At 42.8% G+C, this 72,089-nt stretch overlaps 1 protein-coding gene and 1 long non-coding RNA gene across 15 annotated transcripts; both read right to left on the minus strand.

Moving 5' to 3' along the window:
- Window positions 1-12,871: 12,871 nt before the first annotated feature.
- LOC108262719 (myotubularin) lies at window positions 12,872-31,262 on the minus strand. 14 transcript variants are annotated; one of them, XR_008394871.1, is made up of 10 exons: window positions 31,164-31,261; window positions 30,934-31,068; window positions 29,950-30,003; window positions 29,731-29,846; window positions 26,688-26,766; window positions 26,475-26,575; window positions 26,226-26,369; window positions 25,646-25,974; window positions 25,203-25,362; window positions 15,090-16,315 (listed from the first exon to the last, which is right to left on the minus strand). XR_008394871.1 is itself a non-coding variant. In XM_053679020.1 (5 exons), exons 1-4 carry the CDS (start codon window positions 16,700-16,702, stop codon window positions 13,748-13,750), a joined length of 342 nt encoding a protein of 113 aa, XP_053534995.1. In that variant the 5' UTR covers window positions 16,703-17,810; the 3' UTR covers window positions 12,872-13,444; window positions 13,746-13,747. The 14 variants fall into 14 exon arrangements, 3 of the variants coding, with proteins under 3 accessions (XP_053534995.1, XP_053534997.1, XP_053534996.1); XR_008394870.1 differs by having other exon boundaries at window positions 26,196-26,369; XR_008394874.1 differs by having other exon boundaries at window positions 26,196-26,369; window positions 26,681-26,766.
- An 800-nt stretch (window positions 31,263-32,062) lies between these two features.
- LOC128630625 (uncharacterized) lies at window positions 32,063-35,865 on the minus strand. Its single transcript, XR_008394887.1, has 2 exons — window positions 33,893-35,865; window positions 32,063-33,769 (listed from the first exon to the last, which is right to left on the minus strand). It is a non-coding gene; the product is annotated as an uncharacterized LOC128630625 (long non-coding RNA).
- Between the last annotated feature and the right edge of the window lie 36,224 nt (window positions 35,866-72,089).

Consider the following 72,089-nt stretch of genomic DNA (forward strand, 5'->3'; position numbering starts at 1 on the left):
AAAGAGACATGGTCAATCGTATAACTGTACACAAGCAGTTTGTGCTTGGTTCCCGATAATCACCGCTTGCGGTGATTTTTGTGATATTTGTATGTTGTCTTTCTTATAAGGTATCCTTGAGTGTTATGAAAGGCGGCGACAAATAAAATGTATTATTGCATAGTTCTCCCATCTGACCATGCAGAGTCCATCGGTGGTGTTGTCCCAGGAATAGCAGCTGGCTGTGTGTAGTGCCGTGTCACTCTTCTGCATTATAGCCCAACTACCAATGTACTTAATACTTAATGCTTTTCCATGTCTGTTTTTTTTAAATGAGAGTACGCGCTGTGATACTCTCTGTCCACTGGTTCAGTTTGTTCCGACTTTAGTCCAACCCTGACACCTTCACATTCATCAGGCACTTACGTAAAGAGACGTTTTAGGCTGAGCTGGTGCTTTGGGAAATAGTATACTGGCCTGTGTGCTGTTTCTGTGAGCAAGGGGTCTCACTATTTGGAATGCTATTGTGCAGCTGTGCCTTTCCCATTTTGACTCCTGTCCTGGAGTCAGGATCACACTGCTGGTACTGGCAGTGTCCGGCTCTTTTAAGAACTCACTTACACATGATGTGTCACTCACTGTAGGCCAATCAGCTACCCATTACCATTCTGTTTCTTTCCAGCAAAAAGGGCTTTTTAATGCATTAAAACTTGTGTTGTGTTTCACTAAAAGAAAATGCTGCATCCATGGAATTGTCATTGCCATATCATGGCACATAGGATTAAAACAAATGCTTCATTTCTCCATATGTTGCTTGTAGCATTTTAAGACGTATTAAGGCACAAGTGAGGTGTAAGAGGCTGTGCTACACCTCGCACAGTCAGCAGAAGACAGCAGCAGTGCACCGCAAGAGTTGCCGTGTGGGAGAACTCAGTTACCCAGAACACTCCAGGCTGATTAACTGGGATTGCCTGCACTTGCCAGGCCGGATGCTTAAACCCAGACTTTGAGGCCACTCTTTGTCATACCTTTGTAGAGGGGAGAAAAATTGCCTGAAGTGGGAACTACTGGGGAAGGGAAGTTGGGTCAGAGCCACTCAAATGGCTCAATGCCAGGTGCCCCCTCAGGAAATTCTTTGAGGAGGGGGCTCACAACCTAGGTAAAATCATCTCCCACCCTCCCTGCTCCACTTTGGTTGCTCTGCTTCCTTACTCAGCTGAAGTCATTACTCCACTGCGTGGTTGCACTGAGGACATCCCCTACTCCTCTGCTCTGCAGAAGATACCATTACAGCTCATGGCCTCACCACTCTGTCTCTCTGCTCTGCCTCCAATGTCACTACACCACCGTGTAAGGCCTGACATTCAGTGTATTCTACGTTACACCCATACGGTTCCTCATTATCTCAATATCATTAAAAAATGGACTGTTCTGTCTCAGATGAGTGATGAAGTTGATTTTGAAGCTGTGTTTCCTGATGTTGGTGTTGCACTTCCACCAAAAAGTGTTAGTGAACCTAGTAATCATTTCTACATTTGAATATGATCATGAGGCACATGGCACTCACTTCACTTATTCTACAGGGTTCGGCAGTGATTTGGTTCAACCTACTAAAGAGTGGAGAAGCGGATACCAGAACTTTGCATGCTGCATGCCCAGTTTTTGTAGGCAGTACGTGGGGTAAGTTTCCAGTAAGCACCTCTGCAGAAAATGCTTGGCGTATTTGGTTATTTTTACTAATGTACTCAATTTTACTGAAAATTGGAAACAAAATCAGTGCTCACTGATATCCAAGCAACTTCATAAATCTTTTGTAAATATTTCTTTTAGTCTTTGATTTAGTTGCCAATAAGTGGCTCTGCTGTCGGGGACAAGAGTTCAGGAGAAGGTGCACTCTGTCCAGGTCCGACTGAGACTGAAAATTGAAACTCTACCTAAAGCAAGCTGAAAAGATTTTCAGAACTAAGATATTTGGCATAGATCAAAGGGGCTGATTAGATTTGTACTATTTTTTGTAATGTGTATATGAAGAATAAAATACAGAATTGATATGAAAGATAAATATATCAGTTTACTATTTTACAATATTGTGTAATCTCTAGATAAAGGTGATTACTGCACTTCCCTGTTTATTGTTTTATCAAAGGCTTGACACAGTGGATCATGAAATATTGCTGCAGAGATTAAACAATGTTGGTCTATTAAATCATTGAAAAATTACTGAAGTAATCTCAGAGAGGCTATTCGGGTTAAATAAAGGTTAAATAAATAAAGAGAGAAATAAAATGGCTCTTTCCACAGGTGATGGCTAATTCCCTGCTTTTCTTGTAATACTTGATTTAATCTCCCATCCCTTCAGTTCTCTCATCTTCGTGTAATCTCTAATCAAATATCATTTGTTGGAATACCCCCTCTCATAAAGGGGTCTTCTACTCTCATGTTTAGTTAATCTGTCAAAGAGTTCTAGTCTGTTGTCTGCAAAAATACAACAAAATACAACAAAGATTAATTCTTCTCCCTTCCTTAATTCCTTTCTTAATATCCTTCTGGTGAATGAAAAAACTAAATGCTTTAGTCTAGGACTATTTGTGATGTACATTAATCTAACATGTTAATATCCCATCTGTGCTAACGAGTGATAATCCCAATAATACAGAACGAAAAAAATAGAGTAAATGAGGTTGAGATCTAGACATGTATTTACAGTTCTCTAGTCTCTTTTATCCCACTCATTTTTATTCAAAACATCCTACTGAATTTGTTTTTACTGTGTATAACAATAGTGTTTAGTTTAAAGGGTAGACGTGCATGCACCCCTTTGTCCCTTATTAACTTACAACTGTACCACACTCATAATATCACTCAGACCCTTCATACATGACATTTAAACTTCCTTCACTTTCTGTAAATCTCTCTAATCAGGAGTAATGCGTATGTGTATTTAACTAGTCTAACAAAATTTATCATCTATGAGCTTGGTTTCAATTTAATACAAATTTGTTTCCTTCGCTGAGCGCCATTTGTGAAAGGCGTAAAAAAGTTCCATTATAAATGTATCCATTTCATTTAAACTGTATTTGATCCTATTAAGTTGGTGTTAAGTCTACTCATGTCACGAACTACATTTCCCATCCTGCACTGCGGGCCCACAAACATCTCTGCCATGTACTGCAAATCCCAGATCACACACCTGCATTAAATTCACAGCACAATCACAGCTACAGTATAAAGACTTTCAATTCACTCACAGATTGTGCAGTATACGCTCCATTCCTCGTGTTTGTGACCATTGCACTGTATTATTTAAATATTGAGACTTGTGTTTCGTATATATTGTATTGCATGTCCATAGCACACCACATATAATATATATTTGTATATTCACACATTACTTTATTCTATTCAACAGTCTACGGTTCAGTAAAGAAACAAGTCTCTCAAACTACACTGCTGCAAAGAGACTGTAACTGAACTAAACTAACAAACATGTCACTGCAGTGAGACCCACATCAGCACAACAACAGGTCACATCAACAGCAAAAGAAACCACCACGTAACATGCAACACTGTCCGATCCAGACACGTCATCCATGCAAATCCTAATTCAACATTAACTATTCATCTTATTCTAATGTGAAGGACTCAACACATCTGGAATAGACAGAAAACATGTTACAAAAAGTTTGAAAATAAGTGTAGACTAATATTACCATCAAATCTTACTAATTATTCATCACTGGACATAGGCAATGTTTAAAGAGATATATATAGCAAATTATATTATTATATATATAATAATAATATATTATATTATATTATTCATCATTGTGCAACACAAATACCTCACGCCAAAAGAACTCACACTTACACTGCTCAACTTAGTAAAACAGCAGTTACATTATTATTATTATTATTATTATTATTATTATTATTATTATGTATTTATTTATTTTTTGCTTTGAGTTCATTGCACTCGTGACGTGAGTGACCAGTTGGCATGGCAACATCAGGGCACGTAAAGATTTATAGACACATACAGGAATCAAAGATACACAAATTAGTGATGGTTATTCCAGCTCTTTTCAGTGAGTCAGTTCATTTGGCTCAGCAATAAACTCCCAAACGACTCTTCATTCAGTACGACTAATGGCTTTTATAATTCAGCTAAATTTAGCAATATTTGGACCCATGATTAGTATGTGTGCACATATATCACTTAACTTGTTCAGTGTAGGCTAATTATACTAACCTTTAATTGTACATCATTTTGGATTATGTTTCGCATAAAACCTCAAATAATATAAAAACTGACATTATTACCCATGTGTATTAAGTGTTTTATTTAGCTTGATCTATCCAAAACTCAAACCATTCCAAACAAACCACACTCACTACACTGCTGGACTACAGGTAACAGCAGCGCACCCCTCACTCACGTACTCCAGTTTTAATCGAAGGTTCACATTTCAAATTCCTGTTGGAATCTTTCTGACCATGTTCATGTACAGTTTGTATAAGATTTAGTTCCACTTATTCCTACTGATTATTGTGAAATGTTTAACAGAGGTACAGTATATTTTCAATTCAATTAAATTTTATTTGTATAGCACTTTTTACAATAGACATTGTCTCAAAGCAGCTTTACAGAAATATCAACACGGTATACAGATATTAAAGGTGTGAATTTATCCCAACTGAGCAAGCCACTGAGTGGCGACGGTGGCAAGGAAAAACTCCCTAAGATGTTTTAAGAGGAAGAAACCTTGAGAGGAACCCGACTCAGAAGGAACCCGTCCTCATCTGGGTAACAACAGATATTGTGAAAAAGTTCATTATGGATTTATATGAAGTCTGTATGGCGTTAGGAGCAGCCGTAGTCCCAGCAGTCTGGAATTAGAGAAGATTTGAGCTCCATCCAGAGGCAGAAAGGATCTGGATCTCTAGTATCTCCATAAATTCGTGTGGGGCTCGGTGAAAGGAGAGAGGGAGAAAAAAGATCATTATGACTGCGAAGTAGTAGAACAGAATCTAGTCAGGGTAGGCTTGAGTAAACAAATACGTTTTAAGCCTAGACTTAAACACTGTGACTGAGATTTTGAGATGTTTACATAACCTTTGAAAAGAAATTGTTGGTTTTAACTTTGCTTTCTGTTTCCATTGTAGAGTTTTAGCTTATTTATTAAATGATCTGGCAGACAGAAAATGGGAGTGAGAAATTTTTGGTAGGTTTAGTATTGAGCCATAAGTTTAAAAAAAATAATGTTGCAGTGGCACGAAGCTCAGTAGAATTTTCTGGCATAAGTTTAATTTCCCCAAAGTTCTATGATTTTGCTGTAGCAGTGACATTGATTTGGGACATCCATCCATCCATTTTCTGTACTGCGTATCCTACACAGGGTCGTGGGGGGAGCGTGGAGCCTATCCCAAGGGACTTGGGGCACAAGACAGGGGACAGCCCTGGATAGGGTGCCAACCTGTTGCAGGGCACAATTGCACACACACTCTCACACACTACGGATCGTTTGGAAATGCCAATCATCCTACAACACATGTCTTTGAATTGGGGAGGAAACCAGATCACCTGAAGGAAACCCCCGAAGCATGGGGAGAGCATGCAAACTCCATGCATATGATAGTTGTTGTTGTTGTTATTATTATTATTATTATAATTATTATTATTATTATGAGGATCCCGTTGTGTGCTGGAGACACTTTTCCAGCCTGTCTCTCTACCACACCTTAAAGCATCTTAACATCACAGGACAACAAATGAAAAGAACTATCAGGAACACCACAGAGGCTGCTGAGAGAGCTTCAAGAAGGCTCTGGAGGGTTATCAGCAATTTGGACACAGGCCAGGTCCAGGGAGTCTTAGGATTAAAGACCCGAAACACCCAGTGGCTCCAGGTCCCATCACTAATGTGTCCAAAAGCACATTGCAAGATGTTTGAAAAAAACATAATATTAATAATAAAATTAATTAATTAATTCCATAAAAATCAGAAAAGTTGACTGGACTAGAAAAAACATGCACAATGACCATCCAAGCTGTTTTTTTATTTTATTTTTATTTTATTAATTACATTATTTTTGCAGACCCAGCAGATACAGTCAGGTTCATAAATATTTGGCAAAGTTATTGTTTTTAAAAATATATATTTTTACCACAGTATATTGGAGTGGAAATAAAATATCAATATTCATTCTTTCATTCCAACTCCAGTATACTGTGTTCGACAGCTAAAATAATAACTTTGTCAAGTAACGAAGAGGAAACATTAGCATTGTCTGTACACCAAAAAAAGAGAACCTCTATGTTATGTTAGTATCAGGGTACTGGTATTGCACCTCCCCATAGTCCACCTCCTCTGTATTAAAGGTCATTTTAGATAGCAACTATAGAAAATATAGTAGTTTTAAAAAACAACACCCTACTACACACACGTCTCCTCATGCTGCAAGTGCACACTGGTTTTGGCCTAGTAGGGCGAGTAAGGGAAATTGAACACAGGTTATTGGGAAAAAATAAAATGTAAAGCAAGGCAATGCTCCTAAGCATACCTCCAAAGTTGTAACGAGTTGTAAAGACAACAAGGTAAATCTACTCGAGTGGCCATCAAAAACACCCTGACCTGATTCCCAAAGAAAATTTGTGGACTGAAGTGAAAAAGCATGTCTGAGCAATGAGGCCCTCAAAACAGTTCTGTCCAGAGGAATGAGCACAAATTACAGCAAATCATGAGAAGCTTGTGGAAGGCTACCCCAAGTTCAATCAGTGAACAGGCAATACCACTAAACACTAACAAAGTGTATGTAATTACTGTAATCATTAAGCATAACTTTTAATAATCTGTCATGTACATATGTTTATAGTTGAATCATTTTCAGACATGGTTTGGTAATTCTAGACAACATGGTTCAGGTTAATTGGGAAAGACTAGAAATACAGTAAATGAAGAAGGGAAAAGTGAAGGGATTTACAGGAAGAGATGCATGAAACACCTCACACCTATGGTTAAATGATGGGTTGGTGGTTAAATGATGGACTGATGGATTTTATGTGTATTAAATGGTGTTTTTATGAAACATCATAAGCAGGGAAATGAGGTAGACTGGGAAATATAGAAGTAGCCTACTACTTATTTGTGGAGGCGGGGTTTGGTTGAACACCAGTTTGTGAATGGAGGGCGGAGCCAGGGAAGAGTGAGTGGTAAGGATCTACACCTGTGCAGGATTTTGTAACAGGTGTTCTGTGTTTCAATGAGCAGGATAAAAGGGGGAGAGAGGGGACAGACACCACAGGAGACCCACGTGTCTAGATCTGTGCATAGTGAAATAAAATTCCTGAAAAGAGACAGAAATATTGAAGGAAAATAAAGAACTGATTTTTGAGCCTGCTTCCCATCTCCTCATTTTCAGTCCACCCGTATGCAGAGATTTTTACTTAGTGTACTGTGTTCATGTAACCATAGAGATTAAAGCTGTTTATTTTTAAATCCACATTCATACCCAATCTTTTATAGAATTCACTGTAAACAGATTATGTTAAAACACACACACAGAGTTAGAAAACGCCATTAAAATGTAAGTAGCATTTATAATTTATTTCTTGCCATACCAGCATACCATAGAATAAAAAAGTAAAATAAATTAGAAAATAAAACCAGCATGAATTCTTAAAATGTATGTACACTAAATAAAACTCCTTGTATATTCAGTATTAGGCCTATTAAGTAATGTTCTATATTTCTCAGTCCACCTTATTCCACTGCTTCTTACAATGTTTCATAAAAACACACACTGTAATGCACAGAAAAATCCATCAGTGCATCATTTAAGCATGCAGCCATTATATCCTTTTACTTTTCCTCTCTCCACTTATTGTATTTTATGACTGACAATTAACCTGAGCCATGCTGTCTAGAATGATCAAACCCTCTGGTAATTTCCAAACCAAACTAATGTTCTGCCTCTTTTGTTACAGTAGCACACCTTATACAGTGGCTTGTACTGATATTATAACTAGAACACCACCATGAGATAATTACTATTAACTTTATGACTTTAGCAACACTACAGTTCAAAAGTTTGGAGTCACTCAGAAATTGCCTTGCTTTTGAATAAAATCTGAATTTTTAAAATAACATTGATCAGAAATACAGTCATTATTATAGCTGGATTTTTAAGGGAATATCTACATAGGCATGGAAAGGCCCATTTTCACCAACCAGCAACTCCTGTGTTCCTGTGGCACATTGTGTTAGCTAATCTGACATTATCATGGTAAAAAGTTCATTCATCATTAGAAAACCCTTGTGCAATGATGTTAGCACAGCTGAAAACCGTTGTGCTGTTTAAGAAAGCCTTACAACTGGCCTTCTTTGGGCTACTTGAGAACCTGGAGCATCAGCATTTGTGGGTTTGATTACAGTCACAAAATGGCCAGAAAGAAACAGCTTTCTTCAGAAACTCATCAGTCTATTGTTGTTTTGAGAAATGAAGGCTGTTCCATGTCAGAAATAGACAAGAAACTGAATATATCTTACAAAGGTGTGTAGTAATCTCTTCACAGAACATGACATGAATGAAGTTGTTACTTCTATCATGCAGTTCCACTGCAGTGGCTTAGTAGGTGGCTTTGTACTCTACCTATTTGCATTAAAGGAATTAGATATCATTTTATATTAACAATATTTTCCCCTTCACATATTGAAGCCATGGATTTCTAATAATCTGACAATTATATGAGTGTACGATATTGACCCATAGAGTAGATACAAGTAAAAAGCAGATGCAGTTTGTCAACTTTGCTCATTTATTTATCATCAGTAACCACTTCATCCTGCTCAGGATTGAGGAGGATCCAGAGTTTATCCAGGATTAATGGGCAGGAGGCAAGAATATATCTTACATCAGTCCATCACAGGAGACCACGGACACACACAGACACAGAATCACAGACTCATTCACACCCTGGGGCAAGATAGCATAGGAGATCCACCAACCAGTAGGTCTGTGTGGTGGGAGAAAACCTGGAGGAATCCTGCACAGACGCAGGGAGAAACTGCAGTTCCACATAAACAGTATCCTGAGCTCAGGATCGAATCAGGGAACATGGAGCTGTGAGGTAAACTGGTCTACATGAACCATACTCATACACAATATATGGTAAATCCACTTGGAGGAAGGAGTGGGGATGATTCATTCATTAATAATTATTAGGGCTGCAACTAACCATTATTTTCATAATCGATTAGTTGGCCGATTATTTTTTCGATTAATAGGATGGGGCGGGGCAAACTTTCAGTACCATTTCATCTTATTTGAAATAAAATCCACAAACTGAGTGTTACTTCAGACTAAAACTTTACACAAGTGTTTGTCCAAAACAGAAAAGAACCCAATACACACACACACACACACACACACACACACACACACACACACACCAGAATGTATATTATTAATTAGGACTGTAGTTTAATTCAGTGCTTTTTGTGCAGCCATGAAAATAATGGATAAATACTATAAAATAAATATAAAATTTTGTGTTTGAATTAGACATTACAGATCTTACTCGCGCTACACATCTGTATCAGCGTGTCTACACCGCGCGTGATCGCAACGCGGCCTCGTTACTAACACATCACTTCCGTTATAATAAACAACAGAATTTACACTGCAAGTGTGCCGATACAGTAATGAATGACAACAGTAAGCATTTTTGTTGGGAGGTCACACCTCAATAATTTTGCGATCGTCAGTGTGCTGCAGCCCCCTGATAGGCATTTTACAATTTCTGACCTTTTTTTTTTGGCCCATTTTCCTGAATTGGAGAAGCTAATAATTATGCAAACCTTATATAGGATGTTAATCACTTTAAGGTGTAGTGTTTATATGTGGTGTTCTCCCAACAGGTTATTTTGTAGAACTTGAATTTGTTTGATAACGAGCTTTGCTTTCATTGGTTGGCTTAAAGGAGGGCGGGATCATGAGTATTCTACTTTTTTCCCCTTCTTCGCACTCTTTTTGATTATACTGTTCTATCTGCTTTTCATGCACAAGTATGTCCCTGTACTATTAAGGGGAAAAAGTGCATGTGCAAGGAGATGTACTACAAATATAATCTAGAATATAAACTTACACACATTTTTAACCAGACAACACCAGAGACTGTCAAAATGGCTGACGTGGCCAGTTTTATCCATGTTGGGCAGAAGGATAGACTGTTATCGTAACCATAGTGCAAAGTGTGAATGAGCGAGCAAAAAAACACTGATAAGACCGATTTGAAAACTTTCCACGCTTGACCTTTGTTGATGTGAGTATCTCAGCCTGCTATGGTACTATTTGATGATATCTTTTCATGTGACAACACTGAAGAAATGACACTGTGATACAATGTAAAGTGTACAGCTTGTGGAACAGTGTAAATTTGCTGTCCCCTCAAAATAACTCGACACACAGCCATTAATGTCTAAACCGTTGGCAACAAAAGTGAGTACACCCCTAAGTGAAAATGTCATTTTACAGTTCAACAAACTCTCCTCCAGCCCCCCAGTGATGAGCCGCCCACAGAAGACAACGTGGTGTAACCTGTGATACATCTCCCAGCCTGAAGAGGGAGCACTGCTCAACGCATACATGCTCTCAGTGGGGGGAGGGGAGGGACATCTGCTTTGTGACTAAGTCAAACTTTCTGTGAATATTTAACTGTTTGTCCTCATTCTCACTAATACGACTGTTTACAATATTATTCATATGAAGTTGGAAACTGTGCAGAGGTTTAATGTGTTTCTAACTGAAAGTACAAACTCTGAGACAAACTATTCATGCATTAGTGCTGCTCCAGCTTTTTAGTGTCCATCACACTTTTGTGTGAAAGCATCGCTGTGTGCACTATTAATCCAGAGTCTGTGATTAGATTATCCACATCATGTTCAAATAAATATTTCTATAGGAAACGCTTTAGAGCAGGGAAGCCTTACTGTAGTCCTGTAAGACTACAGTCCAGTACAGTTTGGGAATTTTCCTGAATCACACCCGATTTAAGTCCTCGGGTCATTAGGTAGGAGTGTTAGATGAGAAATCATCACACTGTGCATGATCACAGGAATTCAGGACCAGAGCCAGGCTCCCCTGATTTATAAATTAATTGTTGATGACCTTAAAGTAATTCCCAGTGAAGATTTATCATCTTTTTACAAGCATCCTTTTCACATTTAAGAAAAATATAAATGTGATTTGTACATTTGTGCTCTGCATTTCTTTCAGAGACGTGGGACTGAATTGTTGTGTATATAGGCAGTTTTTTTGTGCTCTGAAATTGACCGGACTTTTGAGAAGATAGCTGCTCATGGTTTAATTCACTTTTAAAAAGGGACTGACAATATGAAGTGAGCGTACGTGTATCAAAAGGTGGTTGTGTTGAAGAAACCTTGTTGACCGATCTTTGCTAACTTGCTCTGTGTGTGTGTGTTTACTGGTACAACAGTGGTAGTAGATTTTCAGAGCCGAGCTTACAGTAATGAAGACGCTCAAGTGTACTTGTTTGGAAGATGTAGAAACTCGAGTCTTACATGTTAGCACAAACGTCTTTTTCCTTTATTAGGGAATTTGTGATTTGTGAAATGTGCTTTGCGTGTTATTCATGTTCAACTGGTTGTATCGGTGTATCTTTATGTACACTTGTAGCAGTGTAGCTAGAGTACAATAGATTTCGTTAGCAGTCATATCAATGGTCATATGAAGTGTTTGGGCTTAGATTTGGGTCTTTTTGAATCATTTACACTCTATGGCACCTTTTTACGGTTTTGCTGTATGGGCTGTGTTCCAATTGATCCGTGTTTGATCATTTCCTCCCTTCGCTCAAACATTGTGTTTGAGAAGGCCTTCATAGTTGAACGGTTGTTTTCCTCAGCTCTGGATTTAGCTGTAGGGCCCAGAGGTTTTTGGAGTTTGAAGAGGAGGCAATAAAAGATTTGGAACACAGCCCTGTTTTCCTTTCCGGGGTTCCCCGGCTTTTTCCGTCACCAGTCACCTCCTAGCCGAGCTCAATTCTGCTGCAGTTTTTTAGCCACAAGCTGCTGGTGCTTGACTTCTGAGGCCTTATCCTGTTAAGCGGCCGCACTATGGCAAAAAGGAGAGTTCAGTATGCTGACTGTATGAGCTTCAGTTGAATGTGTATGTGGTCGAACTCTTGGTAGGACAGTCCAGTATATTACAGACGAACACAGACAAAAACATCCACAAGGCTTCTACTAAATATTGTTGAATGTCCGCTCGTATGCAACTCTCCAACAATGTCCTATCGAGAGTTTCAGTCGATGTTTATAATCTAACCCAATGGGATTTTTTTACTCTGGTGTAATTTTCTTGACCATTTTAACGCAGCATCTCTGGTGTTACTTTTGTCAAAAATGTAGAACACCAGAGACGAGGCAATGACGACGTGATCTCGTTCCTTCGTGTGTTTTTGCCTCAGATTCTGGCGACTGTTCAGACTCTGTTTGTAGCGAAATTTCAAATTCACAAATGCCTTGAACAACGTACATTTTCAACAATCCGTTTAAATCGACTGGTCCATTTCCGCTGCACGGTGGATTTGAAGGATGCACTGTGATCAGTGTGGCGACGTCTGGGAATCGAGTTACTGAAAAGGCCACGAGTTGGAGGGTACATTTAGTTTCTAAGGACATCTGGGCTCTTGGTGTCTTTTGGATAGGAACTGCAAAACTTTTTCTATAAGGGTGAAAACAGATGCATGCTTAGATTCTTCAGCTATAGACAGTTTATCTTGCTTACTGCATTGACGTATGAAGTTTGGACGGGTTCTGTAGAAAGAGATTAACATTAAGGGGGAAAAAAACAAAACAAAAAACAAGACTGAAAGTGAATTTGTCTTGAATTGTTTTATTAATTTTTTTCCATTCGGCTGTCAAAAGCTTCTTCAACTTGGCCACAAATCTAACAAAGTCAGGTACATTGTCAAGTATTGCCCCAAAATACCTCTATGGTAGATGGATGTGCTCACTGATCACTTGTACATGTGCTCATTCATACAATTATCCAATCAGCCAATCATATGGCAACACCACAATGTACAACATCAAGCAGGATCAGATGAAGAGCTTCAGTCAATATTCACATCAAACACCAGAATGCAATCCAGTGATTTTATCCGCGGCATGGTTGTAGATTCTAAATGGTCTGGTTTGAGTATTCCAGAAACTGCGGCTCTCCTAGGATTTACACACACACACACACACACACACACACACCCACACACACACTTGTGTGAAAAACATCCGGTAAGTGGCAGTTCTCGGGGTGGAAACACGTTGTTGGCGAAAGGAGAATGGCCAGACTGGGTCAAGTTAATAGGACGGCCATGGTAACATCAAATAACCTCTCTTTACATACATGGTGAGCAGAAAAGCATCTCAGGATGCACAGCATGCCAAACCTTGAGAACAGTAGAAAACCTCATTGATCCAAGATCCATTTTTAAGTATTAAGGATTTATAAAATGTGACACTAGGTTACTTCTCTATAGTTAAAAAAATTGCAAACAGGAATGTGTGTGTGTGTGTGTGTGTGTGTGTGTGTGTGTGTGTGTGTGTGTGTGTGTGCCCGCTTCATACTCATCCACTCCCTACTTGTGCCCGAGTGTATTCATTGAGTAAAGACAGTGTGTGCTCTTAAATGTATGTATGTGTGTGTGTGCGCGCATGTGTGTATTTAGACGGCAGTGTGAAGTGGTGTACCACTATGTGAGGAGGGAGAAGTATGCTCTGAGGATGAGGAGATGAAGCAGGATGACGTGGCCTCTCTCTGGAGCTCCTCCACGTTCTTCACGCAAAAACAGTAACTCTCTCAGATTCTGATGGAGCGGCATCTACATAATCAACAAAGCACACAAACATCAGTTTCGTTCTGGGACACAGATTTTCTAAATCATTCCATTCGCTTTCTATTTATTTATGTATCATTATTAAAAGATCAGTCATCAAGCCGGTGTAACCTTAATCTTTATCGCTAGCTGCTCCTGAAGTGTTTTGGAAATCGTTTCAGCCACGTCATGTTCACTCACCGTCCACTTTATTAGGAACACCTGTACGTTCATGTAGTTTTCTAACCAGCCAATCATGAAATATACAGGAATATAGAGGAATCACAAGAAAACTCCATTTCAACACACTTAAAAAAAAAATAATCTCACAATGTTGGATTTGAGTTTGTAATGCAGTGAGCACAACCAAGGAGTGCATTTTAAAAAGAAAACTACAATGTTGTTGAAGACTGAAACCTGTACCTACAAACTAGAACTGAAAATGGAACCACTGAAGAGTCAACAGTGTCAGAGATCCTCGTGTGTCCAGTTCCACTGTGTACGGCACTTTTTATGCTTACCGACCCATTACTCCAGCTTTTGTGTTTGTTTTAGCTTTGTGCTGATAGAAATGGTTTTGTTTTTTTAAAGCAAACTTGGTGTTAAAACCCAGAAACATCTAGTAATAAAAAGTGACATTCATCATGTGTCTGAAGTGACACTGTTCAGTTATACAAGTAACTGGGTATTTTGGTATATATTGGAAACACTATTTTTGAGCATTTCCCCAGAATTTCACAGAGTGTGGTTTGCAGTATAAGCACCTGAGGTCTCATGCGTGGGTTCCAGCGCACATAATAACCCACCCAGAGCTCCAGATGTGCGAGACTGGCCAGTGGATACAGCACCTGGTTTTTACAGTCCACATAGAACGGGTTAGTGAAGTCCTCCGGCTGACTTAATGTAGGACCACAGTGACCGTTTTACCCTGTACTTCCTAAAAACAAAAGAGGGGACACAGAGAGAGAGAGAGAGAGAGAGAGAGAGAGAGAGAGAGAGAGAGAGAGAGAGAGAGAGAGAGAGCGAGCAAGAGAGAGAGAGAGACAAGTCATAATACACTTAGACAAATTCATTTCCATTCAGAAAAATCAAACAGGCTGGAAAGCCTCCGTCCATTAGTGGAGAAATGTGGAGCGTATCTTTTCCATTCTCTCCTGCTCACTGCTGTAGAGGAATGTACCAAACAGGCAGCTGTAGGGGCGATCCAGGATGGGGATGAGAAAAAGGTCTTTGAACTCAGAAGCAGAAGGAAACTGAAAGAAAGAACACAAACACTGGGTTTAACAGTGTATAGTAAGATGCTTAAATGTGGATCTGCACAATAACGCCTGAACAGATAATCAGTCTTTGTTCAGTACGGAAATTATATTTAATTCTTACAATTAGAGTCCTCTTCAAAAGTATTGGAACATCAAGGCCAATTCACTTGCTTTTGCTGTATACTGAAGACATTTGGGTTTGAGATAAAAGACGAATATGAGACGATAGATCAGAATTTCAGCTTTCATTTCCTCATATTTACATCTAGACGTGTTACACAGCTTAAAATATGGCAGCTTTTTTGAAGCCATCCTATTCATTAACTGTTCAAAAATACTGGAACGAGTGACTGATGTTTTTTTCTTGCTGGCCAGGTGTACCTCGTTAAATGGACTTTAAAGAATGAATAGCTCTGAATGTCTTCTCTTGGTTTGAGCCCTGGGTTTCACCTGTGGAGACAGCATTTGTTGTTAAAAAGAATAAACCGACATGAAGACCAGAGACCTGTCTATGGGAGAAAAGCAAGCCATTTTGAAGCTGCGAAAAGAGGAAAAACCGGTCTGAACCATTGCACAAACATGGGGCATAGCCATAGAACAATTTGGAATGTCCTGGAAAAGAGAGTTAGTTCTCATTATGATCTCTTACTTTATAACATTAAAATAAAACAATAGTTCCCTCACAAGCCTCTCTTTTTTCCCCCTAACTCTTGAAATTAATAAGACTTGCAATGTTACTGAGAAACTGGAAAGTGCAATGTCCTCTCTGCCGTGACACTGGAGACTACTTCCATAAAACTTCCATAAATAGATAACTTATAAATCTTAACTAGATCACAATGATCATACGTCTTTTTCTTTAAGTGACATGTTTATAATATGTTTACGATTAAGCTTAGAATATGTATTGCGTACGCCATACTAGACCCTGTCAATGAGCTGTTACTATAGGAACGAGCACATCACTATAAAGCTGTAATTTCCCTTGCAGCTGGAATCAGAATCTTGCTGTTCCAGAAATGTCTCCAACGCCTTCTGACCAATCAGATTGGAGAATTCAACAGTGTTGTGGTGTAAAGCATCAGTAGCTGACCTGTCTCATCATCTGCCACACACAGTCGATGAACTGCACAAAGAGAGGGGATCGTTCCGAGTTGGCGTGATTCTCATCTCCAAGGCCGACACGCTGAGAAACACACAGAGAGAGAAAGATGGGGTTAAATATACATGCGTTCACGCGCCCACACACAACCACGCCCTCACTGCTTATACGCACCGAGGTCAGCTTGTGTCCGAAGCTGATCCACTCCTTCTCGATCAGTACCTGGAACTTGTGTCCGAAGCTGAATCTAACTGATATCAAATTATTGTGAATTATCTATATTTTACACTTTATTACCCCATATCTATCAAATTTTATATATATATATATATATATATATATATATATATATATATATATATATATATATATATATATATATATATATGGTAAATCGTGCACATTGGAGCAACTTCATCCCGACCTTTGTCTGCATTCAGGGGTGCTAAGGAGCTCCTCGACCATGCCCATGCCCAATGTAAGTTACATTTTCACTGGTGCTGGCGCGTCTACCGAGTTTTGGGAGTTTTCAGCCATGTTTAGGTCCTTAAAAACGACAAGAATGCATGAAATAAACAATAAACACCAGAAAATCAATAGGGCCCTGCACCTCCGGTGGTCACCGGAAGCGCTGCACCTTCGGTGCTCTGCCCCAATAATAAACAGCAGATCCAATAGGGCTTTGCAGCAGCGGTGCTCGGGCCCTAAAAAGCAGAATAAAGCACCAATAGAAGACACAGAAGCACAAAAGCGCAAAGGCAAGTAAGGATAATTACAGAAACGGTTACATTACAGAGATCCCCACAATGTGATCCATGACCACAGTAACATGACAAGAAGCTTCACCTCAGACCAGTCACCAATTGTTGTAGGAAGGTGAAAGTGGCTGCCTTAAAATATTTTTACCTCAAAGTGATTTGTAGCGCGCGCGCGCACACACACACACACACACGGTGGAAAGGGTGTAGCATAAATCATGCAACTATTGTGGGGAAAGAGGGGGGAAAAACCCTGATACTTTGTACCTGATGCATCATCTTTTATAATTGTGATTAATGGTCCATTAGAGAAGAAAAAATCCATTCCATTCTTTGATTACTTATTTGGCATACAGTGAATATTCACAGTTTAAGGCCATGTGGAACAATTTCCAAAATGCATTTAAATGGGGTAAATTGTGTACATTGAACCGAGAGTACTAGACATGTTTGCTAAAAGCAACACAAAGGCTTTATTCACACTGCAGGAATTTTATATTGTGTGTTTAGATTTTTTCATTTAGACAGAGTGTTCAACTGCAAATTTGTTCTGGTGAATGACAGGCATTCAAAATCTTTCTGCAGAACTCTGTTGAAGATTCTGTACATCAGAGATTCATCTGAACTTCAACAAAACATTTCACATTTATAGAGTTCTGTCTACGTTCATCAAGTAATCACATTTATAAGTTTATTTATTACCTCTCCCCTCTGTTGGCTCAAATTTAGCCTATTACCCAAAAACACTTAAAATTCAACATAGAAACCAACACTCACATCTACCTCTGAGCCCAGTTGGAGATAGAAAAAAAGACACCAGCCATGAGTGAGAAGAAGCAAGGGTCTAGATTTATTGTTCCGTTCCACCACACGAGATCCACACCGATGAGAATTCTCAGAAGTGATGAGCTTAAGCTCCTGCATATCCTCCATACTGTCCTGCATATCCTACTATTCTGTTTTTTTATAGAGAGTTTCTCTATTACAATAAGATTATTAAAGTTATTCATGTGTGTGTATGTTGTGTCTACTTGCCCGCCCTTGACTGTACGAGCGTGTGTGTGTGTGTATTAGCACTCCTCAGCTCAGCTCGTATACCTCTTTTTGACTTTTTTGACTACTACTGCTCTTAAAGATCTTTAAAGTGTAATTCCAATTTGTCAATGTCCGCCTAATCCCGCTTCTATGTGTCTAGGTGCCCGTCTTTTCTTCTTCTCCCCTTTGCTGGATGCTAGGTCTCCCTTATGTTTATTTTATGACATTTTTTATCCACAACACCTCCCTGATGGATATTTACACCCCCCGTTGCCTCAGCAGAGGAAAAACCATCATTGAGGACAGCTCTCACCCTGGCTCTGATCTGTTGCCCTCAGGGAGACGTTACAGGTGCATCAGAACAAGGACTAATAGATTCAAGCATAGTTTTTTCCCCAAAAGCTATAATCATTCTAAACACACATGTACTGATTTCACAGTATAGGTATATAGTGTCTCAGAACTGTGCATTTTATAGTACCCCCCACTTAACCATAGTTAAGAGCCAAATCTCCACCATTCTGAAAGCATAAAGTACGTATTCATGTGTAAACAAACGTGTTTTATCTATGGAAAATAAATGAACATTAGAACAGATTTACTTGTCTCTGACTGAACAAAGCAGGCCATATTAAACTGGGTTAAATATACAAATCCACACAGTTCACCAGTCCAATAGAATCTGTACATCACATTAGCAATACTTCTGCTCTGTTTAGACCCAGAAAATATAAAATACTTACTTTAGTATGAAATTTCTGTCGAGTGTCTACCATGGGGTCGGGATTTACGGTCTGTGAACACGTGCTGATTACACGTGCAGGAAAAGCAACCCACACGTGCAACCCTGACCGAGTGAGAACGACTCAAACGATTCAAGAAGAGGATTCTGAATCGGTTCATTTAAAGAATCATTACCAAAGCCGCTTATCTTACTTCGATGGTTTGATAACAACAGCCCGTCTTACAGAGTGCTGCAGGAATGAGTCGTGAAACCCAGAAACGATTCAGCGTATTAGCACTTCCGTCAATGGGGTTTTGGGTTAAATGCCGGAAATAAGGTCTGTGGTGAACACAAACTCAAGATGTTTTTACGTTTATCTCGACACACAGCCTAGCGAGAGACTTTTTATTATTTTAAAGGTACATTTCCTGAAGAAAATGTGAGTGGTGCTTGCCGTGGCAAAATTCAGATCGGGTGCCAATACTTTTGAGAACTGCCCGTGAAGGGCGCCAATAGTTTTGAGAGCTGGACGCATAGGGCGCCAATAGATTTGACAGCCGGACGCATAGGGCGCCAACAGATTTGAGAGCTGGCTGCGTAGGGCGCCAAAAGATTTGAGAGGCGGACGCGCAGGGCGCCAATACTTTTGAGAGGCGGAGATCTAAAAATAGTAGTGATACACAAGCTTGGTTGCAGTCGTGTTGATTAAGAAAAGCTACAAGGTTACAGATGTGAGGTTCTGACCTTTACGGTACAGTGAGGATGAGCAGAACATCTACACAGCATGGAACTGTGAATAGACTCAGTGTCTGTGGACTCGTGTACACACAGTTTGGTGAGATTATGCTACAGGAACAGTCAAAATACACCATGGCCTTGAATGTTTTGGCCCTGTCGTAAACACTAAACAATCACAACTACTCTGTTGAGAGCGAGAAATGACCTCACAGAGTGGTGCGTGTTGACGTCCATTTTATATAGTTACTGTTTCTGATAGAAAATCGATCTCCCTCGCGCGCTCTCAATACTGCACTGTAGCAGTGTGGGACAGAGACCCAAACAGCAAGGTGAAAATGATCTCTCTGCAAAACATGCGTAAAAGTCGTTTAAACAGATTACACAGGGTCTCTTTCTCCTGCAAGGGGTATGTCAACTTCAGACCAGAACTATATACCCACCCAGCTACCAACACGCACACACACACGCGTGCACACACACTAATTCAGCCACTTAAAAACAGCAAGGACTTCAATAAACAATTAAAAATAGACTATAATATGAACATTTTAACAAATTAATAAATAGCGCAAAAAACACAGCAGTTAAAACCCTGTAAATACCCTCCTTTATCAAAAGTCTGCTCTTGCGCCCACACTCTCGCTCTGATGCCAGCTGGAGCCGCCTCTTCATGGACCCCTCGACCTCCATCTCTGCAGCTTTAGCCGTGAGGAGGTTTCTATGAACTGCAGCTTTGGAATAAAGCAACACATATCGTACAGTCATTATGAATCTTAAGCATTAATTACACTTATACCACGGTCAGTGTGAATACTGGATTCTGATTGGCTGGAAGGTGTGCATTATACAGTGAGGGAAAAAAGTATTTGTTCCCCTGCTGATTTTGTACGTTTGCCCACTGACAAAGAAATGATCAGTCTATAATTTTAATGGCAGTTGTATTTGAACAGTGAGAGACAGAATAACAACAAAAAAAATCCAGAAAAACGCATGTCAAAAATTAAAAAATAAAAGACACCTGGGAGCCAGAAATCTTTCTGATTGAGAGGGGGTCAAATACTTTTACCTCATTAAAATGCAAATTAATTTATAACATTTTTGACATGCGTTTTTCTGGATTTTTTTGTTGTTATTCTGTCTCTCACTGTTCAAATAAATCTACCATTAAAGTTATAGACGGATCATTTCTTTGTCAGTGGGCAAACGTACAAAATCAGCAGGGGATCAAATACTTTTTTCCCCTCACTGTAACTGTTTATTGCACAGGTAGTTCCAGCCAGTTTGATCACCGTGATCATTCCTAAATCTTATCACACTACTTTATCTCTGTGTCTGATTTACTTCAGACAAAATTCCAGATCTAACCACCTAACTTATGGAAATTAAAGTTTATTTTAAACTACTTTTTTCTTTCCAGTTTCATTTTTATTGAACATTTCTCCTGAACACGTCTACATGTCAGCTGAACATCACCTTTTCTCTTCTCTCCTCCCCTCCCTTTCCCAAGGAAAACAAATTGAGCAACACACAGCAGTAAACATTCACAGGTTTTTCTTCTTTTTTCACTAACAAAGGAAAACAAAATTAAAAATGCAGAAAACCCGCCCCCCGCCTCATCATGGATACCCAATAACTGTCGCTGGTTATAAAGATATTGTAAAATCCAACAACAGGCACAAAAATTTAAGTGGGAAGTGTCTAACTCCATAAAGTATACAATAAAGGGATGCCCTTTATAAAAAAACTTGTCCGTACAACCATTCATCCTATATGTTATTTTCTCGAGTTTCAGAAAAAACATCACGCCCTTTAGCCGCTGGGAGATAGATGGGTATTTAGCAGACTTCCACTGCAACAGTAGGGAACGTCTTGCTATAAGGGATGTGAAAGCAAAAACATCCTTTTGTATCAAGCTCAATGGAACTGAGGCATCAGGAATCCCAAATACAGCAATCAATGGACAAGGATTTAAATCTACCCTGAGAATAGTGGACATGATGGTAAAAAAACAGTCCAAAAACCATGGAGATCAGGGCAGAAGAAAAACCTATGGCCAAGATGACAGGGAGAGCCATGGCATTTATCACACTTGTCCTCTACGTCCGGATACATCACAGAAAGTCTCGACTTGGACAGATGGACTCTGTGTAAAACTTTGAACTGGATGAGTCCAAGACGAGCACAGGAAGTGGTAGACTGTACCCTCCCTATAGCACGTTCCCAACACCCCTCACTTATCTGTACTCCTAACTCCGTTTCCCACGCATTCCTAACTTTGTTACACGACTCACTACCTAACGCCAGAATGAAATCATAAATCCTAGAAATCATTCCTCTCTGATGTGGATTGTTTGAAAACAAGCTTTCCCAAGCCTGTTCAGGAGGCACAGAGGGGAAATCAGGAAAACATCTAGAAACGAAATTCCGAATTTGAAAATACCGAAAAAAAATGAGTCACAGGGAGGTCATAAGAGTATGCCAGATTGGCAAAGCTATCGAACACACCTTCGTGATACAGATTTCTAACTTGTTCAATACCCTTGTCATCCCACACTGAGAATGTGGAGTCCAAACACGATGGAGGAAATAGATGGTTGTTGACTAAAGGACACAAAGAGGATGCACCTACAAATTTAAAGCGCCGTCTAAACTGATACCAAGTCATAAGTGTTGAGGACAACTATATTATCAGTATATAGGGAGAGTTTTGTAGGTAAAGAGGAGTAAAGTAAAGCAGGTAAAGAGGATTCCCTACACGACAATAGTGCCAATTTAGACCAAGAAGATCCAGGAGATTTAACCCAGTAGCAGAGTTTATGGATGTGCGCAGCCCAGTAATAGAATTGAAAATTGGGTAATGCAAGTCCTCCACTAAGTCTACAAAGTCTATAAAAGTACTAATTATCTTAGCCAATGAATCGAAGAATGATTTTGGCAGAGAAAGAGGCACTTGCTGGAACAAGAAAAGAAACTTCGGTAATATATTCATTTTGACGACAGTGATCCTGACAATTAGAGAAAGGGGTAAGTTACCCCAATCTGAATGTTAGATTTAACCTTTGAGATAAGGGGAGTGAAGTTAGCTGATGAAAGACTAGATAGAGAACGTGTCACGTTGATACCTAGGTATTTAAACCCTTACTGACTAAATCGAAACGGTAAATCTGACTGTTGGAGAGAAAATGCTGCAGTATTGACAGGAAAACAGTCGCTTTTATCCAAATTTAATTTATAACCAGAGACAACACCGAAGGACTCCAGAACAGCCAAGACAGCTGGCATAGAGGCAACAGGATCGGTTACATACAATAACAAATCATCAGCATATAGCGACAATTTGTATTCTACACCGTATAGAACTATTCCTTTAAACAAGGGAGAAGATCTTAATGCGATAGACAGAGGTTCGATAGCGACAGCAAAAAGCAGAGGGGATAAAGGACAACCTTGACGAGATCGTTTGTCTGAACCCTGGCATTAGGGGTTGAGTAAAGGAGGCTAATCCAAGAAATAAACTCATCCCCAAATCCGAACTTCCTCAAGACTGCAAACAAATACTCCCACTCAACCCTATCAAATGCTTTTTTCAGCATCTAATGAAATCACAATCTCAGGAAGCACTGCCGAATGCTTTGAATAAATTATATTAAAGAGCGTACGGGTATTGAAAAACATCTGACGTCCCTTTATAAAACCCTTCGGCTCTTCACATATAATATAAGGGATAATGTCCTCTAAACGAGATGCCATTACTTTCACCAACACCTTTACATCTGCATTAAGCAGAGACAGCGGCCTATAAGAACCACAGGAGGTTGGATCCTTACCCTCCTTAAGAAGCAGAGCTATCGTGGCTTGTGTCAGAGTCAGAGGCAAAGACACATTCCAAGGATTCGTTGAACACAGATAAAAGCAATGGAGCTAATTTTCCAATAAACATTTTAAACAATTCAACTGGAAACCCGTCCGGGCCAGGAGCTTTGTTAGATTGCATAGTTTTAACTGAATTCAAATTTCTTGAAGAGAGTGGGGAGTCCAGTTGCATGGCAGTATTCGAATCAATAACAGCGTTAAAAAGGTCTTGAAGAAATGCATTCACTTTAGTATCGTCTGCAGGAAATTCAGATTTATAAGGTGAAGAGTAAAACCATTTAAAAGTAGCATTAATTTCCATGGGCTCTGTTGTGACGATATTATGAGTGTTTTTAACACTAGGTATGAGACGGGAAGCGGCCTGTCGCCGTAGCTGACGTGCCAGTAAACGACTCGGCTCGTCGCCATGTTCATAATATGAACCAGGAGTACGTAACAACAAGCGCTCCGCCTCTTTAGTCGAAATAAGATTGAATTCTGCCTGTAAGTCGATTCGCTGTTTAAGAAGTTCTGGAGAGGGGTTCAACGCACATCTTTGATCGAGACTACTGATCGCAGATGTAAGTTCATTAACCCTAGCAGTGCGCTTTTATTTACAGAGAGTGGAGTAAGAAATAATCTGCCCTCTGATATAGGATTTAAGTGTCTCCCATAACAATGAATAAGAGGTGGAGTCATTCTGACTGAAGAAAAGAAAGTCATCCATAGAAGTAGAAATGAACTCACAGAATTCACTGTCTGCTAAAAGAAGAGAATTAAATCTCCAAGGCGGTGGGCTACGTTTATAAATAGAAAGATGAATATCTAATTCATGATCGCATGGTCAGAAATTACAATACCCAAATAGTCAGAAGAAACTACACAAGAATCAAGAGTGCTGTCTATAAAAAATAATCAATCCTCGAATAGGATTTCAATAGGATAGCACCTGGGAGAAGAAAGAAAACTTTTTAAGAGCAGAGTTACGGGATCTCCAGGGATCAACGAGACCGTTCTGACCCATAAAATCTGAAAATGTTTTAGACATAGCAGATTGATTCAGAGTACGGGGATTAGACCGATCAAAGTTTTGGTGAATTACACAGTTTAAATCTCCACCGAAAATCTACAGGTGAGTATTTAAAAAGGGAGATTGCTCAACAATCTATTAGCAAATTCCACATCATCAAAGTTTGGAGCGTGTACATTTACCAACAACACCTGTCTTTGCATCAGAGTACCAGCAACTATAATATATCTACCGTTCACATCAGCAACAACGTTAGTGGAGGAAAACTGTGACCTTTTGTCAATTAAAATAGCGACCCCTCTTGCTTTCGAATTAAAGTTCGAGTGGAAGACTTGACTCACTTTAATACTTTAAGACGTAGGTGCGTCTCCTGTAAAAATACTATATTGAAGTTTAAATGTTTCAAATGTATAAAATCCTTAGATGTCTTGACAGGATTACCCATACCTCTGACGTTCCAACTAATAAATCTTAAAGGCGTGCCTGTCCCAGCTATGCTGGGATCCATATGACTACTAACCATTTAAATAAAGTAAACCAGAGAAATATAAATAGCCAATTAGAGCCGAAGTGGGACCTCCCAAAGTTTATTTTAAACTTCTAATCAAAGTTTGCGCTTCTAAACCAATGACAGCTTTAACGTTATTAATTGTGGAAAGACCATGGTATAGGCGGGGTAATCCATGGCTAGGTGTGCATTAAACGATTTGAACGAGTGGTTCTTTTCCTCCACATCATGCATTAAAATCGTTTAATGCACATCTAGCCGTGGATTACCCCTTACATATCATCTGAGAGAGACAGCTAATTCTGTATGTAAACAGATATACTTACCAATCACGACCTCTCCGAGTTGGAGAGCGGACAGTGAAGTCTTTCCATTGACTCCCCTCCAATTGAGATTCTTTGCCAGGGAGTTAGCAATCACCCTCTTCAATATGCGCCAGGTGCAGTCACGCACATACACCCCGTCAATAAGCGCCAACCAGTTTACCTGAAACCGATTTAAAAAATAATATACACTAGTATAAAAACAAATAATTAATAAGCATGTATTGCCTCGTCAACTGTGTCAGTGCTTCTCACTACTCCTGCAGTTACCCTGCCCTGTGTGTTTTCCATCTCTACTAAAGAGTAGGTCATAACTGTTCCCTCATATCAAAGTGGTGTTCAGTGTTGTGCTTTGAGTACGAGTGTGTCACCTTGAGAAAACAGAAATGCTCTCAGTAGCTGTGTAATTGTGCAAGTAGTTGTTAACAAAAAGGAAAAAAACTCACCAGATTTTGCTTGTAATCTGGGCTCTGTTGCATCCTTTGCTCCAGACTACGCAGTTGAGGAAGGTCTTGCAGGGGCAGTAAATCTTCATCAATATCCAAAGGCTGCACCTGGACCTCCTGTTAGTGCACACACACACACACACACACACACACACACACAGGAGCCACAGCTTCTTTTTTATTTGTGCACTGAAAGTGAAAGAGGCGGAACAGACACCTCGGTGATATTGACGATAAAGACAGGGTTAGACGGAAGATTCTCCAACTCAATGGAGCTGCTCAGAACCCCGACAGGGCTCACTGACTGATTCTGAAAATCCACATTCACCCTGAGAGAGACACACACACACACACACACACACACACACACACACACACAGTGAGTGAGAGAGACACAGAGAGAGACCTGTAACAGAACAGCACTAATGTACAGAACATCATCTAAACATCACACTGTCTAGGGGATGTGGTCACATGACTACTCTCACTTAAAATGTAACCATGACTCATCTGATGATGCTCGCTGCAGTGTGTGTGTGTGTGTGTGTACCGTGTATATCTGAGGTGTGAGATACACTACCCCCCTGCCCAAGTCTCCACCTCTCCAGCAGGTTAAACGTTGACATGGAGAGGAAGTCTCTGCTGCGTGAGGAGGAGAGACAGAGAGACCTCTGGGAGAACGCCAGAACCTCTCATTGACGAGCGGTAGAACTCTACATAGGCCCTGATACACACAGACCCACAATACATGTTTACAGAAAATCACAATTAAACACACACACACACACACACACACACACACACACACACACAGTGGTGTCACACACACCTGGAGCTGTCAAAGGAGATGGATTTGATTTAACCACAGTGTCTGAAGAGAGACTGGAGCTGTTTATAGTAGAGGAATGCAAATGGAGGGAGATTACACACCTGAGAGAGAGAGAGAGAGAGAGAGGGAGGGAGAGAGAGAAATATTATTAATAATAATAATAATAATAATAATAATAATAATCCCCTAGTTAAATGGAAGCTGACTGAATACCACTATGGTGGTCCTGGGGTCGTTTCCATAGAGTTCCCTGGAGGAAGCAGTTCGGATAAAATGTGCCTGCAATTGCCACCTGAACAACGGAAACATCACTGATACTTAATAATAATTATTATTTATTTTCTGCAGGAGTAAGTTACACTTCTTGGACTTTGTCGTCATGGTGACAATTTTAAACTCTGCATTTGCAATTTTACTTTGGATGCTTGTGCTTCTAAGGCTGTGAATTATGACTAATATTTATATTTACTGTACATCAGGGGTGCCCACACTTTTTTGACTTGCGAGCTACTTTTAACATGACCAGTCAAAGAGATCTACCTACACTAAAAATGCTAAACATATTTATTTATATACTGCGTATACTTATATATATATATATATACACACACACACACATACACACACACACACACACACATACATACAATATATGTTCATGTATCTTGCATAACTGCATGAACCCTTATGGCGCGATACAATTCAGTACATTTTTGGTCATTACCTTACTCTGATGACTTGCACTGAATAGAATCAGCCAGGGTTGCATAGTCCGGACAGTAGCTGCTGGTAGCCAGCCTCAAGCAGGCCTCCAAATGATGATCAGTCATTGTGGAACGGTATTTGGACATAATGATCTTCATGAGGGAAAAGGCTGACTCACATAAATAAGTAGAGCCAAATAATGCAGTCAAGGAGGTGGCACATTTCCTCATGTTTGGGTACTTTTCCCCTGTGAGTAAGTTCCAGAACTGTCCATGAGCCCTGGACTTCAGCTGAATGTCAGTCTGTAGTTTCAAAATCTCATCCTCCACTTCAGACGAGTTCAGGTGAAACAGCGCTGCAATTTTCGATGCGAGTGAATCAACCTCAACATTGTCCCTAAACGGGTAGCACATGAATGTGGCGAATGCCTCCAATAAAGCAAAGTCTTGAAAGCATCTGTCAAACTCTGACCGACAGCTGTCAATCTGCTCCGTGTAGCGTGCAATGTTAAACTGCGCACAAGCCTTCCGCTGGGTCTCCAGATCTGACGCGAGGTTTTGGAAGTTCCCAAAAACATGGTGCTGCAGCTTTGAAAACAGAAGTTGCATTTTCCGTTTAAAGGCATTGACTGCCTTTAATTTTTGTCTTTTCCTTGCAGCTCCAAATTAAGTTGGTCAGATCGGTTAAAAATGCTCGGTTAAAAAAAGTCCAGCAACCACTGATCATCATTGACCTGGGTGTATTCTGCATGTTTAACAGCAAAAAGAAACTCGCTTATCTCCGGACAGAGCTCTCGAAATCTCTGCAGGAATTTACCCCTACTAAGCCGTCTCACGTCAGTGTGTAGCAGGAGCTGATTGGTCGTAGTCTGCCTTCTCCAGATGCGCACGGAACAGCCGTCTTTGAAGTGAACTAGCACGTATAGAACAGGCGATCTTTGTTTCAACATCCATGATCTCTTTCACGTTTAGCATTCTTGTGCATAAGGCTTGTTGGTGTATTATGCAGTTGTTGGCTCAAATTTAGCCTATTACCCAAAAACATTTAAAACTCAACTTAAAAGCCAATAAATACTCACATCTACCTCTGAGACCAGTTGGAGATGGAAAAAATACACCAGCCGTGAGTGAGAAGAAGCAAGGGTCCAGCTTTATTGTTCCATTCCACCACACGAGATCCACACCGATGAGAATTCTCAGAAGTGATCCCCCTACCCTGAGCTTAAGCTCCAGTATTTATACTGTATTTACACACTAGATAACCCATATGTTTCCAGAAAAGGCCTATTTCACTTACACATAGAATCAGAACCCAGGCATTTCTAATAACCCAGAAAATAAAAACCCAGCGTTTTGAATTACATAGAGAATCAGAAACCAGGATTCTCATTTACCTAGGTGGTCAGAAACCAGGATTCTCAATTACCTAGGTAAATAAAATGACGTAGACAAGACGACTAAACAACCGGGAGGGACCTTGGTCTTATCGTTATCTCGGGGGGGGCCGGTTTGACCCAGCCACCCTTATAACTGGCTCCTCATGGTTCTTTCTTAAAATTAAGGCCTTCCTTGCGAGCCAAGAACCCTCACCATTTGAGTCATGAGTAAGTTTACATTTTCCTGTATTTCTAGTTTATAATTTATTTTCATATTTGCACTATATTTCTTATTTTATATATATTTATACTACTTGAAAAGCGGTTTACTGTACTTCCAACTTCTTAATATCATTACAGTTCTACTGTCCTGCATATCCTACTATTCTGTCTTTTTATAGTTTCTCTATTACTATAAGATATTATTAAAGTTATTCATGTGTGTGTATGAGAGCGAGAGAGTGTGTGTGTATGTTGTGTCTACTTGCCCGCCCTTGACTGTACGAGCGTGTGTGTGTGTGTGTATTAGCACTCCTCAGCTCAGCTCGTATACCTCTTTTTGGCTTTTTTTGACTACTACTGCTCTTAAAGATCTTTAAAGTGTAATTCCATTCCGTCAATGTCCGCCTAATCCCGCTTCTATGTGTCTAGGTGCCCGTTTTTTTCTTCTTCTCCCTTTTGCTGGATGCTAGGTCTCCCTTATGTTTATTTTATGACATTTTTTATCCACAACACAGTGGTAGTTAAAGAAGTCAGGGAAAGCATCGTCTTCCCTGCACTTGGCAATGAATCCATTTGCACTGCTCAACCATTGACTGATATCAATTTGCACACTGGAGCTGGGTTTTGTCAATGAAGTCTTTAAAAGACTGAAAAATGTCCTCTCCCCACGATTTCGCTTGCTAGCCTTTAGCACTGGCGCACTTGATAGCACACGTGTGGTGAGAGAAAAGACGAGATCTCAGACTGGCTGCCCTGTACGTCAACTAACTACGTCAACTAGCGATCTACCTGCACTTCCTTTGCGATCGACCAGTCGATCGCGATTGACATATTGGGCACCCCTGCTGTATATATTTTGACCTGAAGAAAAAAGCCTCTTTATACACATATGCTGTTAAACTACACCTGCTCTACTCGTGTGTGTGTGTGTGTGTGTGTGTGTGTGTGTGTTACCTGCACTATGAATTTCTGTGCGTGCGTGCTGGTGTAGTCAGAGGGAAAAGTTTCGCTGATGTGCATGTTGAATTGTGACACTCAATTCTTTAGATCCTCAAACAACTCGGCCACCTCTAATACACACACACCAGAAATGATAGTTAGGGATCTGTGTCGAGAAGTGTGTGTATAGATGTGTGCGAGTGAGTGAGTGAGTGAGAGAGTGAGAGTCATAACCTCTTGTATCCGTTTGATCTGAATGCAGTTCTCTTTGCCCCACTCCAGCTCATCCTAAAACACACACACACATCAGTACCACTTTATTTATTTCTATAATCCAACACGTTATAATTCAACATAACTGTCACGATCTCCTGCCTCCCATACGCCGTGTACCGGTTTAATCTATTTCCTTATTTGGTCAGTGCTTTCTGTTCTTATTTCGATGTCCTCTCTCTGACTGGTTCCTATTTCTTAAATTGTGCACTCTATCTGTACTCTACACACTTGACCATCTAACACCTGGATATTTGAAGAGCGCACACACACACACACACACACACACACACACACACACACACACACACACACACACACACACACAACCTGCGTGAAGTTGCCCCCCCCCCACCAACACAAAACATCGGCAGGATAGTTTGTGCTGGTTTGTGCCGTAAAAATTTTCGTTTGTGCTGCTTCAGTTCTGGAGATATTAAAAGAATATTTATAGGTCATTCTGGGGTCACTCAAACCCCCACATGCTCCAAATTCACCCCAAATGGTCTCAATAATAATAATAATAATAATAATAATAATAATAATAATAATAATAATAATAATTCAAAAGAAGAGAACTATAGCGCCTTAACCCACACTGCGCATGCGCGAAGCCGGATGACTCAGCCATTAAACTAGTAAAAGAGCTTTAATTAGCCAGTGAAGCTAAATGTCGTTCTGCCACGTCCACTTATAAAAGTAAATCATGCAATATTCTCAGACGGGGCAGTTATTGACAGAGTGAATTCATCGTTTTAAATAGAATCAAAAATAACATCGACCTATTTGCTAATCACATTTCGAATAGCTTGCTCATTAATTACACTGCGCATGCGTGGACTGGACTGCCTCCTCAAAAGCTAGCACCGCTAGTATATTTGTATAATATTAACATTAATACTGAACCAGAGTGAATAAAAACAGTTTTAAAATGTTATTTCTCACTTCTCCTCCTCTTGTTCTTCTTCTCCGTGCGGGTGTGAGTTATATTTGGTCGGTTCCTCGGTGATTCGGTCATTAGTGAACCGAGCTCCGAGAGTGAATCAGTGCGCCGTCACCGCCTGCTTCATACTGATACACCTGAAACACAGGTGTTAACACTGTTAACTACACACACACACACAATACAGCAAAAAACAGAACGGGTTCGGTTACACAGAACCAAATAAACTCACTTTAGTTTGGGTCCAAACGGGCCAGAACTAACACTAACACCGCTTTCTGCTCCTACCTTCGACTTCTCGCGCTCGTGGTGACGTCACCAACGTAACGGACGTTGACGTAAATTTGAATCTTTGAGGAGAAAATAAAATAAAATAAACCCAAATATTATTTCATAAAAAGCTTCATTATTCTCTTCTTCTTAAACACGATAGAGGATAAGATATACAAATACATAAAAAAAAACAGCTTTATCATTATTTTAAATCAAATCCACTTTAAAAGTGCTCCTAATTACATTTTAATTAAAAATATACTTCATCTTACTCTTATTTAATTAAATTTTTTAAATTAATATTTAATTCATCGATGATTGTAGACGATTTGAGGTTTCACGTTCTTTGTGCTTTATTATCATAAATATACACTTTGTTTAAACTTTTGAGTTTGGACACAAAATGTAAACATTCCTCATGAATCCAGAACATTCATTTGTTTATTATTTAGAAAGTAATAATTAAACAGCTGAATAAAATGATCAGATTAATCACTTGCAACATTTAGGATATGAATTTCTTGTATTGAGAGAGGTTTTTAATTATACACAGATATAAATAGATGTTGTTTATTTGTAGTTTTCATATTTGACTCAGTACATTACACCACATTTATTTAATCAACTATTTATCAAGTTTTTTCAATATTGAACTGAATGATTGTTCAATATCAATAAAAATCTTCAAATAATCTATCAACACCATCAATACATCTCATCAGTAAATAAAAATCTACATTTATCCAGCTGATCTATTGACTGGTTTATTGAAAGTTTTACAGCTTCGGCAGGTAAAGAAGCCATGGCTTTAATCTGATCTTCTGATTTCTAATGATAATTAAATGACAAAATACAGAATTAAAGAATATCTTTATTTAAATTCAAAATCACGAATCATTTAAAAATATGGACTACAAGTCATTTCTACAAGTGTTCATACAGACAGAAAGACCAGAGATGAAACGGATTTAACAGATACAGGACAATTAGGACAAGGAAAGTGAGAGAACTAGAATTATCATTTTTTTATTATTTTTTTTAAAAAATTACAACTGTGTTCAAGATCACAGCAAAAAGACAGTAGAGGAAACAAAGGGAAAAAATATTTCACATTTCCTGTTTAAATTCAACAGTAAAATCTCATGAACTGAAGACATCGTGACTTTTTGAAACCGGTCGTTACATTTTTGAGTCAAACGGAGCAGGTAGTGATGAAGAAGCTGCCTCGAAAGATCATTTCTGTTCCTCGAAGAGTAAAAAAAAAAAAAAAAACATTAATTCCTAAATGCATGAAAAATAAACTATGTACATTTTATGTCTAATTACAGTGAACCCTACGGAGAGTGAAGCTCACAGAGGCGAAGTGTTCACGCTACAGCAAATTTCACCGGTTGACGCTAAACTCGCTCACTTAGAAGGTGCGTTTCTCTGTCCCGGGATATTCCTAGCACTGTGTGAAAGCTCCTGAGATGTCCAGCATGGAGACGTGTGTGTATGTTGATGTGTACACAGTACCAATGGTCAGGATGTACTGTTGTGTCCGAGTTTCTCGTTCTCCTGAAAAACACACGTGCGCGCGCACGCACACACATACACACACACACACACACAATGGAATTGTAAAGCAAAACATTGGAATATATATCTTAATCACATCTCATAGTCCTTTTATAGAGTCTGAATCAGTTTGACTGATTCATTTCGAGTTTATTCAGAGTCGAATCACTTTCTAGTGAGAATCAAATACTCATCTCAGTCTAGTTCGTTTGGAAGTGTGCGACTCTCACTAGAAAATTATTCGACTCCGAATCGTCTCGAAACGAATCAAAACCGATTCAGACTGGACAAATGGACTAATAGAAGAGAAAGAGCAACAGGAAAGAGGACAGCCTTCCTGCTGAAAGCAAACCGGATCAGAATCTTACATTAGATTATTTTCTATATTTTTATTTTAAATCAGTTGTGTTGTTTTTCTTCTTTCTGCACTCGATTGAGGAAACACAGCAATGATAAATAAATAAATAAATTTATCTGTCCAGCTTCCTCCTCTTCGTCCCTCAGAATGACGTGTGGGTGACGGATTGACGGATTTAAAAAAAGATGTCTGGGCAAACTGTGACCTCCTAGAGTTAAAAGTGAGCATCCAAGGAAATTTAATGTGTTAACTGCACTACATTCTGCAGTCACAGCACCAGAAAAAATATGTCCATCTACTGTACATGTTAACACACAAAAAAAGCTTTTGAGTATTAGTTACCCTGTCTTACTGTACAAGGCACCTGCAAATAATAAAGCAAGTAAATAAAAGTTCATCTATCATTTCACTTCCACTAATCAGTCTTTTGACCAGTCTAAAAATAAAAAGACTAAAAAGAAACAGACTTAGCAAGAAGAACTAAAGATCTGTGGATGATGAAGTCTCAGTTCCACCGCAGCTTCAACAGCCCTGGATCTTCTCCTTTAAAGCTTGGAGAAGGGCACGTCTTTCGGACTCTTCTTTTCCAGGGCTGCCTGCGCTGACTTCATAAGATCCTGTGTCTGCAACATGTTCATGTTCCAAGTAGCCTGGAGACGCAGAGGAGAAATCTCAGATTTCGACCGCTCTACTTTGTGTTTGTGGCCATACTGTGTGTGCATGGGTCTACCTTGAGGCTAAAAATGCTTTTCATGTCTTAAGCAGGTTCTTACCATGTAGTCTAGGCTCTCAGTCACACTGTGGTCTCAGGAGTAGAGGAGGTTGATTTTGGTTCCTTGGACAGCGACGCGACTCCGGCCTGCAATCTCACCTGCTATTTCCAGAGCTCCAGCAATCATGGACTATCAGGGAACACACGACTGCAGAGATGAAGAACAGAACACACACTTGCCTTCATTTATACTAAATAATAAAGCTACATGAAAAAAATACATGGTACAACCCAAAGTCACATTCTTCTGTTATCATTCCATATCTTCCATGTGTCAGTCCAGAATTTCACCTTTTTGTGATCACAGAAATTAACGCAAAATCAAGAAACTCCACAATATTCAGAGGAGCTTCCACTTTTTCAAAGTCACTGCAAATTTGGGCCAAAACATGTCATGACACGTCATCACCACAACAGGCCTTCAGCACAGGTTACTCTACTTCCTGAAAAAGTGCAGACCCGGATACAAGTTACGTTCACATTCATGGGACAATTCACATTCACAGTTCCATTGTAACTGAACTCGGACCACCTTCTACAGGTAGTCTCGGGTTCGGTACCGCAGTGCACTTCCCAGTCCACATTACGACGGTCACATTACCAACTTTTCATGCAAACTGCTCTGTGTTGGACTAAACATCCAGTGGGAAAGCCCACTAGAAGAGCTACACTGCAGAATTTTTCTGTCTAAAAATGAACAAATTTCAGGTTTTGTAGCTCTTCTTTGATAAATGACAAGATGGTAATATCATAAAATAGTTCATCATAAAACTTTGTATTAAAACCAGACATCTGATGCTCACAGTGGTTTATTTAATCTTCAACAAACTGCAAATGTAAATAATTGTTCAGAGTGTGCCCCCTTGTGGTCAACTCTTTCATAGGGGCTTGTACGAGTCAGAACAATCAGCCCATTCTTATCTTCTCATCACTTACTATCTCTATATATGATCATATGGACAAAAATAGCTTGTTTACAGATCTTGGTGTAAACATGTAAGCAAGCAATGTATGGCAAGTTAATGTTCCTCATACCTTCACCTGAAACCAGGCATCCTGTGTGCACAGACGAATATCACAGGCTGTGATTAGATCCACTCCTGCGAAAGAAGAAATCAGATCCACAAAAAAAAAAACTTAGTAATTCAGTCTCCTGCAGCTAAAAGCCCCAGTAAAAGATAACTCTCTGATGGTTAAAGCGTTGCAGGAAAAGTGACAGCAAACAATATGGATGGAACTTCCCAGAGTTGTGGTGAGTGTATGAGATGATGGTACTTAACACTCCCAACAGACCTGCTTCCACACAAACGCCATGCACTGCCACCACCACGGGCTTTGGGCACTGCAGACACATCAAACACAAAGTTCAGTTTATATACCACAATGTATTACTCTAATAGGTTATTGATTGTACAAATACTACATGCATGTAGAACCCCTACATGCTTTGTGTTTAATTTATGTAAGGAATAAACATACGGTTATAGGAAAACAGTCAACGATCCAATGAAGTGGAGTGACCGTTATCACCCTAAGGTAGAACTGCACATTCTGAAGTGTTTTATTCCCCTTACACCACAGCAAGTTGTCAACAAGCGCATTTCGTTATTAATTAAAGAAGATCATGTCATACACATTAATCTATTTTAAAGGCTGATCGACAGTGGATCTTACAGATGCCGATAACCAAGTCGGGTAGCACCTACTAATAACCGATTACTACTGAATGAAAATATAACACTCAGTGGAAAAATTAAGTTCACTTTATTACAAAAATAAACAGTACTGACCGTACCATGAAAATGTACTGCACTTTTTCTAATGAAATATATATATATATATATATATATATATATATATATATATATATATATATAGCATCAGACTTTTAATCTGAGGGTCCAGGGTTCAAGTCCTTGTTTGGGTGTTGTAGTACCCTCCATATCTTCTGAGAGGACCAGTGAAACCATCTAAGGTGCCTCTTTCCAGCATGTTTTGTTCAGCAAGCAAAATGGGCAAACTAAGGGTAAACATTCAGCAGGTTGTCAAGTTACTAATGGTTACTAGCTGAGAGTGTTGCTACCTAAGCTTTGTTACCTTTTAGCATGAAGTTGACAAAGACATGGGTGGTCATCATAGAGATTGGAGTCCATATAACAGCATCCTTATTAGACTGCGCAGAAAATCATGGGTCTGTGTGAAAAAGAGCACATTGAATGACCCCGACATGATTTGAACCTTCTGATCTGGAATCAGACACACTTCCGTTGCGCCACGAGGTCCCAGCTCGAAGCCTATAGCGCACCATGGTGCAACGCATACTTGTTCATCTTTGTGGCGCTCAAGACGCATTGGAACTCGGAGACAGGTGGTGGGCTGTGACTGTTGCGACTAGTGTCTGACATCTGGGCAAGAGCTCTTTCAGAGGACAAGGCACGAGCCCTTTAAAGGGATAACCTGCCTGGTTTCCCTTCCCTGGACATTAAGGGAGATTTTCAAGATCAAATGGTAGATCTCACCCCAGTGCGTGAGAGTGAAGCGCGGACAACTTATACCTGAAGCGCAACTCAGGGACTCAACTGCCTATGCGATAGAACCATGGTTCAGCCTTCTTCTGGGTAACTTCACACATTTACCATTCGTACGAGGCCTTTGTGTCATTATACGTGTCAGACGATGGGCAATCAGTGGCAAAGGTGGCGTAAACCTGCTTTTTGCGAGGCATACAGAGCCAAGATTACACGTCAGTTTGTGGTGTGGAATTAACGTGTTTGTTAGAAATTTTGGTCTCCTTGTGCAGAAAAGCCAAGTTTAATTAAAAATGCTGATGCTATTCTACTTGTTCTCATACCATGACACGAAGGCATTCCTTGAACCAAGACAAGCCTCCAGAGTGAGCCTTACGAATAAGAGTTATGCTGGTAACGATTTCCAAGCAACATGCTGGTCAAAAGTGTGCTAGTTGTAAACAAAAATACGAACAAGGTCGTTAAACAGAAAGCACTGGGGTTAAGTTGATCTCAACTTAGAAACTGGCCAACATAATAGATGGGACCAAAGTTCAACATTCTCTTGGTTAACGTCACCATTTTACAGGTTTCACAAGAACCTTGTCTCTTTGTATGTCTCAGACTGCAGGCAGTCAGTGGGTAAAGAAGTATGAAGGACAGAGCCGTGGTTGAACCCTGTTGGTTTGTATCCTTGAATAGTGGTGCTGAGCTGTGTTAATAGTTTGTAGAAAGCCATGAGAACCAGATGGGATGGGCCCTTTCCAAGCCAAGGGCTGAGCACCATTTATGTCTGTGAGAACCGTTGAACTAGAGCGTCCACAGGCCTGACCTACAAGCTCGAGGGAAAAGTGCGCTCTTGCTCCTCGAGCCCAGATAGTTCAGTCGGTAGAGCATCAGACTTTTAATCTGAGAGTCCAGGGTTCAAGTCCCTGTTTGGGTGTTGTAGTACCCTCCATATCTTCTGAGAGGACCAGTGAAACCATCTAAGGTGCCTCTTTCCAGCAAGTTTTGTTCAGCAAGCAAAATGGGCAAACTAAGGGTAAACATTCAGCAGGTTGTCAAGTTACTAATGTTTACTAGGTGAGAGTGTTGCTACCTAAGCTTTGTTACCTTTTAGCATGAAGTTGACAAAGACATGGGTGGTCATCATAGAGATTGGAGTCCATATAACAGCATCCTTATTAGACTGCGCAGAAAATCATGGGTCTGTGTGAAAAAGAGCACATTGAATGACCCCGACATGATTTGAACCTTCTGATCTGGAGTCAGACGCACTTCCGTTGCGCCACGAGGTCCCAGCTCGAAGCCTATAGCGCATCATGGTGCAAGGCATACTTGTTCATCGGCGTGGCGATCAAGACGCATTGGAACTCGGAGACAGGTGGTGGGCTGTGACTGTTGCGACTAGTGTCTGACATCTGGGCAAGAGCTCTTTCAGAGGACAAGGCACGAGCCCTTTAAAGGGATAACCTGCCAGGTTTCCCTTCCCTGAACATTAAGGGAGATTTTCAAGATCAAATGGTAGATCTCACCCCAGCGCGTGAGAGTGAAGCGCGGACAACTTATACCTGAAGCGCAACTCAGGGACTCAACTGCCTATGCGATAGAACCATGGTTCAGCCTTCTTCTGGGTAACTTCACACATTTACCATTTGTACGAGGCCTTTGTGTCATTATAAGTGTCAGACGATGGGCAATCAGTGGCAAAGGTGGCGTAAACCTGCTTTTTGCGAGGCATACAGAGCCAAGATTACACGTCAGTTTGTGGTGTGGAATTAACGTGTTTGTTAGAAATTTTGGTCTCCTTGTGCAGAAAAGCCAAGTTTAATTAAAAATGCTGATGCTATTCTACTTGTTCTCATACCATGACACGAAGGCATTCCTTGAACCAGGACAAGCCTTCAGAGTGAGCCTTACGAATAAGAGTTATGCTGGTAACGATTTCTAACCCTAACCCTAACCCTAAACATTCAGCAGGTAGTCAAGTTACTAATGGTTACTAGGTGAGAGTGTTGCTACCTAAGCTTTGTTACCTTTTAGCATGAAGTTGACAAAGACATGGGTGGTCATCATAGAGATTGGAGTCCATATAACAGCATCCTTATTAGACTGCGCAGAAAATCATGGGTCTGTGTGAAAAAGAGCACATTGAATGACCCCAACATGATTTGAATCTTCTCATCTGGAGTCAGACGCACTTCCGTTGCGCCACGAGGTCCCAGCTCGAAGCCTATAGCGCATCATGGTGCAAGGCATACTTGTTCATCGGCGTGGCGATCAAGACGCATTGGAACTCGGAGACAGGTGGTGGGCTGTGACTGTTGCGACTAGTGTCTGACATCTGGGCAAGAGCTCTTTCAGAGGACAAGGCACGAGCCCTTTAAAGGGATAACCTGACTGGTTTCCCTTCCCTGGACATTAAGGGAGATTTTCAAGATCAAATGGTAGATCTCACCCCAGTGCGTGAGAGTGAAGCGCGGACAACTTATACCTGAAGCGCAACTCAGGGACTCAACTGCCTATGCGATAGAACCATGGTTCAGCCTTCTTCTGGGTAACTTCACACATTTACCATTCGTACGAGGCCTTTGTGTCATTATACGTGTCAGACGATGGGCAATCAGTGGCAAAGGTGGCGTAAACCTGCTTTTTGCGAGGCATACAGAGCCAAGATTACACGTCAGTTTGTGTTGTGGAATTAACGTGTTTGTTAGAAATTTTGGTCTCCTTGTGCAGAAAAGCCAAGTTTAATTAAAAATGCTGATGCTATTCTACTTGTTCTCATACCATGACACGAAGGCATTCCTTGAACCAAGACAAGCCTCCAGAGTGAGCCTTACGAATAAGAGTTATGCTGGTAACGATTTCCAAGCGACATGCTGGTCAAAAGTGTGCTAGTTGTAAACAAAAATACGAACAAGGTCGTTAAACAGAAAGCACTGGGGTTAAGTTGATCTCAACTTAGAAACTGGCCAACATAATAGATAGGACCAAAGTTCAACATTCTCTTGGTTAACGTCATCATTTTACAGGTTTCACAAGAACCTTGTCTCTTTGTATGTCTCAGACTGCAGGCAGTCAGTGGGTAAAGAAGTATGAAGGACAGAGCCGTGGTTGAACCCTGTTGGTTTGTATCCTTGAATAGTGGTGCTGAGTTGTGTTAATAGTTTGTAGAAAGCCATGAGAACCAGATGGGATGGGCCCTTTCCAAGCCAAGGGCTGAGCACCATTTATGTCTGTGAGAACCGTTGAACTAGAGCGTCCACAGGCCTGACCTACAAGCTCGAGGGTAAAGTGCGCTCTCGTTCCTCGAGCCTAGATAGCTCAGTCGGTATAGCATCAGACTTTTAAACTGAGGGTCCAGGGTTCAAGTCCCTGTTTGGGTGTTGTAGTACTCTCCAAATCTTCTGAGAGGACCAGTGAAACCATCTAAGGTGCCTCTTTCCAGCATGTTTTGTTCAGCAAGTAAAATGGGCAAACTAAGGGTAAACATTCAGCAGGTTGTCAAGTGACTAATGGTTACCAGGCGAGAGTGTTGCTACCTAAGCTTTGTTACCTTTTAGCATGAAGTTGACAAAGACATGGGTGGTCATCATAGAGATTGGAGTCCATATAACAGCATCCTTATTAGACTGCGCAGAAAATCATGGGTCTGTGTGAAAAAGAGCACATTGAATGACCCCGACATGATTTGAACCTTCTGATCTGGAGTCAGACGCACTTCCGTTGCGCCACGAGGTCCCAGCTCGAAGCCTCTAGCGCATCATGGTGCAAGGTATACTTGTTCATCGGCGTGGCGATCAAGACGCATTGGAACTCGGAGACAGGTGGTGGGCTGTGACTGTTGCGACTAGTGTCTGACATCTGGGCAAGAGCTCTTTCAGAGGACAAGGCACGAGCCCTTTAAAGGGATAACCTGCCAGGTTTCCCTTCCCTGAACATTAAGGGATATTTTCAAGATCAAATGGTAGATCTCACCCCAGCGCGTGAGAGTGAAGCGCGGACAACTTATACCTGAAGCGCAACTCAGGGACTCAACTGCCTATGCGATAGAACCATGGTTCAGCCTTCTTCTGGGTAACTTCACACATTTACCATTCGTACGAGGCCTTTGTGTCATTATACGTGTCAGACGATGGGCAATCAGTGGCAAAGGTGGCGTAAACCTGCTTTTTGCGAGGCATACAGAGCCAAGATTACACGTCAGTTTGTGGTGTGGAATTAACGTGTTTGTTAGAAATTTTGGTCTCCTTGTGCAGAAAAGCCAAGTTTAATTAAAAATGCTGATGCTATTCTACTTGTTCTCATACCATGACACGAAGGCATTCCTTGAACCAGGACAAGCCTTCAGAGTGAGCCTTACGAATAAGAGTTATGCTGGTAACGATTTCTAACCCTAACCCTAACCCTAAACATTCAGCAGGTAGTCAAGTTACTAATGGTTACTAGGTGAGAGTGTTGCTACCTAAGCTTTGTTACCTTTTAGCATGAAGTTGACAAAGACATGGGTGGTCATCATAGAGATTGGAGTCCATATAACACCATCCTTATTAGACTGCGCAGAAAATCATGGGTCTGTGTGAAAAAGAGCACATTGAATGACCCCAACATGATTTGAATCTTCTCATCTGGAGTCAGACGCACTTCCGTTGCGCCACGAGGTCCCAGCTCGACGCCTATAGCGCATCATGGTGCAAGGCATACTTGTTCATCGGCGTGGCGATCAAGACGCATTGGAACTCGGAGACAGGTGGTGGGCTGTGACTGTTGCGACTAGTGTCTGACATCTGGGCAAGAGCTCTTTCAGAGGACAAGGCACGAGCCCTTTAAAGGGATAACCTGACTGGTTTCCCTTCCCTGGACATTAAGGGAGATTTTCAAGATCAAATGGTAGATCTCACCCCAGTGCGTGAGAGTGAAGCGCGGACAACTTATACCTGAAGCGCAACTCAGGGACTCAACTGCCTATGCGATAGAACCATGGTTCAGCCTTCTTCTGGGTAACTTCACACATTTACCATTCGTACGAGGCCTTTGTGTCATTATACGTGTCAGACGATGGGCAATCAGTGGCAAAGGTGGCGTAAACCTGCTTTTTGCGAGGCATACAGAGCCAAGATTACACGTCAGTTTGTGGTGTGGAATTAACGTGTTTGTTAGAAATTTTGGTCTCCTTGTGCAGAAAAGCCAAGTTTAATTAAAAATGCTGATGCTATTCTACTTGTTCTCATACCATGACACGAAGGCATTCCTTGAACCAAGACAAGCCTCCAGAGTGAGCCTTACGAATAAGAGTTATGCTGGTAACGATTTCCAAGCGACATGCTGGTCAAAAGTGTGCTAGTTGTAAACAAAAATACGAACAAGGTCGTTAAACAGAAAGCACTGGGGTTAAGTTGATCTCAACTTAGAAACTGGCCAACATAATAGATGGGACCAAAGTTCAACATTCTCTTGGTTAACGTCACCATTTTACACGTTTCACAAGAACCTTGTCTCTTTGTATGTCTCAGACTGCAGGCAGTCAGTGGGTAAAGAAGTATGAAGGACAGAGCCGTGGTTGAACCCTGTTGGTTTGTATCCTTGAATAGTGGTGCTGAGCTGTGTTAATAGTTTGTAGAAAGCCATGAGAACCAGGTGGGATGGGCCCTTTCCAAGCCAAGGGCTGAGCACCATTTATGTCTGTGAGAACCGTTGAACTAGAGCGTCCACAGGCCTGACCTACAAGCTCGAGGGTAAAGTGCGCTCTCGCTCCTCGAGCCTAGATAGCTCAGTCGGTATAGCATCAGACTTTTAAACTGAGGGTCCAGGGTTCAAGTCCCTGTTTGGGTGTTGTAGTACTCTCCAAATCTTCTGAGAGGACCAGTGAAACCATCTAAGGTGCCTCTTTCCAGCATGTTTTGTTCAGCAAGTAAAATGGGCAAACTAAGGGTAAACATTCAGCAGGTTGTCAAGTGACTAATGGTTACCAGGCGAGAGTGTTGCTACCTAAGCTTTGTTACCTTTTAGCATGAAGTTGACAAAGACATGGGTGGTCATCATAGAGATTGGAGTCCATATAACAGCATCCTTATTAGACTGCGCAGAAAATCATGGGTCTGTGTGAAAAAGAGCACATTGAATGACCCCGACATGATTTGAACCTTCTGATCTGGAGTCAGACGCACTTCCGTTGCGCCACGAGGTCCCAGCTCGAAGCCTCTAGCGCATCATGGTGCAAGGTATACTTGTTCATCGGCGTGGCGATCAAGACGCATTGGAACTCGGAGACAGGTGGTGGGCTGTGACTGTTGCGACTAGTGTCTGACATCTGGGCAAGAGCTCTTTCAGAGGACAAGGCACGAGCCCTTTAAAGGGATAACCTGCCAGGTTTCCCTTCCCTGAACATTAAGGGATATTTTCAAGATCAAATGGTAGATCTCACCCCAGCGCGTGAGAGTGAAGCGCGGACAACTTATACCTGAAGCGCAACTCAGGGACTCAACTGCCTATGCGATAGAACCATGGTTCAGCCTTCTTCTGGGTAACTTCACACATTTACCATTCGTACGAGGCCTTTGTGTCATTATACGTGTCAGACGATGGGCAATCAGTGGCAAAGGTGGCGTAAACCTGCTTTTTGCGAGGCATACAGAGCCAAGATTACACGTCAGTTTGTGGTGTGGAATTAACGTGTTTGTTAGAAATTTTGGTCTCCTTGTGCAGAAAAGCCAAGTTTAATTAAAAATGCTGATGCTATTCTACTTGTTCTCATACCATGACACGAAGGCATTCCTTGAACCAGGACAAGCCTTCAGAGTGAGCCTTACGAATAAGAGTTATGCTGGTAACGATTTCTAACCCTAACCCTAACCCTAAACATTCAGCAGGTAGTCAAGTTACTAATGGTTACTAGGTGAGAGTGTTGCTACCTAAGCTTTGTTACCTTTTAGCATGAAGTTGACAAAGACATGGGTGGTCATCATAGAGATTGGAGTCCATATAACACCATCCTTATTAGACTGCGCAGAAAATCATGGGTCTGTGTGAAAAAGAGCACATTGAATGACCCCAAAATGATTTGAATCTTCTCATCTGGAGTCAGACGCACTTCCGTTGCGCCACGAGGTCCCAGCTCGACGCCTATAGCGCATCATGGTGCAAGGCATACTTGTTCATCGGCGTGGCGATCAAGACGCATTGGAACTCGGAGACAGGTGGTGGGCTGTGACTGTTGCGACTAGTGTCTGACATCTGGGCAAGAGCTCTTTCAGAGGACAAGGCACGAGCCCTTTAAAGGGATAACCTGACTGGTTTCCCTTCCCTGGACATTAAGGGAGATTTTCAAGATCAAATGGTAGATCTCACCCCAGTGCGTGAGAGTGAAGCGCGGACAACTTATACCTGAAGCGCAACTCAGGGACTCAACTGCCTATGCGATAGAACTATGGTTCAGCCTTCTTCTGGGTAACTTCACACATTTACCATTCGTACGAGGCCTTTGTGTCATTATACGTGTCAGACGATGGGCAATCAGTGGCAAAGGTGGCGTAAACCTGCTTTTTGCGAGGCATACAGAGCCAAGATTACACGTCAGTTTGTGGTGTGGAATTAACGTGTTTGTTAGAAATTTTGGTCTCCTTGTGCAGAAAAGCCAAGTTTAATTAAAAATGCTGATGCTATTCTACTTGTTCTCATACCATGACACGAAGGCATTCCTTGAACCAAGACAAGCCTCCAGAGTGAGCCTTACGAATAAGAGTTATGCTGGTAACGATTTCCAAGCGACATGCTGGTCAAAAGTGTGCTAGTTGTAAACAAAAATACGAACAAGGTCGTTAAACAGAAAGCACTGGGGTTAAGTTGATCTCAACTTAGAAACTGGCCAACATAATAGATGGGACCAAAGTTCAACATTCTCTTGGTTAACGTCACCATTTTACAGGTTTCACAAGAACCTTGTCTCTTTGTATGTCTCAGACTGCAGGCAGTCAGTGGGTAAAGAAGTATGAAGGACAGAGCCGTGGTTGAACCCTGTTGGTTTGTATCCTTGAATAGTGGTGCTGAGCTGTGTTAATAGTTTGTAGAAAGCCATGAGAACCAGGTGGGATGGGCCCTTTCCAAGCCAAGGGCTGAGCACCATTTATGTCTGTGAGAACCGTTGAACTAGAGCGTCCACAGGCCTGACCTACAAGCTCGAGGGTAAAGTGCGCTCTCGTTCCTCGAGCCTAGATAGCTCAGTCGGTATAGCATCAGACTTTTAAACTGAGGGTCCAGGGTTCAAGTCCCTGTTTGGGTGTTGTAGTACTCTCCAAATCTTCTGAGAGGACCAGTGAAACCATCTAAGGTGCCTCTTTCCAGCATGTTTTGTTCAGCAAGTAAAATGGGCAAACTAAGGGTAAACATTCAGCAGGTTGTCAAGTGACTAATGGTTACCAGGCGAGAGTGTTGCTACCTAAGCTTTGTTACCTTTTAGCATGAAGTTGACAAAGACATGGGTGGTCATCATAGAGATTGGAGTCCATATAACAGCATCCTTATTAGACTGCGCAGAAAATCATGGGTCTGTGTGAAAAAGAGCACATTGAATGACCCCGACATGATTTGAACCTTCTGATCTGGAGTCAGACGCACTTCCGTTGCGCCACGAGGTCCCAGCTCGAAGCCTATAGCGCATCATGGTGCAAGGCATACTTGTTCATCGGCGTGGCGATCAAGACGCATTGGAACTCGGAGACAGGTGGTGGGCTGTGACTGTTGCGACTAGTGTCTGACATCTGGGCAAGAGCTCTTTCAGAGGACAAGGCACGAGCCCTTTAAAGGGATAACCTGCCAGGTTTCCCTTCCCTGAACATTAAGGGAGATTTTCAAGATCAAATGGTAGATCTCACCCCAGCGCGTGAGAGTGAAGCGCGGACAACTTATACCTGAAGCGCAACTCAGGGACTCAACTGCCTATGCGATAGAACCATGGTTCAGCCTTCTTCTGGGTAACTTCACACATTTACCATTCGTACGAGGCCTTTGTGTCATTATACGTGTCAGACGATGGGCAATCAGTGGCAAAGGTGGCGTAAACCTGCTTTTTGCGAGGCATACAGAGCCAAGATTACACGTCAGTTTGTGGTGTGGAATTAACGTGTTTGTTAGAAATTTTGGTCTCCTTGTGCAGAAAAGCCAAGTTTAATTAAAAATGCTGATGCTATTCTACTTGTTCTCATACCATGACACGAAGGCATTCCTTGAACCAGGACAAGCCTTCAGAGTGAGCCTTACGAATAAGAGTTATGCTGGTAACGATTTCTAACCCTAACCCTAACCCTAAACATTCAGCAGGTAGTCAAGTTACTAATGGTTACTAGGTGAGAGTGTTGCTACCTAAGCTTTGTTACCTTTTAGCATGAAGTTGACAAAGACATGGGTGGTCATCATAGAGATTGGAGTCCATATAACACCATCCTTATTAGACTGCGCAGAAAATCATGGGTCTGTGTGGAAAAAGAGCACATTGAATGACCCCAACATGATTTGAATCTTCTCATCTGGAGTCAGACGCACTTCCGTTGCGCCACGAGGTCCCAGCTCGACGCCTATAGCGCATCATGGTGCAAGGCATACTTGTTCATCGGCGTGGCGATCAAGACGCATTGGAACTCGGAGACAGGTGGTGGGCTGTGACTGTTGCGACTAGTGTCTGACATCTGGGCAAGAGCTCTTTCAGAGGACAAGGCACGAGCCCTTTAAAGGGATAACCTGACTGGTTTCCCTTCCCTGGACATTAAGGGAGATTTTCAAGATCAAATGGTAGATCTCACCCCAGTGCGTGAGAGTGAAGCGCGGACAACTTATACCTGAAGCGCAACTCAGGGACTCAACTGCCTATGCGATAGAACCATGGTTCAGCCTTCTTCTGGGTAACTTCACACATTTACCATTCGTACGAGGCCTTTGTGTCATTATACGTGTCAGACGATGGGCAATCAGTGGCAAAGGTGGCGTAAACCTGCTTTTTGCGAGGCATACAGAGCCAAGATTACACGTCAGTTTGTGGTGTGGAATTAACGTGTTTGTTAGAAATTTTGGTCTCCTTGTGCAGAAAAGCCAAGTTTAATTAAAAATGCTGATGCTATTCTACTTGTTCTCATACCATGACACGAAGGCATTCCTTGAACCAAGACAAGCCTCCAGAGTGAGCCTTACGAATAAGAGTTATGCTGGTAACGATTTCCAAGCGACATGCTGGTCAAAAGTGTGCTAGTTGTAAACAAAAATACGAACAAGGTCGTTAAACAGAAAGCACTGGGGTTAAGTTGATCTCAACTTAGAAACTGGCCAACATAATAGATGGGACCAAAGTTCAACATTCTCTTGGTTAACGTCACCATTTTACACGTTTCACAAGAACCTTGTCTCTTTGTATGTCTCAGACTGCAGGCAGTCAGTGGGTAAAGAAGTATGAAGGACAGAGCCGTGGTTGAACCCTGTTGGTTTGTATCCTTGAATAGTGGTGCTGAGCTGTGTTAATAGTTTGTAGAAAGCCATGAGAACCAGGTGGGATGGGCCCTTTCCAAGCCAAGGGCTGAGCACCATTTATGTCTGTGAGAACCGTTGAACTAGAGCGTCCACAGGCCTGACCTACAAGCTCGAGGGTAAAGTGCGCTCTCGCTCCTCGAGCCTAGATAGCTCAGTCGGTATAGCATCAGACTTTTAAACTGAGGGTCCAGGGTTCAAGTCCCTGTTTGGGTGTTGTAGTACTCTCCAAATCTTCTGAGAGGACCAGTGAAACCATCTAAGGTGCCTCTTTCCAGCATGTTTTGTTCAGCAAGTAAAATGGGCAAACTAAGGGTAAACATTCAGCAGGTTGTCAAGTGACTAATGGTTACCAGGCGAGAGTGTTGCTACCTAAGCTTTGTTACCTTTTAGCATGAAGTTGACAAAGACATGGGTGGTCATCATAGAGATTGGAGTCCATATAACAGCATCCTTATTAGACTGCGCAGAAAATCATGGGTCTGTGTGAAAAAGAGCACATTGAATGACCCCGACATGATTTGAACCTTCTGATCTGGAGTCAGACGCACTTCCGTTGCGCCACGAGGTCCCAGCTCGAAGCCTCTAGCGCATCATGGTGCAAGGTATACTTGTTCATCGGCGTGGCGATCAAGACGCATTGGAACTCGGAGACAGGTGGTGGGCTGTGACTGTTGCGACTAGTGTCTGACATCTGGGCAAGAGCTCTTTCAGAGGACAAGGCACGAGCCCTTTAAAGGGATAACCTGCCAGGTTTCCCTTCCCTGAACATTAAGGGATATTTTCAAGATCAAATGGTAGATCTCACCCCAGCGCGTGAGAGTGAAGCGCGGACAACTTATACCTGAAGCGCAACTCAGGGACTCAACTGCCTATGCGATAGAACCATGGTTCAGCCTTCTTCTGGGTAACTTCACACATTTACCATTCGTACGAGGCCTTTGTGTCATTATACGTGTCAGACGATGGGCAATCAGTGGCAAAGGTGGCGTAAACCTGCTTTTTGCGAGGCATACAGAGCCAAGATTACACGTCAGTTTGTGGTGTGGAATTAACGTGTTTGTTAGAAATTTTGGTCTCCTTGTGCAGAAAAGCCAAGTTTAATTAAAAATGCTGATGCTATTCTACTTGTTCTCATACCATGACACGAAGGCATTCCTTGAACCAGGACAAGCCTTCAGAGTGAGCCTTACGAATAAGAGTTATGCTGGTAACGATTTCTAACCCTAACCCTAACCCTAAACATTCAGCAGGTAGTCAAGTTACTAATGGTTACTAGGTGAGAGTGTTGCTACCTAAGCTTTGTTACCTTTTAGCATGAAGTTGACAAAGACATGGGTGGTCATCATAGAGATTGGAGTCCATATAACACCATCCTTATTAGACTGCGCAGAAAATCATGGGTCTGTGTGAAAAAGAGCACATTGAATGACCCCAACATGATTTGAACCTTCTCATCTGGAGTCAGACGCACTTCCGTTGCGCCACGAGGTCCCAGCTCGAAGCCTATAGCGCATCATGGTGCAAGGCATACTTGTTCATCGGCGTGGCGATCAAGACGCATTGGAACTCGGAGACAGGTGGTGGGCTGTGACTGTTGCGACTAGTGTCTGACATCTGGGCAAGAGCTCTTTCAGAGGACAAGGCACGAGCCCTTTAAAGGGATAACCTGACTGGTTTCCCTTCCCTGGACATTAAGGGAGATTTTCAAGATCAAATGGTAGATCTCACCCCAGTGCGTGAGAGTGAAGCGCGGACAACTTATACCTGAAGCGCAACTCAGGGACTCAACTGCCTATGCGATAGAACCATGGTTCAGCCTTCTTCTGGGTAACTTCACACATTTACCATTCGTACGAGGCCTTTGTGTCATTATACGTGTCAGACGATGGGCAATCAGTGGCAAAGGTGGCGTAAACCTGCTTTTTGCGAGGCATACAGAGCCAAGATTACACGTCAGTTTGTGGTGTGGAATTAACGTGTTTGTTAGAAATTTTGGTCTCCTTGTGCAGAAAAGCCAAGTTTAATTAAAAATGCTGATGCTATTCTACTTGTTCTCATACCATGACACGAAGGCATTCCTTGAACCAAGACAAGCCTCCAGAGTGAGCCTTACGAATAAGAGTTATGCTGGTAACGATTTCCAAGCGACATGCTGGTCAAAAGTGTGCTAGTTGTAAACAAAAATACGAACAAGGTCGTTAAACAGAAAGCACTGGGGTTAAGTTGATCTCAACTTAGAAACTGGCCAACATAATAGATGGGACCAAAGTTCAACATTCTCTTGGTTAACGTCACCATTTTACACGTTTCACAAGAACCTTGTCTCTTTGTATGTCTCAGACTGCAGGCAGTCAGTGGGTAAAGAAGTATGAAGGACAGAGCCGTGGTTGAACCCTGTTGGTTTGTATCCTTGAATAGTGGTGCTGAGCTGTGTTAATAGTTTGTAGAAAGCCATGAGAACCAGGTGGGATGGGCCCTTTCCAAGCCAAGGGCTGAGCACCATTTATGTCTGTGAGAACCGTTGAACTAGAGCGTCCACAGGCCTGACCTACAAGCTCGAGGGTAAAGTGCGCTCTCGCTCCTCGAGCCTAGATAGCTCAGTCGGTATAGCATCAGACTTTTAAACTGAGGGTCCAGGGTTCAAGTCCCTGTTTGGGTGTTGTAGTACTCTCCAAATCTTCTGAGAGGACCAGTGAAACCATCTAAGGTGCCTCTTTCCAGCATGTTTTGTTCAGCAAGTAAAATGGGCAAACTAAGGGTAAACATTCAGCAGGTTGTCAAGTGACTAATGGTTACCAGGCGAGAGTGTTGCTACCTAAGCTTTGTTACCTTTTAGCATGAAGTTGACAAAGACATGGGTGGTCATCATAGAGATTGGAGTCCATATAACAGCATCCTTATTAGACTGCGCAGAAAATCATGGGTCTGTGTGAAAAAGAGCACATTGAATGACCCCGACATGATTTGAACCTTCTGATCTGGAGTCAGACGCACTTCCGTTGCGCCACGAGGTCCCAGCTCGAAGCCTCTAGCGCATCATGGTGCAAGGTATACTTGTTCATCGGCGTGGCGATCAAGACGCATTGGAACTCGGAGACAGGTGGTGGGCTGTGACTGTTGCGACTAGTGTCTGACATCTGGGCAAGAGCTCTTTCAGAGGACAAGGCACGAGCCCTTTAAAGGGATAACCTGCCAGGTTTCCCTTCCCTGAACATTAAGGGATATTTTCAAGATCAAATGGTAGATCTCACCCCAGCGCGTGAGAGTGAAGCGCGGACAACTTATACCTGAAGCGCAACTCAGGGACTCAACTGCCTATGCGATAGAACCATGGTTCAGCCTTCTTCTGGGTAACTTCACACATTTACCATTCGTACGAGGCCTTTGTGTCATTATACGTGTCAGACGATGGGCAATCAGTGGCAAAGGTGGCGTAAACCTGCTTTTTGCGAGGCATACAGAGCCAAGATTACACGTCAGTTTGTGGTGTGGAATTAACGTGTTTGTTAGAAATTTTGGTCTCCTTGTGCAGAAAAGCCAAGTTTAATTAAAAATGCTGATGCTATTCTACTTGTTCTCATACCATGACACGAAGGCATTCCTTGAACCAGGACAAGCCTTCAGAGTGAGCCTTACGAATAAGAGTTATGCTGGTAACGATTTCTAACCCTAACCCTAACCCTAAACATTCAGCAGGTAGTCAAGTTACTAATGGTTACTAGGTGAGAGTGTTGCTACCTAAGCTTTGTTACCTTTTAGCATGAAGTTGACAAAGACATGGGTGGTCATCATAGAGATTGGAGTCCATATAACACCATCCTTATTAGACTGCGCAGAAAATCATGGGTCTGTGTGAAAAAGAGCACATTGAATGACCCCAAAATGATTTGAATCTTCTCATCTGGAGTCAGACGCACTTCCGTTGCGCCACGAGGTCCCAGCTCGACGCCTATAGCGCATCATGGTGCAAGGCATACTTGTTCATCGGCGTGGCGATCAAGACGCATTGGAACTCGGAGACAGGTGGTGGGCTGTGACTGTTGCGACTAGTGTCTGACATCTGGGCAAGAGCTCTTTCAGAGGACAAGGCACGAGCCCTTTAAAGGGATAACCTGACTGGTTTCCCTTCCCTGGACATTAAGGGAGATTTTCAAGATCAAATGGTAGATCTCACCCCAGTGCGTGAGAGTGAAGCGCGGACAACTTATACCTGAAGCGCAACTCAGGGACTCAACTGCCTATGCGATAGAACCATGGTTCAGCCTTCTTCTGGGTAACTTCACACATTTACCATTCGTACGAGGCCTTTGTGTCATTATACGTGTCAGACGATGGGCAATCAGTGGCAAAGGTGGCGTAAACCTGCTTTTTGCGAGGCATACAGAGCCAAGATTACACGTCAGTTTGTGGTGTGGAATTAACGTGTTTGTTAGAAATTTTGGTCTCCTTGTGCAGAAAAGCCAAGTTTAATTAAAAATGCTGATGCTATTCTACTTGTTCTCATACCATGACACGAAGGCATTCCTTGAACCAAGACAAGCCTCCAGAGTGAGCCTTACGAATAAGAGTTATGCTGGTAACGATTTCCAAGCGACATGCTGGTCAAAAGTGTGCTAGTTGTAAACAAAAATACGAACAAGGTCGTTAAACAGAAAGCACTGGGGTTAAGTTGATCTCAACTTAGAAACTGGCCAACATAATAGATGGGACCAAAGTTCAACATTCTCTTGGTTAACGTCACCATTTTACAGGTTTCACAAGAACCTTGTCTCTTTGTATGTCTCAGACTGCAGGCAGTCAGTGGGTAAAGAAGTATGAAGGACAGAGCCGTGGTTGAACCCTGTTGGTTTGTATCCTTGAATAGTGGTGCTGAGCTGTGTTAATAGTTTGTAGAAAGCCATGAGAACCAGGTGGGATGGGCCCTTTCCAAGCCAAGGGCTGAGCACCATTTATGTCTGTGAGAACCGTTGAACTAGAGCGTCCACAGGCCTGACCTACAAGCTCGAGGGTAAAGTGCGCTCTCGTTCCTCGAGCCTAGATAGCTCAGTCGGTATAGCATCAGACTTTTAAACTGAGGGTCCAGGGTTCAAGTCCCTGTTTGGGTGTTGTAGTACTCTCCAAATCTTCTGAGAGGACCAGTGAAACCATCTAAGGTGCCTCTTTCCAGCATGTTTTGTTCAGCAAGTAAAATGGGCAAACTAAGGGTAAACATTCAGCAGGTTGTCAAGTGACTAATGGTTACCAGGCGAGAGTGTTGCTACCTAAGCTTTGTTACCTTTTAGCATGAAGTTGACAAAGACATGGGTGGTCATCATAGAGATTGGAGTCCATATAACAGCATCCTTATTAGACTGCGCAGAAAATCATGGGTCTGTGTGAAAAAGAGCACATTGAATGACCCCGACATGATTTGAACCTTCTGATCTGGAGTCAGACGCACTTCCGTTGCGCCACGAGGTCCCAGCTCGAAGCCTCTAGCGCATCATGGTGCAAGGTATACTTGTTCATCGGCGTGGCGATCAAGACGCATTGGAACTCGGAGACAGGTGGTGGGCTGTGACTGTTGCGACTAGTGTCTGACATCTGGGCAAGAGCTCTTTCAGAGGACAAGGCACGAGCCCTTTAAAGGGATAACCTGCCAGGTTTCCCTTCCCTGAACATTAAGGGATATTTTCAAGATCAAATGGTAGATCTCACCCCAGTGCGTGAGAGTGAAGCGCGGACAACTTATACCTGAAGCGCAACTCAGGGACTCAACTGCCTATGCGATAGAACCATGGTTCAGCCTTCTTCTGGGTAACTTCACACATTTACCATTCGTACGAGGCCTTTGTGTCATTATACGTGTCAGACGATGGGCAATCAGTGGCAAAGGTGGCGTAAACCTGCTTTTTGCGAGGCATACAGAGCCAAGATTACACGTCAGTTTGTGGTGTGGAATTAACGTGTTTGTTAGAAATTTTGGTCTCCTTGTGCAGAAAAGCCAAGTTTAATTAAAAACGCTGATGCTATTCTACTTGTTCTCATACCATGACACGAAGGCATTCCTTGAACCAGGACAAGCCTTCAGAGTGAGCCTTACGAATAAGAGTTATGCTGGTAACGATTTCTAACCCTAACCCTAACCCTAAACATTCAGCAGGTAGTCAAGTTACTAATGGTTACTAGGTGAGAGTGTTGCTACCTAAGCTTTGTTACCTTTTAGCATGAAGTTGACAAAGACATGGGTGGTCATCATAGAGATTGGAGTCCATATAACACCATCCTTATTAGACTGCGCAGAAAATCATGGGTCTGTGTGAAAAAGAGCACATTGAATGACCCCGACATGATTTGAACCTTCTGATCTGGAGTCAGACGCACTTCCGTTGCGCCACGAGGTCCCAGCTCGAAGCCTATAGCGCATCATGGTGCAAGGCATACTTGTTCATCGGCGTGGCGATCAAGACGCATTGGAACTCGGAGACAGGTGGTGGGCTGTGACTGTTGCGACTAGTGTCTGACATCTGGGCAAGAGCTCTTTCAGAGGACAAGGCACGAGCCCTTTAAAGGGATAACCTGCCAGGTTTCCCTTCCCTGAACATTAAGGGAGATTTTCAAGATCAAATGGTAGATCTCACCCCAGCGCGTGAGAGTGAAGCGCGGACAACTTATACCTGAAGCGCAACTCAGGGACTCAACTGCCTATGCGATAGAACCATGGTTCAGCCTTCTTCTGGGTAACTTCACACATTTACCATTCGTACGAGGCCTTTGTGTCATTATACGTGTCAGACGATGGGCAATCAGTGGCAAAGGTGGCGTAAACCTGCTTTTTGCGAGGCATACAGAGCCAAGATTACACGTCAGTTTGTGGTGTGGAATTAACGTGTTTGTTAGAAATTTTGGTCTCCTTGTGCAGAAAAGCCAAGTTTAATTAAAAATGCTGATGCTATTCTACTTGTTCTCATACCATGACACGAAGGCATTCCTTGAACCAGGACAAGCCTTCAGAGTGAGCCTTACGAATAAGAGTTATGCTGGTAACGATTTCTAACCCTAACCCTAACCCTAAACATTCAGCAGGTAGTCAAGTTACTAATGGTTACTAGGTGAGAGTGTTGCTACCTAAGCTTTGTTACCTTTTAGCATGAAGTTGACAAAGACATGGGTGGTCATCATAGAGATTGGAGTCCATATAACACCATCCTTATTAGACTGCGCAGAAAATCATGGGTCTGTGTGGAAAAAGAGCACATTGAATGACCCCAACATGATTTGAATCTTCTCATCTGGAGTCAGACGCACTTCCGTTGCGCCACGAGGTCCCAGCTCGACGCCTATAGCGCATCATGGTGCAAGGCATACTTGTTCATCGGCGTGGCGATCAAGACGCATTGGAACTCGGAGACAGGTGGTGGGCTGTGACTGTTGCGACTAGTGTCTGACATCTGGGCAAGAGCTCTTTCAGAGGACAAGGCACGAGCCCTTTAAAGGGATAACCTGACTGGTTTCCCTTCCCTGGACATTAAGGGAGATTTTCAAGATCAAATGGTAGATCTCACCCCAGTGCGTGAGAGTGAAGCGCGGACAACTTATACCTGAAGCGCAACTCAGGGACTCAACTGCCTATGCGATAGAACCATGGTTCAGCCTTCTTCTGGGTAACTTCACACATTTACCATTCGTACGAGGCCTTTGTGTCATTATACGTGTCAGACGATGGGCAATCAGTGGCAAAGGTGGCGTAAACCTGCTTTTTGCGAGGCATACAGAGCCAAGATTACACGTCAGTTTGTGGTGTGGAATTAACGTGTTTGTTAGAAATTTTGGTCTCCTTGTGCAGAAAAGCCAAGTTTAATTAAAAATGCTGATGCTATTCTACTTGTTCTCATACCATGACACGAAGGCATTCCTTGAACCAAGACAAGCCTCCAGAGTGAGCCTTACGAATAAGAGTTATGCTGGTAACGATTTCCAAGCGACATGCTGGTCAAAAGTGTGCTAGTTGTAAACAAAAATACGAACAAGGTCGTTAAACAGAAAGCACTGGGGTTAAGTTGATCTCAACTTAGAAACTGGCCAACATAATAGATGGGACCAAAGTTCAACATTCTCTTGGTTAACGTCACCATTTTACAGGTTTCACAAGAACCTTGTCTCTTTGTATGTCTCAGACTGCAGGCAGTCAGTGGGTAAAGAAGTATGAAGGACAGAGCCGTGGTTGAACCCTGTTGGTTTGTATCCTTGAATAGTGGTGCTGAGCTGTGTTAATAGTTTGTAGAAAGCCATGAGAACCAGGTGGGATGGGCCCTTTCCAAGCCAAGGGCTGAGCACCATTTATGTCTGTGAGAACCGTTGAACTAGAGCGTCCACAGGCCTGACCTACAAGCTCGAGGGTAAAGTGCGCTCTCGCTCCTCGAGCCTAGATAGCTCAGTCGGTATAGCATCAGACTTTTAAACTGAGGGTCCAGGGTTCAAGTCCCTGTTTGGGTGTTGTAGTACTCTCCAAATCTTCTGAGAGGACCAGTGAAACCATCTAAGGTGCCTCTTTCCAGCATGTTTTGTTCAGCAAGTAAAATGGGCAAACTAAGGGTAAACATTCAGCAGGTTGTCAAGTGACTAATGGTTACCAGGCGAGAGTGTTGCTACCTAAGCTTTGTTACCTTTTAGCATGAAGTTGACAAAGACATGGGTGGTCATCATAGAGATTGGAGTCCATATAACAGCATCCTTATTAGACTGCGCAGAAAATCATGGGTCTGTGTGAAAAAGAGCACATTGAATGACCCCGACATGATTTGAACCTTCTGATCTGGAGTCAGACGCACTTCCGTTGCGCCACGAGGTCCCAGCTCGAAGCCTCTAGCGCATCATGGTGCAAGGTATACTTGTTCATCGGCGTGGCGATCAAGACGCATTGGAACTCGGAGACAGGTGGTGGGCTGTGACTGTTGCGACTAGTGTCTGACATCTGGGCAAGAGCTCTTTCAGAGGACAAGGCACGAGCCCTTTAAAGGGATAACCTGCCAGGTTTCCCTTCCCTGAACATTAAGGGATATTTTCAAGATCAAATGGTAGATCTCACCCCAGCGCGTGAGAGTGAAGCGCGGACAACTTATACCTGAAGCGCAACTCAGGGACTCAACTGCCTATGCGATAGAACCATGGTTCAGCCTTCTTCTGGGTAACTTCACACATTTACCATTCGTACGAGGCCTTTGTGTCATTATACGTGTCAGACGATGGGCAATCAGTGGCAAAGGTGGCGTAAACCTGCTTTTTGCGAGGCATACAGAGCCAAGATTACACGTCAGTTTGTGGTGTGGAATTAACGTGTTTGTTAGAAATTTTGGTCTCCTTGTGCAGAAAAGCCAAGTTTAATTAAAAATGCTGATGCTATTCTACTTGTTCTCATACCATGACACGAAGGCATTCCTTGAACCAGGACAAGCCTTCAGAGTGAGCCTTACGAATAAGAGTTATGCTGGTAACGATTTCTAACCCTAACCCTAACCCTAAACATTCAGCAGGTAGTCAAGTTACTAATGGTTACTAGGTGAGAGTGTTGCTACCTAAGCTTTGTTACCTTTTAGCATGAAGTTGACAAAGACATGGGTGGTCATCATAGAGATTGGAGTCCATATAACACCATCCTTATTAGACTGCGCAGAAAATCATGGGTCTGTGTGAAAAAGAGCACATTGAATGACCCCAAAATGATTTGAATCTTCTCATCTGGAGTCAGACGCACTTCCGTTGCGCCACGAGGTCCCAGCTCGACGCCTATAGCGCATCATGGTGCAAGGCATACTTGTTCATCGGCGTGGCGATCAAGACGCATTGGAACTCGGAGACAGGTGGTGGGCTGTGACTGTTGCGACTAGTGTCTGACATCTGGGCAAGAGCTCTTTCAGAGGACAAGGCACGAGCCCTTTAAAGGGATAACCTGACTGGTTTCCCTTCCCTGGACATTAAGGGAGATTTTCAAGATCAAATGGTAGATCTCACCCCAGTGCGTGAGAGTGAAGCGCGGACAACTTATACCTGAAGCGCAACTCAGGGACTCAACTGCCTATGCGATAGAACCATGGTTCAGCCTTCTTCTGGGTAACTTCACACATTTACCATTCGTACGAGGCCTTTGTGTCATTATACGTGTCAGACGATGGGCAATCAGTGGCAAAGGTGGCGTAAACCTGCTTTTTGCGAGGCATACAGAGCCAAGATTACACGTCAGTTTGTGGTGTGGAATTAACGTGTTTGTTAGAAATTTTGGTCTCCTTGTGCAGAAAAGCCAAGTTTAATTAAAAATGCTGATGCTATTCTACTTGTTCTCATACCATGACACGAAGGCATTCCTTGAACCAAGACAAGCCTCCAGAGTGAGCCTTACGAATAAGAGTTATGCTGGTAACGATTTCCAAGCGACATGCTGGTCAAAAGTGTGCTAGTTGTAAACAAAAATACGAACAAGGTCGTTAAACAGAAAGCACTGGGGTTAAGTTGATCTCAACTTAGAAACTGGCCAACATAATAGATGGGACCAAAGTTCAACATTCTCTTGGTTAACGTCACCATTTTACAGGTTTCACAAGAACCTTGTCTCTTTGTATGTCTCAGACTGCAGGCAGTCAGTGGGTAAAGAAGTATGAAGGACAGAGCCGTGGTTGAACCCTGTTGGTTTGTATCCTTGAATAGTGGTGCTGAGCTGTGTTAATAGTTTGTAGAAAGCCATGAGAACCAGGTGGGATGGGCCCTTTCCAAGCCAAGGGCTGAGCACCATTTATGTCTGTGAGAACCGTTGAACTAGAGCGTCCACAGGCCTGACCTACAAGCTCGAGGGTAAAGTGCGCTCTCGTTCCTCGAGCCTAGATAGCTCAGTCGGTATAGCATCAGACTTTTAAACTGAGGGTCCAGGGTTCAAGTCCCTGTTTGGGTGTTGTAGTACTCTCCAAATCTTCTGAGAGGACCAGTGAAACCATCTAAGGTGCCTCTTTCCAGCATGTTTTGTTCAGCAAGTAAAATGGGCAAACTAAGGGTAAACATTCAGCAGGTTGTCAAGTGACTAATGGTTACCAGGCGAGAGTGTTGCTACCTAAGCTTTGTTACCTTTTAGCATGAAGTTGACAAAGACATGGGTGGTCATCATAGAGATTGGAGTCCATATAACAGCATCCTTATTAGACTGCGCAGAAAATCATGGGTCTGTGTGAAAAAGAGCACATTGAATGACCCCGACATGATTTGAACCTTCTGATCTGGAGTCAGACGCACTTCCGTTGCGCCACGAGGTCCCAGCTCGAAGCCTCTAGCGCATCATGGTGCAAGGTATACTTGTTCATCGGCGTGGCGATCAAGACGCATTGGAACTCGGAGACAGGTGGTGGGCTGTGACTGTTGCGACTAGTGTCTGACATCTGGGCAAGAGCTCTTTCAGAGGACAAGGCACGAGCCCTTTAAAGGGATAACCTGCCAGGTTTCCCTTCCCTGAACATTAAGGGATATTTTCAAGATCAAATGGTAGATCTCACCCCAGCGCGTGAGAGTGAAGCGCGGACAACTTATACCTGAAGCGCAACTCAGGGACTCAACTGCCTATGCGATAGAACCATGGTTCAGCCTTCTTCTGGGTAACTTCACACATTTACCATTCGTACGAGGCCTTTGTGTCATTATACGTGTCAGACGATGGGCAATCAGTGGCAAAGGTGGCGTAAACCTGCTTTTTGCGAGGCATACAGAGCCAAGATTACACGTCAGTTTGTGGTGTGGAATTAACGTGTTTGTTAGAAATTTTGGTCTCCTTGTGCAGAAAAGCCAAGTTTAATTAAAAATGCTGATGCTATTCTACTTGTTCTCATACCATGACACGAAGGCATTCCTTGAACCAGGACAAGCCTTCAGAGTGAGCCTTACGAATAAGAGTTATGCTGGTAACGATTTCTAACCCTAACCCTAACCCTAAACATTCAGCAGGTAGTCAAGTTACTAATGGTTACTAGGTGAGAGTGTTGCTACCTAAGCTTTGTTACCTTTTAGCATGAAGTTGACAAAGACATGGGTGGTCATCATAGAGATTGGAGTCCATATAACAGCATCCTTATTAGACTGCGCAGAAAATCATGGGTCTGTGTGAAAAAGAGCACATTGAATGACCCCAACATGATTTGAACCTTCTCATCTGGAGTCAGACGCACTTCCGTTGCGCCACGAGGTCCCAGCTCGAAGCCTATAGCGCATCATGGTGCAAGGCATACTTGTTCATCGGCGTGGCGATCAAGACGCATTGGAACTCGGAGACAGGTGGTGGGCTGTGACTGTTGCGACTAGTGTCTGACATCTGGGCAAGAGCTCTTTCAGAGGACAAGGCACGAGCCCTTTAAAGGGATAACCTGCCAGGTTTCCCTTCCCTGAACATTAAGGGAGATTTTCAAGATCAAATGGTAGATCTCACCCCAGCGCGTGAGAGTGAAGCGCGGACAACTTATACCTGAAGCGCAACTCAGGGACTCAACTGCCTATGCGATAGAACCATGGTTCAGCCTTCTTCTGGGTAACTTCACACATTTACCATTCGTACGAGGCCTTTGTGTCATTATACGTGTCAGACGATGGGCAATCAGTGGCAAAGGTGGCGTAAACCTGCTTTTTGCGAGGCATACAGAGCCAAGATTACACGTCAGTTTGTGGTGTGGAATTAACGTGTTTGTTAGAAATTTTGGTCTCCTTGTGCAGAAAAGCCAAGTTTAATTAAAAATGCTGATGCTATTCTACTTGTTCTCATACCATGACACGAAGGCATTCCTTGAACCAGGACAAGCCTTCAGAGTGAGCCTTACGAATAAGAGTTATGCTGGTAACGATTTCTAACCCTAACCCTAACCCTAAACATTCAGCAGGTAGTCAAGTTACTAATGGTTACTAGGTGAGAGTGTTGCTACCTAAGCTTTGTTACCTTTTAGCATGAAGTTGACAAAGACATGGGTGGTCATCATAGAGATTGGAGTCCATATAACAGCATCCTTATTAGACTGCGCAGAAAATCATGGGTCTGTGTGAAAAAGAGCACATTGAATGACCCCAACATGATTTGAACCTTCTCATCTGGAGTCAGACGCACTTCCGTTGCGCCACGAGGTCCCAGCTCGAAGCCTATAGCGCATCATGGTGCAAGGCATACTTGTTCATCGGCGTGGCGATCAAGACGCATTGGAACTCGGAGACAGGTGGTGGGCTGTGACTGTTGCGACTAGTGTCTGACATCTGGGCAAGAGCTCTTTCAGAGGACAAGGCACGAGCCCTTTAAAGGGATAACCTGCCAGGTTTCCCTTCCCTGAACATTAAGGGAGATTTTCAAGATCAAATGGTAGATCTCACCCCAGTGCGTGAGAGTGAAGCGCGGACAACTTATACCTGAAGCGCAACTCAGGGACTCAACTGCCTATGCGATAGAACCATGGTTCAGCCTTCTTCTGGGTAACTTCACACATTTACCATTCGTACGAGGCCTTTGTGTCATTATACGTGTCAGACGATGGGCAATCAGTGGCAAAGGTGGCGTAAACCTGCTTTTTGCGAGGCATACAGAGCCAAGATTACACGTCAGTTTGTGGTGTGGAATTAACGTGTTTGTTAGAAATTTTGGTCTCCTTGTGCAGAAAAGCCAAGTTTAATTAAAAATGCTGATGCTATTCTACTTGTTCTCATACCATGACACGAAGGCATTCCTTGAACCAAGACAAGCCTCCAGAGTGAGCCTTACGAATAAGAGTTATGCTGGTAACGATTTCCAAGCGACATGCTGGTCAAAAGTGTGCTAGTTGTAAACAAAAATACGAACAAGGTCGTTAAACAGAAAGCACTGGGGTTAAGTTGATCTCAACTTAGAAACTGGCCAACATAATAGATAGGACCAAAGTTCAACATTCTCTTGGTTAACGTCACCATTTTACAGGTTTCACAAGAACCTTGTCTCTTTGTATGTCTCAGACTGCAGGCAGTCAGTGGGTAAAGAAGTATGAAGGACAGAGCCGTGGTTGAACCCTGTTGGTTTGTATCCTTGAATAGTGGTGCTGAGCTGTGTTAATAGTTTGTAGAAAGCCATAAGAACCAGATGGGATGGGCCCTTTCCAAGCCAAGGGCTGAGCACCATTTATGTCTGTGAGAACCGTTGAACTAGAGCGTCCACAGGCCTGACCTACAAGCTCGAGGGTAAAGTGCGCTCTCGATATTCGAGCCTAGATAGCTCAGTCGGTATAGCATCAGACTTTTAAACTGAGGGTCCAGGCTTCAAGTCCCTGTTTGGGTGTTGTAGTACTCTCCAAATCTTCTGAGAGGACCAGTGAAACCATCTAAGGTGCCTCTTTCCAGCATGTTTTGTTCAGCAAGTAAAATGGGCAAACTAAGGGTAAACATTCAGCAGGTTGTCAAGTTACTAATGTGTACTAGGTGAGAGTGTTGCTACCTAAGCTTTGTTACCTTTTAGCATGAAGTTGACAAAGACATGGGTGGTCATCATAGAGATTGGAGTCCATATAACAGCATCCTTATTAGACTGCGCAGAAAATCATGGGTCTGTGTGAAAAAGAGCACATTGAATGACCCCGACATGATTTGAACCTTCTGATCTGGAGTCAGACGCACTTCCGTTGCGCCACGAGGTCCCAGCTCGAAGCCTATAGCGCATCATGGTGCAAGGCATACTTGTTCATCGGCGTGGCGATCAAGACGCATTGGAACTCGGAGACAGGTGGTGGGCTGTGACTGTTGCGACTAGTGTCTGACATCTGGGCAAGAGCTCTTTCAGAGGACAAGGCACGAGCCCTTTAAAGGGATAACCTGCCAGGTTTCCCTTCCCTGAACATTAAGGGAGATTTTCCAGATCAAATGGTAGATCTCACCCCAGCGCGTGAGAGTGAAGCGCGGACAACTTATACCTGAAGCGCAACTCAGGGACTCAACTGCCTATGCGATAGAACCATGGTTCAGCCTTCTTCTGGGTAACTTCACACATTTACCATTTGTACGAGGCCTTTGTGTCATTATACGTGTCAGACGATGGGCAATCAGTGGCAAAGGTGGCGTAAACCTGCTTTTTGCGAGGCATACAGAGCCAAGATTACACGTCAGTTTGTGGTGTGGAATTAACGTGTTTGTTAGAAATTTTGGTCTCCTTGTGCAGAAAAGCCAAGTTTAATTAAAAATGCTGATGCTATTCTACTTGTTCTCATACCATGACACGAAGGCATTCCTTGAACCAGGACAAGCCTTCAGAGTGAGCCTTACGAATAAGAGTTATGCTGGTAACGATTTCTAACCCTAACCCTAACCCTAAACATTCAGCAGGTAGTCAAGTTACTAATGGTTACTAGGTGAGAGTGTTGCTACCTAAGCTTTGTTACCTTTTAGCATGAAGTTGACAAAGACATGGGTGGTCATCATAGAGATTGGAGTCCATATAACACCATCCTTATTAGACTGCGCAGAAAATCATGGGTCTGTGTGGAAAAAGAGCACATTGAATGACCCCAAAATGATTTGAATCTTCTCATCTGGAGTCAGACGCACTTCCGTTGCGCCACGAGGTCCCAGCTCGACGCCTATAGCGCATCATGGTGCAAGGCATACTTGTTCATCGGCGTGGCGATCAAGACGCATTGGAACTCGGAGACAGGTGGTGGGCTGTGACTGTTGCGACTAGTGTCTGACATCTGGGCAAGAGCTCTTTCAGAGGACAAGGCACGAGCCCTTTAAAGGGATAACCTGACTGGTTTCCCTTCCCTGGACATTAAGGGAGATTTTCAAGATCAAATGGTAGATCTCACCCCAGTGCGTGAGAGTGAAGCGCGGACAACTTATACCTGAAGCGCAACTCAGGGACTCAACTGCCTATGCGATAGAACCATGGTTCAGCCTTCTTCTGGGTAACTTCACACATTTACCATTCGTACGAGGCCTTTGTGTCATTATACGTGTCAGACGATGGGCAATCAGTGGCAAAGGTGGCGTAAACCTGCTTTTTGCGAGGCATACAGAGCCAAGATTACACGTCAGTTTGTGGTGTGGAATTAACGTGTTTGTTAGAAATTTTGGTCTCCTTGTGCAGAAAAGCCAAGTTTAATTAAAAATGCTGATGCTATTCTACTTGTTCTCATACCATGACACGAAGGCATTCCTTGAACCAAGACAAGCCTCCAGAGTGAGCCTTACGAATAAGAGTTATGCTGGTAACGATTTCCAAGCGACATGCTGGTCAAAAGTGTGCTAGTTGTAAACAAAAATACGAACAAGGTCGTTAAACAGAAAGCACTGGGGTTAAGTTGATCTCAACTTAGAAACTGGCCAACATAATAGATGGGACCAAAGTTCAACATTCTCTTGGTTAACGTCACCATTTTACACGTTTCACAAGAACCTTGTCTCTTTGTATGTCTCAGACTGCAGGCAGTCAGTGGGTAAAGAAGTATGAAGGACAGAGCCGTGGTTGAACCCTGTTGGTTTGTATCCTTGAATAGTGGTGCTGAGCTGTGTTAATAGTTTGTAGAAAGCCATGAGAACCAGGTGGGATGGGCCCTTTCCAAGCCAAGGGCTGAGCACCATTTATGTCTGTGAGAACCGTTGAACTAGAGCGTCCACAGGCCTGACCTACAAGCTCGAGGGTAAAGTGCGCTCTCGCTCCTCGAGCCTAGATAGCTCAGTCGGTATAGCATCAGAATTTTAATCTGAGGGTCCAGGGTTCAAGTCCCTGTTTGGGTGTTGTAGTACTCTCCAAATCTTCTGAGAGGACCAGTGAAACCATCTAAGGTGCCTCTTTCCAGCATGTTTTGTTCAGCAAGTAAAATGGGCAAACTAAGGGTAAACATTCAGCAGGTTGTCAAGTGACTAATGGTTACCAGGCGAGAGTGTTGCTACCTAAGCTTTGTTACCTTTTAGCATGAAGTTGACAAAGACATGGGTGGTCATCATAGAGATTGGAGTCCATATAACAGCATCCTTATTAGACTGCGCAGAAAATCATGGGTCTGTGTGAAAAAGAGCACATTGAATGACCCCGACATGATTTGAACCTTCTGAGCTGGAGTCAGACGCACTTCCGTTGCGCCACGAGGTCCCAGCTCGAAGCCTCTAGCGCATCATGGTGCAAGGTATACTTGTTCATCGGCGTGGCGATCAAGACGCATTGGAACTCGGAGACAGGTGGTGGGCTGTGACTGTTGCGACTAGTGTCTGACATCTGGGCAAGAGCTCTTTCAGAGGACAAGGCACGAGCCCTTTAAAGGGATAACCTGCCAGGTTTCCCTTCCCTGAACATTAAGGGATATTTTCAAGATCAAATGGTAGATCTCACCCCAGCGCGTGAGAGTGAAGCGCGGACAACTTATACCTGAAGCGCAACTCAGGGACTCAACTGCCTATGCGATAGAACCATGGTTCAGCCTTCTTCTGGGTAACTTCACACATTTACCATTCGTACGAGGCCTTTGTGTCATTATACGTGTCAGACGATGGGCAATCAGTGGCAAAGGTGGCGTAAACCTGCTTTTTGCGAGGCATACAGAGCCAAGATTACACGTCAGTTTGTGGTGTGGAATTAACGTGTTTGTTAGAAATTTTGGTCTCCTTGTGCAGAAAAGCCAAGTTTAATTAAAAATGCTGATGCTATTCTACTTGTTCTCATACCATGACACGAAGGCATTCCTTGAACCAGGACAAGCCTTCAGAGTGAGCCTTACGAATAAGAGTTATGCTGGTAACGATTTCTAACCCTAACCCTAACCCTAAACATTCAGCAGGTAGTCAAGTTACTAATGGTTACTAGGTGAGAGTGTTGCTACCTAAGCTTTGTTACCTTTTAGCATGAAGTTGACAAAGACATGGGTGGTCATCATAGAGATTGGAGTCCATATAACACCATCCTTATTAGACTGCGCAGAAAATCATGGGTCTGTGTGAAAAAGAGCACATTGAATGACCCCAAAATGATTTGAATCTTCTCATCTGGAGTCAGACGCACTTCCGTTGCGCCACGAGGTCCCAGCTCGACGCCTATAGCGCATCATGGTGCAAGGCATACTTGTTCATCGGCGTGGCGATCAAGACGCATTGGAACTCGGAGACAGGTGGTGGGCTGTGACTGTTGCGACTAGTGTCTGACATCTGGGCAAGAGCTCTTTCAGAGGACAAGGCACGAGCCCTTTAAAGGGATAACCTGACTGGTTTCCCTTCCCTGGACATTAAGGGAGATTTTCAAGATCAAATGGTAGATCTCACCCCAGTGCGTGAGAGTGAAGCGCGGACAACTTATACCTGAAGCGCAACTCAGGGACTCAACTGCCTATGCGATAGAACCATGGTTCAGCCTTCTTCTGGGTAACTTCACACATTTACCATTCGTACGAGGCCTTTGTGTCATTATACGTGTCAGACGATGGGCAATCAGTGGCAAAGGTGGCGTAAACCTGCTTTTTGCGAGGCATACAGAGCCAAGATTACACGTCAGTTTGTGGTGTGGAATTAACGTGTTTGTTAGAAATTTTGGTCTCCTTGTGCAGAAAAGCCAAGTTTAATTAAAAATGCTGATGCTATTCTACTTGTTCTCATACCATGACACGAAGGCATTCCTTGAACCAAGACAAGCCTCCAGAGTGAGCCTTACGAATAAGAGTTATGCTGGTAACGATTTCCAAGCGACATGCTGGTCAAAAGTGTGCTAGTTGTAAACAAAAATACGAACAAGGTCGTTAAACAGAAAGCACTGGGGTTAAGTTGATCTCAACTTAGAAACTGGCCAACATAATAGATGGGACCAAAGTTCAACATTCTCTTGGTTAACGTCACCATTTTACACGTTTCACAAGAACCTTGTCTCTTTGTATGTCTCAGACTGCAGGCAGTCAGTGGGTAAAGAAGTATGAAGGACAGAGCCGTGGTTGAACCCTGTTGGTTTGTATCCTTGAATAGTGGTGCTGAGCTGTGTTAATAGTTTGTAGAAAGCCATGAGAACCAGGTGGGATGGGCCCTTTCCAAGCCAAGGGCTGAGCACCATTTATGTCTGTGAGAACCGTTGAACTAGAGCGTCCACAGGCCTGACCTACAAGCTCGAGGGTAAAGTGCGCTCTCGCTCCTCGAGCCTAGATAGCTCAGTCGGTATAACATCAGACTTTTAAACTGAGGGTCCAGGGTTCAAGTCCCTGTTTGGGTGTTGTAGTACTCTCCAAATCTTCTGAGAGGACCAGTGAAACCATCTAAGGTGCCTCTTTCCAGCATGTTTTGTTCAGCAAGTAAAATGGGCAAACTAAGGGTAAACATTCAGCAGGTTGTCAAGTGACTAATGGTTACCAGGCGAGAGTGTTGCTACCTAAGCTTTGTTACCTTTTAGCATGAAGTTGACAAAGACATGGGTGGTCATCATAGAGATTGGAGTCCATATAACAGCATCCTTATTAGACTGCGCAGAAAATCATGGGTCTGTGTGAAAAAGAGCACATTGAATGACCCCGACATGATTTGAACCTTCTGATCTGGAGTCAGACGCACTTCCGTTGCGCCACGAGGTCCCAGCTCGAAGCCTCTAGCGCATCATGGTGCAAGGTATACTTGTTCATCGGCGTGGCGATCAAGACGCATTGGAACTCGGAGACAGGTGGTGGGCTGTGACTGTTGCGACTAGTGTCTGACATCTGGGCAAGAGCTCTTTCAGAGGACAAGGCACGAGCCCTTTAAAGGGATAACCTGCCAGGTTTCCCTTCCCTGAACATTAAGGGATATTTTCAAGATCAAATGGTAGATCTCACCCCAGCGCGTGAGAGTGAAGCGCGGACAACTTATACCTGAAGCGCAACTCAGGGACTCAACTGCCTATGCGATAGAACCATGGTTCAGCCTTCTTCTGGGTAACTTCACACATTTACCATTCGTACGAGGCCTTTGTGTCATTATACGTGTCAGACGATGGGCAATCAGTGGCAAAGGTGGCGTAAACCTGCTTTTTGCGAGGCATACAGAGCCAAGATTACACGTCAGTTTGTGGTGTGGAATTAACGTGTTTGTTAGAAATTTTGGTCTCCTTGTGCAGAAAAGCCAAGTTTAATTAAAAATGCTGATGCTATTCTACTTGTTCTCATACCATGACACGAAGGCATTCCTTGAACCAGGACAAGCCTTCAGAGTGAGCCTTACGAATAAGAGTTATGCTGGTAACGATTTCTAACCCTAACCCTAACCCTAAACATTCAGCAGGTAGTCAAGTTACTAATGGTTACTAGGTGAGAGTGTTGCTACCTAAGCTTTGTTACCTTTTAGCATGAAGTTGACAAAGACATGGGTGGTCATCATAGAGATTGGAGTCCATATAACACCATCCTTATTAGACTGCGCAGAAAATCATGGGTCTGTGTGAAAAAGAGCACATTGAATGACCCCAAAATGATTTGAATCTTCTCATCTGGAGTCAGACGCACTTCCGTTGCGCCACGAGGTCCCAGCTCGACGCCTATAGCGCATCATGGTGCAAGGCATACTTGTTCATCGGCGTGGCGATCAAGACGCATTGGAACTCGGAGACAGGTGGTGGGCTGTGACTGTTGCGACTAGTGTCTGACATCTGGGCAAGAGCTCTTTCAGAGGACAAGGCACGAGCCCTTTAAAGGGATAACCTGACTGGTTTCCCTTCCCTGGACATTAAGGGAGATTTTCAAGATCAAATGGTAGATCTCACCCCAGTGCGTGAGAGTGAAGCGCGGACAACTTATACCTGAAGCGCAACTCAGGGACTCAACTGCCTATGCGATAGAACCATGGTTCAGCCTTCTTCTGGGTAACTTCACACATTTACCATTCGTACGAGGCCTTTGTGTCATTATACGTGTCAGACGATGGGCAATCAGTGGCAAAGGTGGCGTAAACCTGCTTTTTGCGAGGCATACAGAGCCAAGATTACACGTCAGTTTGTGGTGTGGAATTAACGTGTTTGTTAGAAATTTTGGTCTCCTTGTGCAGAAAAGCCAAGTTTAATTAAAAATGCTGATGCTATTCTACTTGTTCTCATACCATGACACGAAGGCATTCCTTGAACCAAGACAAGCCTCCAGAGTGAGCCTTACGAATAAGAGTTATGCTGGTAACGATTTCCAAGCGACATGCTGGTCAAAAGTGTGCTAGTTGTAAACAAAAATACGAACAAGGTCGTTAAACAGAAAGCACTGGGGTTAAGTTGATCTCAACTTAGAAACTGGCCAACATAATAGATGGGACCAAAGTTCAACATTCTCTTGGTTAACGTCACCATTTTACACGTTTCACAAGAACCTTGTCTCTTTGTATGTCTCAGACTGCAGGCAGTCAGTGGGTAAAGAAGTATGAAGGACAGAGCCGTGGTTGAACCCTGTTGGTTTGTATCCTTGAATAGTGGTGCTGAGCTGTGTTAATAGTTTGTAGAAAGCCATGAGAACCAGGTGGGATGGGCCCTTTCCAAGCCAAGGGCTGAGCACCATTTATGTCTGTGAGAACCGTTGAACTAGAGCGTCCACAGGCCTGACCTACAAGCTCGAGGGTAAAGTGCGCTCTCGTTCCTCGAGCCTAGATAGCTCAGTCGGTATAGCATCAGACTTTTAAACTGAGGGTCCAGGGTTCAAGTCCCTGTTTGGGTGTTGTAGTACTCTCCAAATCTTCTGAGAGGACCAGTGAAACCATCTAAGGTGCCTCTTTCCAGCATGTTTTGTTCAGCAAGTAAAATGGGCAAACTAAGGGTAAACATTCAGCAGGTTGTCAAGTGACTAATGGTTACCAGGCGAGAGTGTTGCTACCTAAGCTTTGTTACCTTTTAGCATGAAGTTGACAAAGACATGGGTGGTCATCATAGAGATTGGAGTCCATATAACAGCATCCTTATTAGACTGCGCAGAAAATCATGGGTCTGTGTGAAAAAGAGCACATTGAATGACCCCGACATGATTTGAACCTTCTGATCTGGAGTCAGACGCACTTCCGTTGCGCCACGAGGTCCCAGCTCGAAGCCTCTAGCGCATCATGGTGCAAGGTATACTTGTTCATCGGCGTGGCGATCAAGACGCATTGGAACTCGGAGACAGGTGGTGGGCTGTGACTGTTGCGACTAGTGTCTGACATCTGGGCAAGAGCTCTTTCAGAGGACAAGGCACGAGCCCTTTAAAGGGATAACCTGCCAGGTTTCCCTTCCCTGAACATTAAGGGATATTTTCAAGATCAAATGGTAGATCTCACCCCAGTGCGTGAGAGTGAAGCGCGGACAACTTATACCTGAAGCGCAACTCAGGGACTCAACTGCCTATGCGATAGAACCATGGTTCAGCCTTCTTCTGGGTAACTTCACACATTTACCATTTGTACGAGGCCTTTGTGTCATTATACGTGTCAGACGATGGGCAATCAGTGGCAAAGGTGGCGTAAACCTGCTTTTTGCGAGGCATACAGAGCCAAGATTACACGTCAGTTTGTGGTGTGGAATTAACGTGTTTGTTAGAAATTTTGGTCTCCTTGTGCAGAAAAGCCAAGTTTAATTAAAAATGCTGATGCTATTCTACTTGTTCTCATACCATGACACGAAGGCATTCCTTGAACCAGGACAAGCCTTCAGAGTGAGCCTTACGAATAAGAGTTATGCTGGTAACGATTTCTAACCCTAACCCTAACCCTAAACATTCAGCAGGTAGTCAAGTTACTAATGGTTACTAGGTGAGAGTGTTGCTACCTAAGCTTTGTTACCTTTTAGCATGAAGTTGACAAAGACATGGGTGGTCATCATAGAGATTGGAGTCCATATAACAGCATCCTTATTAGACTGCGCAGAAAATCATGGGTCTGTGTGAAAAAGAGCACATTGAATGACCCCAACATGATTTGAATCTTCTCATCTGGAGTCAGACGCACTTCCGTTGCGCCACGAGGTCCCAGCTCGAAGCCTATAGTGCATCATGGTGCAAGGCATACTTGTTCATCGGCGTGGCGATCAAGACGCATTGGAACTCGGAGACAGGTGGTGGGCTGTGACTGTTGCGACTAGTGTCTGACATCTGGGCAAGAGCTCTTTCAGAGGACAAGGCACGAGCCCTTTAAAGGGATAACCTGCCAGGTTTCCCTTCCCTGAACATTAAGGGAGATTTTCAAGATCAAATGGTAGATCTCACCCCAGTGCGTGAGAGTGAAGCGCGGACAACTTATACCTGAAGCGCAACTCAGGGACTCAACTGCCTATGCGATAGAACCATGGTTCAGCCTTCTTCTGGGTAACTTCACACATTTACCATTCGTACGAGGCCTTTGTGTCATTATACGTGTCAGACGATGGGCAATCAGTGGCAAAGGTGGCGTAAACCTGCTTTTTGCGAGGCATACAGAGCCAAGATTACACGTCAGTTTGTGGTGTGGAATTAACGTGTTTGTTAGAAATTTTGGTCTCCTTGTGCAGAAAAGCCAAGTTTAATTAAAAATGCTGATGCTATTCTACTTGTTCTCATACCATGACACGAAGGCATTCCTTGAACCAAGACAAGCCTCCAGAGTGAGCCTTACGAATAAGAGTTATGCTGGTAACGATTTCCAAGCGACATGCTGGTCAAAAGTGTGCTAGTTGTAAACAAAAATACGAACAAGGTCGTTAAACAGAAAGCACTGGGGTTAAGTTGATCTCAACTTAGAAACTGGCCAACATAATAGATAGGACCAAAGTTCAACATTCTCTTGGTTAACGTCACCATTTTACAGGTTTCACAAGAACCTTGTCTCTTTGTATGTCTCAGACTGCAGGCAGTCAGTGGGTAAAGAAGTATGAAGGACAGAGCCGTGGTTGAACCCTGTTGGTTTGTATCCTTGAATAGTGGTGCTGAGCTGTGTTAATAGTTTGTAGAAAGCCATAAGAACCAGATGGGATGGGCCCTTTCCAAGCCAAGGGCTGAGCACCATTTATGTCTGTGAGAACCGTTGAACTAGAGCGTCCACAGGCCTGACCTACAAGCTCGAGGGTAAAGTGCGCTCTCGATATTCGAGCCTAGATAGCTCAGTCGGTATAGCATCAGACTTTTAAACTGAGGGTCCAGGCTTCAAGTCCCTGTTTGGGTGTTGTAGTACTCTCCAAATCTTCTGAGAGGACCAGTGAAACCATCTAAGGTGCCTCTTTCCAGCATGTTTTGTTCAGCAAGTAAAATGGGCAAACTAAGGGTAAACATTCAGCAGGTTGTCAAGTTACTAATGTGTACTAGGTGAGAGTGTTGCTACCTAAGCTTTGTTACCTTTTAGCATGAAGTTGACAAAGACATGGGTGGTCATCATAGAGATTGGAGTCCATATAACAGCATCCTTATTAGACTGCGCAGAAAATCATGGGTCTGTGTGAAAAAGAGCACATTGAATGACCCCGACATGATTTGAACCTTCTGATCTGGAGTCAGACGCACTTCCGTTGCGCCACGAGGTCCCAGCTCGAAGCCTATAGCGCATCATGGTGCAAGGCATACTTGTTCATCGGCGTGGCGATCAAGACGCATTGGAACTCGGAGACAGGTGGTGGGCTGTGACTGTTGCGACTAGTGTCTGACATCTGGGCAAGAGCTCTTTCAGAGGACAAGGCACGAGCCCTTTAAAGGGATAACCTGCCAGGTTTCCCTTCCCTGAACATTAAGGGATATTTTCAAGATCAAATGGTAGATCTCACCCCAGCGCGTGAGAGTGAAGCGCGGACAACTTATACCTGAAGCGCAACTCAGGGACTCAACTGCCTATGCGATAGAACCATGGTTCAGCCTTCTTCTGGGTAACTTCACACATTTACCATTCGTACGAGGCCTTTGTGTCATTATACGTGTCAGACGATGGGCAATCAGTGGCAAAGGTGGCGTAAACCTGCTTTTTGCGAGGCATACAGAGCCAAGATTACACGTCAGTTTGTGGTGTGGAATTAACGTGTTTGTTAGAAATTTTGGTCTCCTTGTGCAGAAAAGCCAAGTTTAATTAAAAATGCTGATGCTATTCTACTTGTTCTCATACCATGACACGAAGGCATTCCTTGAACCAGGACAAGCCTTCAGAGTGAGCCTTACGAATAAGAGTTATGCTGGTAACGATTTCTAACCCTAACCCTAACCCTAAACATTCAGCAGGTAGTCAAGTTACTAATGGTTACTAGGTGAGAGTGTTGCTACCTAAGCTTTGTTACCTTTTAGC

This window comes from Ictalurus punctatus, unplaced genomic scaffold (genome assembly GCF_001660625.3).
Source record: "Ictalurus punctatus breed USDA103 unplaced genomic scaffold, Coco_2.0 Super-Scaffold_100058, whole genome shotgun sequence".
In the NCBI taxonomy this organism is placed as follows: domain Eukaryota; kingdom Metazoa; phylum Chordata; class Actinopteri; order Siluriformes; family Ictaluridae; genus Ictalurus; species Ictalurus punctatus.

Bases quoted from the DNA above. Each gene is read 5' to 3' on its own strand.
- LOC108262719 (XM_053679020.1), bottom strand. From the start codon at position 16,702: ATGGGCATGGTCGAGGAGCTCCTTAGCACCCCTGAATGCAGACAAAG. The intron at 16,479-16,655 runs GTCGGGATGAAG...GATATCAGTTAG, and splicing joins ACCCCTGAATGCAGACAAAG to ATTCAGCTTCGGACACAAGT. The intron at 13,877-16,222 runs GTCAGCTACTGA...TTGATTATGTAG, and splicing joins TGTGGCAGATGATGAGACAG to ATGCCGCTCCATCAGAATCT.